This window comes from Lissotriton vulgaris, unplaced genomic scaffold (assembly GCF_964263255.1).
Source record: "Lissotriton vulgaris unplaced genomic scaffold, aLisVul1.2 SCAFFOLD_1366, whole genome shotgun sequence".
NCBI classification, from domain to species: Eukaryota; Metazoa; Chordata; class Amphibia; order Caudata; family Salamandridae; genus Lissotriton; species Lissotriton vulgaris.
Genome location: NW_028249016.1, coordinates 67,022 through 139,110, shown reverse-complemented (window position 1 = coordinate 139,110; position 72,089 = coordinate 67,022). Strand labels below are relative to the sequence as shown.

Here is a 72,089-nt window from a genome sequence, read left to right as displayed (position 1 = left end):
TTTACTAACGAGTGTCAGGGTCTGGCCGAATACACTAATTCCTGTCTAAGCTGATTAATCCCCGTCCGGACTACATGTCATTTCACACCATTGTTTCCTTCAAGTTATCTTATCTGCTGTCCTTCGCTACATGTCTCATGCATTCTCCTGTTTCTCGACTGTCCTTCTACAACACACAGCTGTGTTTTCTCTGCTTGTAAATCGAATTGTGTGGATTCGCTTGTGATTTGCTTGAAGGGTCGAATGGCAAACAGAGCCGGGAACTTGAGTTGCTTAGGTCTTAAAACATTGTCCATAACATTTGCCTTTAGCTCATGCTCGTGTTTGATTGCATTTTGCATTGTATGGTATCGTATATAAGCCTGTGCGCCACGGAGTTAAGTGGAAGAGTCTTTTGAACTTCGTTGTACTGACGACAGCTAAGACCACTGTACTAGCTGCAGCTAATAAATACCATCTTCTACGCCAGACGCCAGACGCCAGACGAAGAATCCATTTATACTGCCGTCTTCCATCACTCTATTCGGCATTCCTTCAAAAAAATTCCAGGTGACAAATCAACTGCACTAATCGCTGTTTCATTGATTGTTTGATAGGCCAACATGACTATACGATAATCCATTAAGAATAATGGTTCAATTTTACTTTTCAAATTGATGGTCTCATTGAAGGGTACTCATTGAAATGTTACCTTCATAGTCATGTCTATGATTAACAATGTCTCTCTTTTGTAAATAATATTTTTAAAAAAGTATCCTCATATTGATCGGGTGATACCTTTTGATAAATAATTGAGTCACATTGACTATTGTTTGTCTTTTAAACTACTTCACAGTCATTACCAGGAAGGGGTAATTTCTTGTGAAGAATCAGATATCAATGAATTGTTAGACACATAGAGCCTGTATGTACATATATGATTTTAATAATTTAACAAGATATTCTCTTTGTAATATAATCTATTGTTTTATATAGGGAGTTCTTTCAGCATTGAAACATATCGTCCTGATGATGGTCTTTTTGACGACTGCCCTCTAAGACCGAAACGTCGACACTTCATCATCTCCTCATATGTTGCTGTGACACTAACTTACAACCATTTTTTATTAATTAATTTAGGTTGTTTGTTTCATCCATTAGGAGTTCATGTTTTTAGTTATGAACTGTAGAAAAAATTCTATTTACCTCTGTTCATGACTTTTTGCTCCAATTGATTTGTCTGTATCTATCTCCCCAATTTTTGTTTTTGTTTCAGTAAATATAAAAAAAAATTGTTAAACATAAAGTTATTCTCTATGTGTTCTCTTCTTCCTTCCATTAATTTATTTTTGAACAAAAAGACTCTTATCCTGCGGATACTATTGAGTGTGTTACATTGGTACAACTCATCAACTATATCAACTATGTTCTAAACAAATCCCTTGTAGCATACTCTGTTTTGACAAGGCAGGTGAATCCTGGTGAATTCAGGCGTACACTGCGCCGCCGGGCCTTAAGGCTGCGGTTCTCCATTATTAGTCCTGAAACCGGATGAGTCAGTTCCGATTTGTTAATGCCTGGGACACAATTAATTTAAAAGAATACATCTAGAACAATTGATGGATAGAATGTTGAAAAGTGCAAAACAGAGATATGGGCCTATATCCATCGTTTTTTGCTCCCCGTGCCATTCCAGTTTAGCCATATGCAAATCAGCCTTGACCCTGCTCCCTATAGGAACAGTCCGGCCCGAACTGCCAGGCCAGGTCCTCCTTGGACTGGAAGCAACCATCCTAGGACCGGTTTCAGGGTTTTACCCCTGATCAGCCAGGCTAGCTTGTTTCCAGTGGCATGGAGTATATAGGAACCACGTCTGGGTTAACTTGTCCCACTCAGGTTGACAAATGCAAAAAATACAAATGATGGACGGAATGTTGAACAATGTCAAGAATTCAACACATTTCAGAGATCTGGGTCTAAATCCACAGTTTGCTACCTAGGCCATTTCCGTTTTGACCCAGCCATATGCAGCCAGTACTGCCAGGCCAGGTCCTTCCTTGAGTGGAAAAAGGCATCTGTCATGGAGAGTACTGGGACTATGTGTGGTCATACCTGTCGCACTGGTGGTGGTGACAAATGCAAATGCAAAAAAAAAACAATGACTAGACAGAATGTTGAACAATGTCAATTATTCAACCCAGTACGGAGATCTGGACCTAATTCCATACTTTTTTTGCATTTGCTCTCCATGTCATTCTAGTTTATAACAAGTCATATGCAAATAAGTATTTGCTCCATTTGGAAACAAACCAGCCCGAGCTGCGATGCCAGGTACTCGGGAGGCCTGGAAACAAGCACCCTAAGACCATTTTTGGGGATTCACCCCTCATCAGACAGGCTAGCTTGACTCCTAGTGTCATGAAAAAGACAGTCCAGGGGTGATGGGTGTCCCGTTTCATGTCTTAGCGACTTAGTAGGAGCTTGAGCTTTGCCGGATACAGTGGATGTGGGCAAAAGTGGTGGAGTGTAGGTGTCTTGAGGACTGGCGGAAGTTAATACAGTGAGTAATGTAGGCAGGTCCTTGATTTTGCGGGGCACTGTAAGCATGAATGATCATCTTGAATTTGTACCTCTTGTGAACAGGGAGCCTGTAGGGTTATGAGGGCCTGTATAGGGTGGTTGTAGATGAGTCTGGAGGCTGTGTTCTGTATGGTCTGTAGTGTCTTTAGTAGGTGTGAGCTTATTCCTACATACAATATGTTGCCATAGTCCAGGCTGCTGATGACAAGGGCCTGGGTTACCATGGGCCTAGTGCTGGATGGGAGCCACTAGAAGATTTTCCAGAGCATGAGGAAGCAGGTTGAGGATATTGCTTTGATCTGGTTTCCCATGGTGAGTTTGCTTTCTGATATGATGCTTAGGTTCCTGCCACATTCCATGAGTGTGTCTGAGGGTCCCAGTTATGCAGGCTTGCAGGAGTCTTTCCACAAGAATGTGTCACTTCTGGAGGATTGAGTGGGAGACGGTGTCTTAGGCTGCCAAGAGGGCAGGGATCATTAAGGCGGCTGTTTCTCCGAGGTCGAGGAGAGAACTGATGTCATCAGTGGAAATGATTAGAGCAGTTTTGGTGCTGCAGTTCACACAGAATCCTGATTGGAATAGGGCAAAGACGGTATTATTCTCTAGGTAGGCTGTGAGCTTTGGCAGGGAAAGAGAGAAGAAAGATGGGACTTTAGTTCTTGAGCTTTTTCCAGTCTGCAGATTTTGTTTTTTACTTCTGTGTGTTTCCATTGATCTGGGAAAGTGGCAGAGGTGATGGTAGCATTGCAGATGGTGGTTAGTTCTGTGCTGATGGTGTTGTTCCCCAGGTTGGACATGCAGTGGGGGAAGGGGTCCCAGTGTGCTTGTGAGTGGATGGAACTCATGATGACCGAGGACTTCTGCATGGTGAGTGTGTCCCATGTTCTGATCCTGATATTCAGGTGTGAGTTGGTGATGTTGAGGAGGCTAATGATGTTGATGCGCCAGGGCTGTGGGTCAAATTGTTTATTGATGTCAGCGATCTTGTTGTGAAAGAAGTCTACTAGGGTGTTGAAGAGATCTTGGGAGGGGTTTGTGATAATTTTGGTTAGAGAGGGGTTAGAGAACTCCTTGATGATGTTAAAGAGTTATTTGCTGTGATTCAAGCTGTCTTCAAGGCAGGTAGCCAGGGTTTTTCAGGCTCTGGTGGAAGCTTTTGAGTGCTCGCTTGTAGGAGGCATGGTTGTTTGGCTATTTGCTAGAGCCCTAGATCCTTTCCCGCTGCTTGCATAATCATTTGTGGTTTTTAGTTCAGTGTTATACCAGCTGGTGTGTTTGGTGGGTCTGCCTAGTTTGGCCAACTTGATAAAGGCGACCTTGTCAGCGTGGTTGCAGATGCAAACAGTGAAGTTTTGATGGTGTCTTAAAGGTTTAACGTGGTGTACGGAAGGGAGGATCTGAGGGTGTTAGTCAACTATTTTTGGGTATCTTGCCCCAGCTCCTGTTGGTGGTGCTGGAAAGGTTTGTGTGGGTGGCGGGGCAGCTGTGATGGTAAATTGGATAATTGAGTGGTCCAATAAGGTGATTTTAGTGACTTGGCTGTACCTGTTGCTTACTGTAAAGATGGGGTTGAGCGTGCATCTGGTGTTGTGAGTGGGGTTGATGACTAGTTGGGAGAGGCCAAGGTTGTTCAATGATTTCTAATTGCACTTCAGAATGCACCACACTTACAAACATGCAAAAAATTGGAATTAAATATATTTCTCCTTGCAGTGTCTTCATCAGGAAGGAATACACTTTTCACATATTCCCAAGTTTATTTGTCTTGGAAAATCTGGCCATGCTGCAAAAGACATGGGTAGATGCATGGGTGCACCCACTCTCCATGCATGTAACACCTTAGCGGTGAAGAGTAGGGAAAGGCAGAGATTTGCGTGGTTTGGTAAATCCGACTTAAGGACTGCATGGCCTTTGCACTACATTGTATGATGCATGGGCAATATAATATTTCCTGAATTTGTCACCAGTTACTGGAAAATAAATATTAAAATGGAACTGTGAAATGATTGATCTTTCCATCTGTCTGGAGGTTGGGATGAAGCCTCTCAATATTACTGTGTTGGCCCCTTCATAAGTGTCTTTCCGCAATTTTTAATTTTTTTTAATAAGATCACCCTAAACTTTAAACCACTCTGTGTCACTTGGATGCAACAATTCCAGTGCTAGTCTTTGCTTTTACAAATCATACTTTTCAGGTGGTCGGTCGGATTTGCTGAACCAGAATTAATCATTCCAGAATGTCCTGATTTGTTGTTGGAAACGAAGAGTTCTGATAAATTGGAGCATTTTGATGATCCTATATCTGGTCATTCCCAAGACTTGGTGATAAAGAGTGAGTACATAACTTTAGAAGAGCAAACAGCTTTAACTTGTCTTGCAAAGGCTCTAATCACCTTCATCATTAGCCACTTCTGTTGGTACAAATAAAGGAGAAGGATTATTTGTGTATTGCAAGACAGCTTTGTAAAGGAACTCTCGAGTCACATGGTATAATGGAGTTTTATTCTGTGCCATGTCTGTCAACAATCATCCACTTTAGACCTTTGGTGTTAGATGTTAGTGCCTGTCTCTAAGCCAGTTTTAGAGCTAAGACAGGGCCTTGTGCCACAAAATCAGATGGACTGTGACAACAACCATGATTATCATTTTGTGCAAACCCCTTTTTGTGAGTTTTTTATTCTTTTGTCTTGTAAAAGAGCTTTTGCGATAGTTTCTGAATTGTAAATAAGACTCCCTCATCTTTCCAGTTCAATAGGAAATGTATTGATAGCTTGTGATAGCAACAGCTGTTGCAAATCATTGGTGAGCAAACATCCACCAAGTTGGGGTGGTAACTAATTTTCAAAGGAGAAGAGGTCACTGTAGGACAGTCATGTTAACAGATTCCAAAGGAGAGGTTTTCCCAAATCAAAAATGTTTTTTTTTATCACATCGGATTTTTTGAGGATCACAGTCTGCTTTGAAAAACATACGTTTTGCGATTTTGGAATGCAATCATATAGCAGATAATGTGCAGTTTCTTACACAGCACCACCCGCTTGATTACAGGCAATCAGAAAGGGCTGCACATTGCAACCTGCTTTATGGATATTTATTATGTAGTTCATACTGCAATCCCTTTGAATTCAGTATTCTGTGAACTGACAGTTCGCAAACTGGCAGTCCATTCATAAAAAGTATGTGTGGAATGTCCATTCATATTTTGCAAATTAAATAATAATACATCAGTATCTTCAATTTCAAAAGGAGATGTATAGCAATTGTGTTCATTTGCACCGCTACTGGCACAACGTCTGCTATTAAGCCAGCCACCAGGTGAATAATAACGCTTCTTTTCAAGGTATTTGCAAGGTATACTGGCAAAACAATGTATAAGGCCAAACGGCTGTAGTGTTAGAGACATTTCTATGTTTTGAAACTACGTGATGACCTTTGGGTACCATTATTTTAATTGACTTTTGGTGTTTTATTTTACCCTAGCCTGAATATAGAACATAATATTTCCCAGCAGGTGCACGTTTCCTTGAAGATGTATTTCGAGTAATCGTGTAGTTTGAAAGTGGGGGAGCTTTCAAAGAGTAGAACAGCCTTGCCATGAATAGAACTTTTAAGCTGTGCATTTAAAAGCATGAGATAGAGAGAGGTGTGGAATGTACTTCTTGGTCTCGGAGTGCAGTGTTAAAAGAAGTGGTGCTCAAAGTGCATTATGTTTTACATGGGATATGAAGTTTGTGATGCTATAGGCAGTTGTGTACAAATGTGTATTGTTTTGTACATTGGGAAGTATTATTCATTTCTCACTATTGGCTTTGACATGCCCTCATGTCATCTTGAATTCTGACTCTGTCTTGCTTGACCTTTTAACACCTTTAGGCAGGCCCCCAGATTACTCAAGTTGTTTAGGTCATTCATGTTTAAGGTTGTTTTGTTTTCTGCTGGATGAAGGCTTTCCTAAGCTTTCTTTGGATAATGTGTGGGAAGTGTGCTTTGTGCCTTTCAGAGCAGAGATTTGTGTTGCCAGAGAAATGTGTGGAATGTACAGCTCACTCATGGAGTCAAAATACAGGGCCTGGCTGCTACTGTCTGCACCTTGACACAGGCAAGTATGATCAGCTCGGTGTTTTATTACAAAAGAAAGGGGGCAAGGTTTTATCGCATTTGCCTCAGGTTGTGTAAAAGGTATTAAAGGAGGGGGATCTTGGCATCCAGAAAGGAGCTCGCTTGTGGGGCAGAGGAGTTGCCAAAAGGGAACTTGGTTACCAATCAAAAATCCTGCCTGGCTGTCAAAGGGCTCCTCCAGCTTGAGTCAGGAAGGATTTCGAGTGGACGGTCCGTGAGGTGTTTTGTTTGTGAATATTGACTTTGTGATGTGTGAGTGAGTTTATGTGCACACCCAAGTCTCCAGTGGTTTTAATCATCTGACGTGTTTTTATTGTGATGTATGAATGTCAGTGAGCACATCCAAGTCTTCGTTAGTTGCAATCATCTCCTGTATTTAGTATATATATCTTTCTATTTTCTTGCAGGACATCAAGCATAATCAGCTTGTGTTTCATTCCTTTTTTTTTTCTTAAGTCCTCATCGAGTAAATTTCCTTAAGGTAAGGAGGAGTCAAAAGCCCCAGTGTACATTCGGAGCTATGGAGTTGGGGGCCCAGATTTGTCCTAAAAGACACATTTTCTAGCCTTGTCCTTTTGGGGACTTCTTTTGTCCGAAACGAAAGGCACACGATTTTGGGCAGTAGGAGAGCTAGTCATTATGACTACTTTGTCAAGTAATTAGCTTGAAATCGTTGTTTCCTTTGCCTTAATCATTGGACCCTCTGATAAATCGTAAATTATACCTTTCCCACAGATTCCAGAATCTGTTTTTCTTTGTGTGTTTCTTTTGAGTCTCAAGCTTATATACCCTTAGTACTGAATTTAGCCAATCCGTGTGTTTTGGGGGAGATGGTTTAACCCTAATTATACAGATCTCTCTTCTGGACAGGAGAATCAAGATGAAAAGAATATTTTCTTGATCTTTAGTTGGAGGCTGGGGTGTTTCTTTACATAGTATCCCAAAAATAACCATTTCTGCGCTTACCTTTATATGTCGATCTACTACGTCAGAGAGGGTCTTACCGATCTTGTCCCAGTTGTTGTTAAGCGCTGTGCAGACCTGGAACATATGTACATCGTCAGCTCTTTCTTCTCCACATTTCGGGTATTTTTTTTTTCATTACTGGTCATTTTAGAAAGCCTTTTTGGAGAACAGTATGAGCTGTGGATCGTGAATAGATAGTTTTTTTTCAGGGGGGCGGATTTTACTACCCGGCCCATGATAGCATTTGAGGAAGCCAAAGGTTTGAGTGGTACAAGCCGGGCATGTCTTTTTCCCAGATATCTTGTAGCGTTTTGTACTCTTCCTCCCCTGCTTTTATAAGTGCCCAGTACCAGAAAGAAACATCCTTTTTGAAGGTAGATGGGTTCAAGAGTTTTTGTTCAATGATCTCGTCACCTTGAGTATTCACCCAACTATTTAGCTGGTAGAATTAGAATCTTGATATCGACCCCTGAGTTTCTTCGTATAGAGTTTCCCATTTCACAATCCCATTGTTTTCTAAGCGCTGTCCCAATGGTCTATGTTGTGCTTTCTTAATGGGACCGATAGTGCATCTTTTAAACATTCAGGGGTGTGTGGTGATTCCCAGATTGGCGCATGTTTGCTGAAATATGGTATTTTTAGTGTTCTTCTTATCTCCAGTAAGGATCTAGCTGCGGCCTTTATCGTCTTAAGTTTTTATTTTTTTTATTTCGGATGGCCAAATTTGTAAAAGTAGTGGTCTTCTTTGGAGCCTATGAGTGCTTTTAGGTAAGTGGAACAGTTTCCCCATTCGGTCAGTAGAATCCTAATGTTCTTGTACTGAAATATCTACAGTATTCCAGTATGTCCGGGCTGGCGATTACCCCTTGTGCTTTGTTTCTTTTAATTTTTTTCCAGCCGATTCTGACACCTTAGCGGCCCAGATGAAACTAGATAGCTCTCCCTGAAGTTTTTTGATTTGTTCCGTACTCCACCTCAGAGGGATAGAGTTAAATAAAAATGTGCATTTCTGTAAAATGGTCATTTTAATTAAATTGGATTTTCCTAGGAATGATAATTGTAGGCCTGACAAGGCCTTTAGTAGTTGTCTTATTTGTTTGTGCATCCTAGAGAAGTTCAGGTTGGTTATTGCATCTAGGTCGTTTGTGTATACTATTCCTAGATATTCGATTTTATCTTTGATAGGAGGGTTTCCTGAGGCTGTGTTCCACTCAAGAATTTCTGTTATGGTTTGATTTACCTTGTAGCCTGATACTGCTCTAAACTGGGCTATGGTATCCTCTATTATGGGGAGTGAATTCGCTAGATTCCCAGTAAATATCATCAGCTCGTCTGCATATAATGCTACCTTTTTCTCCCATCCATGATATTTGAAGGTTTGGATCTCTTCTTTCCCTCTTAATAAGATAGCCAAATGTTCAATGTAAAAATTAAATAGGAGGGGAGACAAGGGACATCCTTGTCTGTTGCCTCTTTTAATAAGTACGTTGTCAGTAAGAGCATCATTTACTAGAAATCTTGCATTTGGACTTGAGTAGATGTTGGATGTAGCACTTTTGAGTTTATCACCTAGATTAAATTTAGTTAGGGTTGCATTCAGAAAAGGCCAACTGACTCGATTGAAAGCTTTTGCTGCGTCAAAAAGTATTACAGATAGAGGAGCAGTTTCTTGAATTGCGATGTCGATGTCGATGGCAGCAATGAGCTTGTGGGATAATTCAAGTATTTGCCTGCCTTTAATGAAACCCTTTTGGTCTGGGTGGATTAGGGACCCTGCCACTGCCCCAAGTATTTTAGCCAGGATATGTGTGTATATTTTGCACGATGGAGATGGGCCTGTATGATTCACATTTTGTTGGGTCTTTCCCTCGTTTTAGGATAATGTTATTGATTGCATCATTCCAGGAGTTTGGGAGTTTTTGGTTATCTTGAAATATACAGTTTAAGAGATCCGTAAGTGGTGTTAGTAGTGTTTCTTGGAGATGTAAATATAGTTCATTTGGTAGGGAGTCTGGACCGGTGGCTTTCCCTCTTTTAAGGGACTTAATTGCATCTCTGACTTCCTCTTTCGAGATCTCTTGATTGAGAGCAAGCTTCTGTTCCTGTGAAGCCACCGGGTTAGTTATATTCGTTAGAAAATGTTGAATTTGGTCCTCAGTGCTAATTAGGTCATCCGTGTAAAGATCCTCAAAAAGCGGTTACATTCTTGCCTAATTGTACTGCTTACTGAGGTGTATCCCGTATTGTCTACTCTTTGTATCTTTGTAATTCTATATTTAGTTCTTTCAGTTTTTGCTTTCCAGGCTAGGATCCTCCTGCATCCTTCTCCATATTCATAATGAGAGAGTTTACTGGATTCCCATTTATCTCTTACTCTTCTCTCCAGGAAGTCATGTAGCTCTGTTTTCTTATTTATTATGCTTTCTTCTATTTCATAGATTCTCTTGCTGCAACTAGCAGTTTTGAGGTCCACATCTAGCGATAGTAATTCTTTTTCAATCTGTTTGACAAATATCTTCTTTTCTTTATGCCTGTGTGATGCTATGCTGAGGATTTTCCCTCTGATAACTGCGTTGTAGGCATCCCAGGCAGTTTGTTTTGTAGTTCCAGCCTTGTTAAGATCAAAGAACACTTTTGTTTCTTCTGCAAGTTTATCATTATAAACCTCCTCTAGAAATATACTCCTATCTACAGTCCACCTCTGAGGAAGAGGTGAAGTTTTAAGCATCAATATAAGTTGTACCGCTGACTGATAAGAAATATGGGCTGGGAACAGTTCGACCTTTTCCGTTTGTTCTACCAGACTCCTTCTAATAAGAAAAAAATCTATTCTGGAAGCGTGCCCTAGTCTTTTGTTTTTATACGTGAATCAGTGATTTATATTTCCTTTTCCTTTCCATACATTGACCAGGACTAGGTCTTTCATATATCGCCCCACCCATTCTCTCATGTTTGGCAAGTTTGGGAGGTTTTTAGCAGGCTGTCCGTCTTCTGAGGGGTTTAATATATTGTTAAAATCTCCTGTTGGCATATAGCTTCTTTAGTGGTTCAGGGTCATCGGAATTTGGGCCATAGTAGTCCACCAGGGTATATACGTTGTAATAGATTATTGCCATCACAATGGCCCATCTGCCTTTTTTGTCCATTTTAGTTTTTTCTATCACTGCTTTCAAAGATTTTTTTTAAATGATTGCGACTCCTTTTATGTTACAGTTTTGATTCGTTCAAATACAGTGCTCTATCCAACCCTCGGTTTTACATATTAATTCCCACTCTTCCTTTGCTAGGTGTGATTCCTGGATTAGGATTACTTCGCTATTACATCTTTCAAGTACTCCAATATTTTCATTCTCTGTGATTTAATTCTCATTCCATTCGTATTCCACGCTAATATTTTAAGTTCTTTTTCTATGCTCTTATTTTTGGCCATCATCATTGGTCTTGTCTTTATCTCCTTCAACTGGGCCTTTGTGCTCCTCTAATATTTCTGTTAGGACTTTATTTCTTTTATTTTTTCCCCCTTTTGCTCCCCACCGTGTGCTTTCTTTTTTTCTTTTTTTGGGCTTCTGTATAGTTTCCTTCCCCCCACCCTGGAGAAGCCTCCCTTTTCTTCTTCTTTCTGGGCATTGAGACTGCCCTTTTCAAGCTCCTCGCCTTTGGTTTATTCAAGTTTAACTTTTCTTTTCTTATCCCATCAGTATTTTGGCCATTTATATTCTCTCCCTTCTTTTTTTTTCTTTTCTCTTTTATGGTGGTGCGTACTTTGTTTCCTATTTTGAAAGAGTTTGATCTCCTGGTGGGTCTTGATTTAATTGATTAACCCTTCCACTTCTTTCGGGTCTCTTATGTTGAACATTTTATTGTTCCACATGATTTTGAGTAGCGCTGTGAAGCGCATCTGGACATTCGCTCCGAGTGACCTCAATTGGGGCATAAGTTGGCTGAGCTCCCATTGTCTATCTTGGGTTGTTTTAGATAGATCAGATCTGATTTTACAAGACCAGTTATCCTTAGTGTAGGATACAGCTTTAAGGCCTTCACTAAGTATTCGTTCCTTCAGTGAGTAGGTCATAAAGTTGATTAGAACTTTCTTCTGTTTTTTTCCAAACTTCCCCTTACTAAAGGAGTCTCGGTGTACCCTTTGGATGTCTTCATTTAATTTTACAGATTTAGCCCAGGGGATTTTTTCCTCTAGTAGCTGGATTATGAAACCTTTGATGTCTTCTCCTTCGAGTCCCTCCGGGATATTTATGTTTTTTATGTTGTTTCTCCTGACGTGGTTTTCCAGGGACTCCATTCTTTTGCTGACCTCAGCTTCCCTAGTCTTTAGTTTCATTATTTCATTGTGGTTTGCCTCAATTTTCTTGTTTAATTCTTCGATTTCGCCTTCGACGTGTGTCACCCTGTTTATGAGAGTATTTATTCTTTGATCCCGGACCTCGCATACTTCTTGTATTTTGGACTGTTTTTTTTCGGAGATTGCAAATTTAGTTCAAGCTCCTTCATCATCTCTTTGAGAACATTCTCAGGGATGGTGACAGTCTTGGCAACTCTAGCTTCTGTGGTATCCGTGTCGTTTGTGGAGGGCGGAGGTGCTACCAGCGGTGTTTGTGAGTTTTTCCAGAAATGTCTTTGTTGCTTTAGGCTGATGGCCAGTTTCTTTTTCTACTTCTGTTTCTATTTCGTCGACAGAGAGGGCCTGATATTTATTGCTGATTGTTAAGTCGAGTATTCCTTCACTTTGTTTATACTGTTTTTGGTCCTCCGCCATATTGAGGTCCTGGGTCCTGCCTGTGTTGGGTAGATCTTTGTGTGTCAATTCCCAGCCCAAAGCCTTCTCTGGGGTACAGTTCTTATCTTTATCCTGAACCTTAAAGTAGGGCCTGAGTGAGGGGGTGATTTTTAAGGCATTGCAACCTGTGGATTTCAGGCTTGCTCTGGATTGGGGCGCTTGCGGTTGCCCTGAGACGTATCTTTTGTTATTCCTTTTTTCCTCTCTGTGAAGGGGAACTGGCTGGCGAATGGCCTTTACTTTTCCCTTTAAATGGTGTACTGGCTTTTATCTCTGAATTTTTACTTCTTAGACTGTACCCCTTTCTTTCTTGAGCTATCTCTTCCTTGTTTCTGCTGAGAGGTTGCGGACTCTTGGAGGCCTCAGTAGGTTCCAGCTTATGTGGAGATAGCACTGTTAGCACGGTTGTTTCGAGGCCTTCTGGGACGGGCTGGTCCCTTCTTGGTTTTGCTCTATTGAGGATTAATGGGTTGATAGTAGAGGGTTTTTTCTTGCTGAGTTAAATGGATATTGTTGTTGCTGCTGTGATGGTTTCTTCTCTGTACCGTTGTGCACCGCTTGTACCCCTTGTACTGCACGACTCCTTCTATGACTTATTTCTATCTCAGCTGCCACTTCCTTACTTCGAAAGGATAGTCTGCGTCCTGCCTTCCTGTTTGTGTGGCACGCTTTCACTGCTTCTGCCCACACTTCGAGTGAGTGGGGAGCTGCTTCGGTGGTACGCTCCATCTTTCTTGATTAGCGTTTTCAGATTTAGGAGAGGGGGAGGCGTTGGCCTAGCAGACCCCTTGTCTTGTTCATCGCTTTCAGTCCGCCCCTCTGTTTGTTTCTGCCTTTCTGGAAGTTTCTGACAGCCTCTTACTTTCTCGACTTCTTGACATCTTGACTTCCATTCCTTCTTTGACGGCCTCTTGTCTCTTGCCTCTTGTCAGCCCCTTTCAGCCTATTGCCTCTTTGCTTTCTATTTCTTTCTTGTTGTCTTGTTGTCTTGCTTGTTGTCTTGCTGTTTTACTTCGAGCCTTGCCACTCTTGCCAATCTCTTTGTCTGCCCTCTGCCTTCGACATTCAGCCTTCTGCCCGCAGCCTTCACCTTCACCTTCTCCCCCCGCTTTTCAATGCATTTACAGATGTGCTAGGTGTCTACTTGGGCCTGCTTGGGCCAGAGCCTATCCCTGTCTCTGCTCGGCACCATGTATTAGGGGGATCCACTGGGGGTCCACTGGGTATAGACAGTGGGGGCCTCTTGTTTTCCCCCGGGCCGATCCTCTACTTTTTTTTGCCTGTCTCGCCTTTCGCTGCTTTCAGGTTTCAGCTTACTTGGTTCAAATTGTATGGCTCATAAGGTACTCAAGTGGGCCGTGTAACTCAATTTTAAGCAGCAGGATACAGTAGTTTCTTAGTATTGGAAATATCAGAAATATCGGAAAAGTAGTGACAAATGTAGTGCCAGCGTACGAGGTGCGCAATGTGAGCAATCCAAGGGGTACAGAGCCCAGAGTACAGAGTACACAGTACGGGGTACAGGCAGGCTGGGTGCACACCACTGACTTTTTCTCAGATCGTCTCAGGCAGTTTTCAGACCGATGTATTACATTTTCTGCCAAATTTCCATCAGCCTTTAGTCCGGCCAGCACCGGCTCCCGGGCGTAAAGCCCACAGGTAGCCATGCCTCAAGGGTGGGCTACTTAGCTCTTGTGGATGGGAGAGGGGCTCTGTCATCATAGCAGAACAGAGTCTTCTTCACAGTATGTTGTCTTCGGAAAAGAGAGACCCTAGTAGCTCTTTAGAATGTATGACATTACAACACCTACATTTACAACGCATGCCTTTACAACACAGTTTTTACATCGCAACACTGTTAACAATGCATACATTTACATCGCATGCCATTACAACAAATTTTTTAAAACTACATTTACAATGCATTCGATTACATCGCATTATATCTTTACAATGCATACCATTACAACGCATACCGTTACATTGCATTTACAGTAGGGTAAGTGTTGGATAGTGTAGGGGTACAAATTACTATTCTTACTCCAGAGGGGGCAACAGTAGAGAAAGTGTTGGATAATGTAGGGGTACTATGCTTTGTAATGACATGCGATACAATGCCTGCTTTGTAGTGACATGCGTTGTAGTGTCATGCGCTGTAAAGGATGTTGCAATGTAATTACTGCATTCTAAATGTAGTGTGATGTAATGACTGCTTTGTGAAGGTTATTTCCCAGCTCTTTGGCATGTGAGGGTAGCCTTCCCTAAGGGCACTTTCTGGGCCTGAAAGGATGCCCCTAGCATCCCACTTTAGTGGAAGAAGAGGGCCAATGAAGTACTGCACTGCTGACCCTGGAACAGGCAAAGAAAAGGCTGCACCCAAACTAGACTGCACCTGCTGCTTCTTGTCCTAGCGAAGAAAAGGACTGTGCCTGTTGTGAACTGCTCATGAAGAAGTAGTCCCTAAAGGCCAGCTGGAAGCACAGACTCAAAAACTCAGTTGGGTGATTTCCTGTGCGGAACATCTAAAGAAGCCTCTCTGGCGTATTGGTGCCCAGATTGCTGCATCACCTCTCATCGCTATTGTGCAGCCCTAGAGATCGGTAATCAATGCTCAAAGGATCCACCCGTGTCTGCTGGATTGGAAAAAGTCATCAGAGTGAAGCTTAGTAACCCAGAAGGAGAGCTATTGTCACAAGAAGCCAGGCTACTGGTAGCCCAGAGGCACCCAACTTCTGCTGACCCAGAGGAGACTTTGTGGGGTTTAAAACCCTGTGGTCAGAATCACCTCTCTAGGAAGGTGGATTGTGGGATAGCACCAGGAAGACCTCCGTCGACTGCACATCATCTTTAGCATCCTTGAGCATATTCTGCATCCTGTATCCCTTACAGTAGGACCACTACATAAAAGTGCATGTCAAGGAGCCACTGGCATCAATGGCTGGACTGAAGTCTGCCTGCCTTGCTGATCCCTTCGATTGCCTCCAGCTGGAGTTGGCCTCCAAGAGTAACTCTAAGGAACCGCATTCCACTTCAAAAAGTACCAAAGTGTAAAATGTGTTCATTTGCCATTGATTATTCACAGTTAAATGATAATTCTTTATTTGTTATTTCTTGTAAACTCCATCTCTCCGGATTTATTCCATTTTTTTCTTAATGAATTAATAAAAATATACTCTATTTATTTTTTTTAAATCAAATTTCTTGTGTTGAGTTTCTTTCTTCTTTAAATATGTTCATTCTTTAATTGCTATATGCCTATATGCCTGAGTGCTCAGACCCACAGATACCCAGATACCCAGGGATGAGCAAAGGTTTAACAAACAAAACCTGAATGGTCATAAAGGGGTTGGTAGTGTACTACATGTTGAGGACACACAGCTGCAACATACAATGCATCTCATTTCCTCACAGTCACTCATATTCTGGTGTTGGAAATGTTTTGACTTATCTATATTACTCCCTTCCTTCATGTTTTAAAAAAATATATATATTTTGAACTCAAGGGAAGTTTCCAAACCGGTAAACTGATGACATTGTCAAACGTTCTAAGATGTCCCCAGACCTAATACTTTCACTTTTTATCCCCAGTCATGGTAAGGAGATTTACGATTTGTCTGAAAGATTTCATTTTGCCTCTATCAACAAAATATTAAGGTGTAATCAGCTAAGAGTACCGAGCTTCCCGAGCTGAGACTTAGTTGTCACAACCCCCAATGATTGCTTGGACTTTCATGAAGTTAAATTCATGGCAAAGCTAAAGTCCACCATTTAGAAGACATAGGGCCTGACTGAGACAGGTTACTCCGTCACAATGATTATAAGTCTCCCATCCGCCAATAGATCAATCCCAGAGGATTTAATGGAATTTATTTTTCAGCAGACGGGATATCCATCACGGTAGTGATATCCGTCACCTGTCCGCTGAGATCTAAATCAGGTCCATAGTCTTAAACTTCACTCAGGTTCAACCTACCCTCCATTGGACTCCACCGTAATATCAGTCAAGGCATCCACCATGTCATGACCACAGTGAGGGTTCCATCAGAGGTCTTGAGCATGGACAGGTCTAACTGATAATATCAGACTCTGGGTCTTCATTCTGTTGCCTGCATTGCATTGAAGGTCCTTCTTTAAAGCTTCATCCTGACTGAAGTAACTGGTCTATGTTGCTGTGTATTTACCTTCATTCCCTTTACACCTCAGTCATTAAGCACCCAACCCTGAGCTAGCCAATAAAGACACAGAACCATCATAGTTGCAGCGGTGTGAACTAATGTTTATTCATTTTGTTCAACGTGCAGTACAAAGGGGGTCTATATTATTTTTCTATTTTAGGTTATAGCTATAGCACAAAGCATGCTGAAAAGGATTAAATGGCACATATAATTGGAGATATGAATTAATAACCAAGTGTTCTTGTATTTTGAAATCATCAAAACAAATGTGGCAGATATTGTCCCTTGCTTTATGTTAGAAGAGGTATTCAGTTCTAAAACCAAGAAGCAGAAGAAAATCAGGAATGGCTGTCTATGGCTACTCATGGAGCCAAAATGAGTTGCACATCTGGAAAAGCACCTTCTGGAGCCATAAAAAAGCATAATTGGGTGATTGCATGGCCTGTGCTTGGATCACTCAATGCATGAATCTAAGATAAGCCTCTGAGATGCCCAGGTGCATAAGATGGCTGAATAGAGAAGCCACTGGCTAACAGCATTCCGGCCTGGATTATACTAACAACATTGGCCACTTGTACACTGTGTCTCAGAGAAGCTGATATGAGTTCATATGATTCCTCATCACAAGACCAGTCACTGCATTCAACATTCTTGTATAGATTTTGGGAATGTTTATATTGACAATTACTAAGCTGGAGTCGGAGTGCCTATGGGCAATAAACAAAGGTCTCACACTTTCAAGGCTGCGGAACACTTTAAAGCATAATCGTGGGCTTGTGTTCCCGGCAGGTTAAAAACTCCAATTTTGCAGTAGTCTGGAGTAGTGCATCCTTTCCCGCTATATGGTCTCACAGCGTCACCTGTACAAAAAACACAAACAATAATCAGTCATTAACATTGCTGTCAGATCAATGTTTTCTGCATTTAGGAAGAAAATCTCTTCCATCCCAGTGCCCAAGGTCTCAGATTGGCTGATGGACCACAATTGTAATTCATGGAAGCCACCTGGGCCTGGTTACAGGGCACCTGAATGGTGTTACTGATGGTCCATACATGTCCTCATGATGGGACATAAGAGCAAGGAGCAAGACAAGGACACAGTCCGCCTGACTTGTACGTAATAGTCTCAGCTAAATATTTCGTACAATGATCATCATATTTTTTGACAGAGATTATAAAAGAAATAATTCAATTTTATAAAGTTTTTGAACTCTCACATTTGATTAAACTGAACCCAAGACTTCTCGGTTGTTGTTATACAGAGGACATTCAAGGTGATACAGCGCTTAACAACACAGTACACCCCGTTCTTCTACCATGTTACATTAGTGAGGTGCTAAAGTAGAATGGATGTAAACCCTCCTACCAATGAGAACCAATATAAGAACATAAGTCTCCTAGCAATATAATATAAACAGTTTTATTGTATTCCTATGTTTTATCTTTTTATTTGAGGCTGGCAGAAGAAATCAAATAACAATAAAAGACAAAATAATACTTTGTTGTTGTTAATTAAATGCAACCATGAGGTGTAACACCTTTGTGGCAGAAATTATGTTTTTTTTTATTATCTCTTTGTGCAAACTCTGATGTTGGACTTAATTCCAGCATGGAAGACTGGCCCAGAAATCAATCATGCCCTAATCCTCCCCTATCAGCCCAATAAATCACTTCGCTCATCAAATGCCTTTCTGGCAAAAGTCCCTAGGATCTACAGAGCTAGATCAGGAGGCCGCTCTTTTGCCTACAACGCGTCCAGGCTGTGGAACACCCTTCCATGTCATCTGAGAAGCAACTCCAATTTGGCAAGTTTCCGTAAACAGCTCAAGACCTTCCTGTTTAACTAATTCGGAGCCCTCCTGGACCGCCTCTCTGGAAGACACTGTTCTGGTTTTAGCGCCTGAACGCCTTAGGGCAACTGCTGCGCTTTATAAAACTGCTTTTCATTTCATTTCATGCAACTTAAAATACCACTGCACCTCAGTGGTGTGTTAATGAGTTTGAATTCTCAGAAATAGCTGAAACATCTATACATGTCAGGTGCGTCATGGCTGCGACTGACACCAGCAGTTAATTACCGAACCTTTACATGGTGAGAATTTGAAGAAAAGTGGAAACTGTTAGTAAAGCTAGAGTTTCACCTTCCAGCTTACCTGTCACTCACCACCTTCCATATCTGCTTATTATTTCAGAGGGTATTGTCCTTTTGTGAAGGGCTCCCTTGGAATGTCCTGTATTATGGGTATGCAGTCATAGCACAAAGGTAAGATTTGCACAGAAGGAGAGGATGGTATTATTTCGCAACTATGTATTTATCCTATCATCTCTTCACCCATCAGGCAGAACAACCAAAAGCCTTCTGAAAAGGAATCTTGTAGATTTATTGTGCTTAGGGTTTGCAGTTATAAGGCTGCGTATCAACTGGCATTCTGGAGTTTTGGGAAAATAGAAGACATATCAACATAGTACGGAATCTATTCACATGATGAGGAATTGAGTTCTAGTCCTAAATTTGGAATGGATTTGACATCATGTCACTCTGCAAAAGCATAATCTCTCCTGCTTGTAAACAGTATCTGGCAGCTACACCTATTGTATTCACTCTTTCAATTACCTTAAATTCTGTAGATGATTGGAATGGCTGAATACATTATCAGTTGGGGAGAGGAATTGGCCTAACGGCTAGGGTGGTCCTCCTTTAATCTGGGGAACTGGGTTCGAGTCTCAGCAATGACGCTGAACATCCTGTGATTCTGAGCAAATCACTTAATCTCCATGTGCCTAACAAAAATGAATGTGTCCCCATGTAATGCAACTGGTGCTATGTAATGCACTCTGATACCCGATACCAAGTAAAGTTTGTGCTATATAAAAAAACTCCGAAAGTAGGACTGTGTAACCTGATTTTCCCAATCAGTGGAATTAGTCACTAACTTTTTAATATTGATACTATATAATGTGCCCTGAAATTCACATGCCGGGCAATTTCGCATTCAGGCAAATTTTTCAAAAGGGTTTCTGCTTTTTTAAATGTGCTCATATTTTTACCTAACTCTACTCATGACAACGCTTTGCATAGAACAATGCCATTTTATCAGCAGCCAGCACGAGAGGACTCTATCTCCCAGGGTGCCAAGCAGCAGGAGCCGCTAACACATGTAATTCATGCCAGGAGGTGCTTATAAAGATCTCCAGGGTCCTGCAGCATGGGACGTGCCATTTGCACAGCACAGCGCCATTTTACAGCAGCCTCAAGGGAGGACTCTATCTCCCATGGGGCCAAGTAGCAGGAGCAGCCAATGCATGTAATTTGCTCCAGGATGTGCTTAAAAGGATCTCCAGGATCCAGCAGCGCAGGAGGAACGCGGGAGTCAAGCCAGCGTGTCCGGGCCAAGAGGGAGCCCATTTGCCTCAGTTCGAGACTGGAGGAGGCTACGCTGGGCCTACTCTCTTCGTTGCTCTTTTCCACCCTCCTTAACCCCTTCGATGCGGCCGCGATTCCCCTGCTATGCTGTAAACAGCACGAACAGGGGCGGGCAGTGACGAACCCCAGCCGTCATCAGCACACGAGCACCGTAGTGCATGACGGCTGGGGTTCGTCATGAGCATGGAAGGGGTTAACCCCCAGCATCATGTCATAGCACATGTGACCATCTTCCAGTTCCAGTGGCAGAGGAGCTTGGAGGGATAAAGCTACCCTTATATTCATTTTCATAGACATCTGTAAATTGTTAACTGGTTACCGGGCTGTAGTATTAGGTAATTAAGGGACTTTGTGTCCTGTGTCCAGAGCCCCCAGGCCTGTGTGCTTAACCGCCTGTGTGTGTAGCAGTGGACCTTAAGTTTGGTTGTTCTTGTATTGAAGCCCGTCACTCGGTCCATAGACCTGGTTATACCATGGGGAAACATAAGGTGACTACAGACCCGGGGAGGGCCACGGTAGGCACTATAGTGACTATGAACTCGTTTTTGCAGCGGGCCACAGTAGTGCTCGATAAGGAGATAGAGCTGGAGAACAGGCAATCTTTCTAGGTCACCCATAAATGGTCCTCTTCCCATGTCTATAGGTATACTAATGCCTGTGGATAGTGCTGATGAATCACCAAATAACCCTGGGGTGCAATAACCCGTCGGATTGAACAGTTGCTCAATTGGCCACCAGTTACACCTTACATCCACCATTGTGGTTAACAGTTCAAGGTGGACAATGTACCTGTAAGTCAGAGGCATGTGGTAGACACTCCTGTTAATCATCCGATTAAACCAACAGCTGCTGGATTTGCTACACAAGGGAGCCCAGGAGGTGTTGACTCAGTTAGGCAAGGGTCAGACACAAAAAGAAAGGGCCAAATATCTGGGGGAAAGGCAAAAGACCAAGAACTGATTTGACATCCCAGAAGTCCCCAATCAATCAATCAGGTAGATCTGATGTGCATATTATAATCCTTCCAGGACTCCTTGAAGGCTATGATGGACTCCATATTGGCTTCGTTATTACAACGGTTGACCTTGATTGAAACAGGACTTCCTGACCTGAAATGCAGTTTACCCCCTAAGTGTTGAAGCTGTCAACCTGGAATCAAGGCCATTAATAGCTCCCCAAGCAATGGGTTGTCCCCCCATGGAAGCCCCACACTCAACACTAGGGAGTTTCCATCTTCCCCCTAAGGTCAACAAGGGGCCAGGCATACTCCTGATAGGTATTAGCTTCTTCCCGGATCCACACAGTGTCAAATTCGGGTGCAGACATTTGCTTTGTGGAAACATTTTCTACACGGATCACCGCACTCCTGAGAGTAATATAGCTAAAGAGCCATTTCAGGGGGGAAGGGAGGTCTTTATGCAGAACCTGCCTTTCATACGTCTGCCAGAAGAATCAACACCATATGTTTTGATCCTGGGGAATGTACCAACTCTCCCTCAGGGCGTTAAGTAGGATTATTCTCAACTGAAAAATAAAGTCTTCTATTGGTTATCTTGTAATACTGCTCTAGGAACGTAGGTAGAGAAAAACATTGATGTGATACGAAGGCTCAACTGGGGAGGCAGTTCTTAATAATCCTGTAAGGGCGATTGTGTGAATATCAATTTTAATAGACCCCAGATTGCAGAAAGGATTTTGGTTACAACTACAAATAATTGTTCCTCTTTGTCTCAAGTTGTACATCATGGCCCTTCCTCTCAGATTTATAAACCTGAGACAGTTTGGGCAGAGTTACATGACAAACATTCCCAAGACTCTAGCCAACATGCAGTTGTCACCATATTCATCTTTCAGGAACTCAAACTCAAATGTATCTCCCAATCCAACCCATATGTATTGGCTAGCACAAGGAGGGCAGCAGTCAGCTCTAGCCCTTATGGAGCTAGCAAACCATTTTCTACCCTTGGCTGCCATGGACTTTTGTGATTGACTCAGTAGTCCTGCTCTCATGGATCCAGTGTTATTTACCTCCTGGCAAGTAACATCATGGCAAAATAATAGGACTCCAGGTGAAATTGATCGCTAATGGTGCATTGCTGGTTTAGCCAACAAGCACTATGACCAGTCATGGATCGTATTTATAAAACAGTTCTGTTTGGTTTTCTTGCAGGAAACAAAGCTGTTTGAAAGTAGTTTACCACTGGTGGGTTATAAGTCCCTTTTTGTTCCGGCTACCCATTCACCTGCAGGAAGATCAAGAGGTGGCCTTGCAATTTATATTTCCCTGGCAGTAGAATGTAATATACGGGCTCTGCCAACGGAAAGTCTGTGTATACATTCCCTGGTACTTTGCAAGTGGTCTGATTAATTTTTATAATTCAATGTCCTGTGTCAAGTGTGTGTCTAATATTACTAAATTGGGCTACTTTTTAAGGAAACATCTTAATGTTGCTTTTCATTGCTGGGGATTTTAATATCTACCCATGTGATGACCCCTGGATCTCTAACCTGGCTAATCTGGGTTGCCCACGTGTAAGGGCAATTCATTTTGAACATTCTCTACAAGGAGATACATTGAATGGTTTCCTTCATGAATTTGACTCATTGGCCCTCATGTTTTCAACCGATCCCCGCAAAAAGGCCACTGTTCCATCTTTTAATGGGAGGGGTGGTGGCACATTTATAGATTTTACACTGGTATTATCGTCCTTACTTGATTTATTTGTAGAATCTGTTATTCAAGCCAGTGTACACAGTGACTGTTTGAGTTGCGGGTCTCTATTTGGCAGAGGTAGGTACCTTTGACCAAATAGAGAGACTTGCGTCTAGTCGGGGTAAGTGGCTACACTCCTAAAATAACCCCTGCTCACCCCTATGTTAGCTTGGCACAAGCAGGCAGGATTATCTCAGAGGCTGTGTGTGAAGCATTTGTGAACACATTCAGTGATACGGTGACAACACTACAGATGGACACCACACAGGCTCTATTATAAAAGTAAGTATTTTTATATAGACTTAACACAAGACCAAACACCAAAAAATCCACAATACTGTACTCAAAAGTAGCCTTTAAATGGTAGGAAATAGATCAGTTCTCTTAAGATTGTAAATGCAACACTTTACTCTTAAAGTTCCATGGATGCGTAAAGCAAGCAAACAAAAGGGTCGCAGGGAAGGTGCTGGGTCGGTTCCTTGCACTCAGGGGAGTGGATGCATTGGTTCCTTACTGCTGCACAGGGGAGTTGATGCGTTGGGTTCCTACTGCGCTCCAGTATGATGCAAAAAGATGGCGCCTCAATGTGAAACTTCTCTCCAGTGCAATGTGGCAAAATGGCATCTTTGTTATGATGCGACAACGTTGATGCAATGTGTGCCTGCCCGACGGCGGTGCAGTAACTCGATGATCTTATGAGCCACAACAGGCCCTGCAAACACTTCTCCAGTGATGCGACGGCGACCTCTGCTGCGGCGGCACGCTTCTCCAGTGATGCGATGTGATTCGGTGATGCAATGGCAACAAAGGTGGCACGCTTCCTTGGTGATGCAACGGTAACTGCTGTGGGCGGCAATATGCTTCTCGTCGTTGAGTCGCGCTTCCAGCTCCCAGTGACACACAGTCTCTCAAAAGGTCCAGCACAACAGCAGGCACTTCAATTTCAGGGAGAACCTGGCTTGGCATTTTATGCTGGACTGTTCCCATGAGGCACAGACTCAAGATTGATTTGCGTATGGCCAGGTCTAAACTGGGGTTTCAATGGTGAGCAAAAGAATGATGGATTTAACCCAGATCTCTTGACTGGGGAGAACGTTTTGATTTGTTCTGCATTCCGTCTATCAATTGTGTGTATTTTGTTTGCTCACCCTAAGTGCGCCAGGTATGCCCTGACGTGGGTCCTGGGCTCACTGTGCCACTGGAATCAAGCTATTGTGGCTGAAGAGGGGTGAAACCCTGAAACTGGTCCTATGATGCTAGTTTCTAGTCCAGGGAGGACCTGGCTTGGCAGTTTGGGCTGTACTGTTCCCATGAGGCACAGGGTCAACACCTGCATGTGGCCAGGTCTAAACTGGGGTGGCATGGTGAGCAAAAGAATGATGGATTTAACCCAGATCTCTTGACTGGGGGGGAATTTTTTGATTTGTTCTGCATTGCATCCATCAATTGTGTGTCGTCTGGCACTTCAATTCCCAGCCAGGGAATTCAGGAGGGGAGCTGGTTGGTGAAGTCTTGTATCCCTAACGCATGCTCAAAGTGCAAGCCCTTGGAGATCCTTATTCAAGTTGATGAATAGCACACTCAGTACTCTTCTCCTTTCTTTGGGAAGGAAGCAACCACTGCCGGCTAACCCGCAAACACACAGCACAGGGGTAGTCTCCCTTCAGCTTCCTGGTTCTTCTCCTCAGCAAAGGTTCATCTTGATTTGCAGAAGTGAACTAAAGTTCTTGGGTCTGGGACCCCCTTTTTATACACCAAAATCCTTTGTCTATGAAGGCAGAGTGTTTTTGTAGCTAGTCCAAACTGGTTATGGGTGCATTCTACCAGTGTACACCTTCTTCTTTTTTCAGTGTGGTCCAGGGTCCTCAGACACATCACAAGAGGTGGAGCCAGCATTGTGGAAGGCAGGCACAGCCCTATTCAGGCCTATTCATGCCCAGGTGCTACTCCTCCCACCACTCCTCATGCAGTTAGGTCTAGTCAACCTGGCAGTACCAGACTACACATAGGCTCTGAAATGGCAGACCAGAGACACATTTTACAAGCTGCTCCGGAGGGTGGCACAATCAGTGCTGCAAGCCCACCAGCAGCATTTGATTTACAAGCCCTGGACACATGCAGTGCACTGTACTAGGGTCTAGGTCTGATAAATAAACCAAACTAGCCAATCATGGAGTCACTAATCCACACATCAATTTAACATACGGAGCACTTGCACTGTGGCAATGAATAGCAGTGGCACAGTGACCAAAGAACTAAAACCAGCAAAAACATAAGAGGTAACAGCAAAAAATTGAAGGGAGACCCACGCCAATGGTGCCATTTCTAACGCGTGTCCCCTCCAGCTGAAATGTGGAAAGAAGTACCCTACCTCGTGGTAATTCTCATAACTAAGGTGAAAGAATCTGGACAGACAATCAGCATTGGCGTGTTCTGTACCAGGGCGGTGTTCCACCATGAAGTCCATCCCCTGTAGGGAAATGGACCACCTCAACAGCATTGGATTCTCACCCCTCAACTGCATCAAACATCTGAGGGACCTGTGGTCTGTCTGAACCCAGAAGTGAGTCCCAAACAAGTATGGTCCCATTTTCTTCAGTGCCCAGACCACAGCAAATGCCTCACACTCAATTGCACTCCACCTCTGGTTCCATTTAAGTCCCCTCCTACTATTAAAGGCTACAGGTTGGTCTGGGCCCTCCTCATTCATCTGTGACAGAACAGCCCCCACACAATGCTCTGAAGCATCTGTTTGACCAATAAACTCTTTTGAGAAGTTGGGTGCCAGGAGCACGGGCGCTGTGCACATGGCATAATAAGCTTTTTGACAGGTGTCAGTCCAGTTCACTTTCTTGGGCTGATTCTTGGAAGTCAGCTCTGTGAAGGGTGCAACGATACTTCCATACCCCTCAAACCTCCTGTAATATCCAGTGAGTCCTAAAAAGTCTCTCACATCTGTCTGGGTCTTGAGGGATTCTCAAGACAGGATGGTCTCAATCTTGGGCTGTAGGGGTGCCACCTGGCCGCTCTGTGGAAAGTGAGCCCAGATTACTATCGATGCCCGGACTGCTGGCGCAAGTCGCCTCTTAGTTCCCATTCTGAGTAGTTACCAAATAAAGAGACGGGCGCTGGAAGCAGGAATACCAGAACAGGATTTATTACTCATGAGGAGAGCCTGTCATTTCGGACACGAAACACAGTGTCTTTCGGGAGGTGCTCTGACAAGTTCTCAGAGGCATCGCCTTTTATACCTTACAGAACATTCCTTATTGTAACAACGGCATTGTGAAACAAGAAAACGACATCCCCCTAATCCTCGTGTCAATCCCACCCCACATGCATCGACAATAGAAGCCCTTGACCTGCTGATAAGAGGAGGGGGTAATCAAGCAGCTGAGTGTTCCGCCGATTCTTTGGATGTGTGCGCCTGATCGTATCCCAGGGGGTGGGGAGGCCAGGATCAATAGTGGGTCCTTTGAGGAGGAGCGATTTCATACAATAAGGGGCAGTAAACAGTGTCTCCTGGCTTAGGTGATGGCCTCGGACATGTGTGGATAGTCCATCGCGGAGGGAGGGTTACTGACAGAGGGGTTATTCATGAAAGGAAAGGAGGTGTTGGTCAGGCGCGGCCGTGACTCCCAAGGACAGGGTCTTGCAGAAGAAGGAGGTTTATGACTTGTCCATGTGAGGGAGGAGGGGAGAGCCAGGGTGCGCACAGGGACAGAGTCGCACAGAGAGAGAGGTCTTATGACCCGCACATGAGAGAACGGGGGCAGTCAGATACAGCTGGGGGGGGTTATGTCAGCTGAGGCGAGGGATGCTTCTTCAAGAAGAAATGGGGGACTTTGCGTGGGTCGAGCAGGAGGGTTGCTTTTCGTAGCAGGGTCGCGCAGAGGGAGAGGGTTTCATGGTCTATGTATGTGAGAGGGGGGGGTTCAAATACGCGCAGGAGGGAAGCCGGGGATTCCGATGAGCGGGCAAAAGGCCATGGTGCCTAAAAAAAAATGGCTATCAGGTACAGGTGGGCACGGGCTTTTACTGGCGGAGTGGTGTGGTTAACGTACAGGGAAGGGAATGGGAAAGGGCAAATGAACGCTGCTTATGTACATCAATTTCGTTATTTTCCACAGTCGCCGCTTTTTACATAACAAAGTTCATTTTCCCTATTCTTCCTAGTAAATGGGCGTACATATAAGCATGTGTGGTTGACGAAACGGCATTTGTAAATACTAACACATTGCATATAATCATGAACAGTTGGTGTGATTGGCAGAATGCAGCACATAGGAAATTGCACTTGTTGGGTCCCTAACGTTCAAACGTACTACATAGCATAAATGCTTCTGACTTTCTCAAAAATGTGACCAATGAACATTTTGACCAAGTAATTGAGGGAGGAATTCAGTCCAAATAAGATCTCTTCGTCACAGTGTCTTTTTAGCAGTGAGCCATCACTGGTAGGCTCTAGTCCGTGTCCTTTCGTAGGCGCTGTTGAGCACAGGCGGTGGAGCTATAGGTCCAGCTCGGATCCATCCTTACGCGTTGCAGGGTGCGGTCAGTCCTCTGCTGTTAGACCACAGTCCTGTTCCCTAACCAATCCTTTTAGTGGCGCCTTATGCTCGGCACCTATATTCCTGTGGCGTAACCCCATTTCCACCTAAATGCTGTTCTTCCTTTCGACAAAAAGTCACGTGGAAAAGGGGGTACGGTTCAGTAGTCGATGAGAGAGAGAGAGAGCGGAGTGGGGTCAGATTTCCTGGGACACACCAAAGGGACCAAGGGAGCAATGGATAACAAGCGGGCAGGCCCATCAACCGGGCTTGAAAAGGGGGACGGAGGCTTCAGGCACGCGTCGGTAGGCGGACAGAGGTCTTCAGGACAGCCTTTCATCCTTTCGTTTACCACATTGGAGAGTGCTGCCTCGTCCCGTATTCCTGCTGTGCTCTGGCTCCACCTTTGGTCGAGGTCGCATGCGTCCCATGATCTGCAGCCAGGCTGTGTGTCACGTCCGACCCTTCTCCTCCGATGGTCATATATCTTTGAAGGGGTAAAAACAAGTTTTAGAGAACTGACAGGAGAAGAGATTTTTACATTCGAATTTCACCCGCAATCCTAGCACCTGGGTGTTATGCTCATTGGTCAAAGTCAGAAGTCTATTACCATGAAGTAAGTATGTGGGTATTTCTACTGTGTTTGTACCAAGTCTAATCGGCGTTCATTCATGACACATATGGACAGAGGTCAGACTCCTATCACTTGCGTATTTCATCAAAAATAAACATTCAGGGGAGACTCGTCCTTCTAACCCGAGCCTTAGCAGTCTTACATTTCCCTTTTTAGAGCCGGCTAACCTTTTAAGCAGAGCGGGGGTGCAATAATCGAAGGGCAGTGTTAACGCATTTTTCTCGAGGGGCGACAGTTGGTCATGGTCATTAGTTATGTATCGGGGACAGCAGCTGGGGTCAATCAGGTGGGGCGGGGACACTTCGGGCATTCGCGCTTTAAGTGAAAAAAAGGGTGGGGTAATTTGGGCATTGGGGTCAATCTGGACATTGGCTCTTGTTTTTAACGAACGAAAAAATAGGGTGCCATTGACATATAGTTCCCCTTTTAAGAAGGCCAGATTAGGGGACCTTAGTCGTCTCACCTCTCCTTTCTTTCTTAGCCAATTCGAGTTCATTCATTTTGCAGAAAGGAGGGGTAGTAATATGGCAAATTACAATCATTTTATTTTCTGTCAATTTCGCAGAACACCTTCGTGTTCGATAAGTATCCAATCAGACCGGTGTCAGCGGGACACAATTTTATATAAAAAGGAAGATGGAACAGGGGGACTCTCATAGAGAGTGAGAGTCGTCCGCAACCTAAACGAGCCATTCAGTACACGTATGACATGTAGAGAGAGAGAGAAAGAGAGAGAGAGAGAAAAAGAGAGAGAGAGAGAGATAGATAGAGGGGGAGAAAGAGAGAGAGAGAGAGAGAGAGACGTGTACGAAAATAGGTCATTTAGTGTGCTTACAAAACAGGACAGCAGGGGTTAGGTAGCACAGAGACGCGAACAGGGGGGAGACATAAACTCATACGGTACATACACACAAAACTTCAGACGAAGGAAGACAGTAAATGTATTACATGCAAAGAAATTCATGACAAGACATAGAACAGTTATTGGCCAAAAAGATCGGGCTGAGTTCTTTTTACCTAATCCTCCTTGTTCTTCTCGCTTGCTATTTTTGCGAGCGTTCTCAATTACTAATACTCATACCTCGGTCAGCCGGTCGGAAATTAACCTGGTCAAGCTATTGCCCACGGTTGGATCTTAAACCACTTTTGAGTGTCTTCTTTTGGTGGGAAGTTCTCCAGGCGGAGGCAACAGAGGGTATTGATCAGGAGTATAGCCGGACAGCTTGGTTATATCTATAAGAGGGTGAGAAGGAGGTGGTACATTTCGAACATCAACAACATTTCTACCTTCCCAGACGGGTGGTGCCTAGGTAACCCTTACCCCGGGACTTTTCCTTGTCCTTTCCCTATCTAGTTAAACGTCATAGCTGTATTATCTAACGTGCTAATTTCGAGTCAATTTCCGTCATACAGTACCCGTCAAGTTTCTATGTCAGTCCATCCTCCCAGTCGCTATGTTCTAAGGAGGAACAGTCATATCTAAGTCTAGCATAAGTACTATGCTCAAATCCCCTCCTTCCCTTATCGTCGGTCGTTCGATCATCGCTCTTCCATACTTCAGCCGACGTTCCGACGCGACCTGCAGAAAGAGAAGAAGAAGGGGGTGGGGGCAGCATTCAAAACACACCAACGAGCATAGATCCGAAAATGTTTTTACCTACCACATACTCGACCTATCTCCACGGGGTGCATTCTCTACCATCTCGGCGTTTAAGCCCAGAGGGACCAGTAGTGTTAGATAGATAATCATCGATGGTCTGCGTATCTACATGAATCACTTGATCGTGGCTTTTTAGGTCATGTGCAAGGGTGGTGGTCAAGTGGCATTTTTCGGTATCGTTTTAAGGGCGTCTGAAACACTTTTCCGGCTGTCTGTGACACATAATGTAGCTGCTAAGTATCGGACCCTTTTAACCTCCAACCTTAGTCATACTGCATGTATTTTACTTATGTCGGTGACAGTAGCCATACATTTCAATAACATTCATAAATACAAACGCTACGATAATATTTGCGTGTTCAAAAACTTTAATGAAAAGGTTGGCGCACAAATACGGGCCTACAACCCAGTGGGCCGGCTACGGAGCAGACTGGAACTGGGCATAAGAGGAACGAAGTCGGTGGCCATTTATTTCATAAAGTGCAGCAGTGCAATGAAAATCATATTGAACTTTCTTAAGGTGCACGTATAATGCGTGTCAAGCTTTCAATAATATCATCTCATTATCCTACTATTTACTCAAGACCTGCGTATATCAATTCATTGTTCAAATGCTCAATCAGTGCCTATTTCATACCAATTCATTGCTTCCAACACATAATTAGTACCCACTCTAAATCAGTTCATCGTCCCAGCACATAATCAATATCCATCTTATATCGCTTTCTGTTCCAAGCACATACTCAATATCCATCTTTTCTACTTTCATTGTCCAAAAACTGCATACATATCTTGGGGGCTCAAAGCTGAGCAATCAGGGTGCAACAAGGATTTTTAAAAGTCTCATTTTGTATCGGCGCCATTTTGGGCGAGGTCAGGCAAGTCCCAGTATAGTCAGATTGCCTCCACTGACTCGTAGTAGGACCGGAACCTTCCGTTGGTAGTTCAAAAGTTTTTCGCAATAGGGCAACAGTCTAGCAATATGGACCATCAGTCAAAGAGTGGGGAGGGCGGCAACTATCTTTCCTACCGGGTCATTCTGGTGTTCCACCGGAAATGAACAAGTCTGTATCTTTGCTGCATTTTAGCCATTTCCAAACTGAGGCTGGTGCCGGCAGGAGTGCGCCGACATCTCGTGGCTCCATCGGAGGACGGGGGGCGGGGGGGACGCCTCGTGGAGAGGTCGGCCCCCCTGGCTCTTTTAGAATCTTCAAGGTTGAGGAGCACAGGGCGTGTGCCCGTCCCGGGCACAGAACCGCTTTTTGATATGGACCCTCTTCAAGCAGGAGCGTTGGGGTGTCGCTGGAAGCCTCCACCTGGAGGGAGGTGGGGGAGGCTCATTCGCGCCGCCTCCCCCTTCCAGCGACCCCGCGCCGTTCTTCGGCTCCAGTGCTTCGGTATTGGCCGTGCCAGCTAATGAAGATGGGGGGGGGGTCGGTGGCTGAGGCAAGACACCCCCCCCCTTCATGTGGCGGGACTACCTGCAACTTTCAGGGGTTGCTGCTTGTGGCGGGACTACCTGAAACTCTCAGGGGTTGCTGCTTGTGGCGGGACTACCTGAAACTCTCAAGGGTTGTCCAAGACATAATTGAAAAAAACACTGACGACCTCGCCTTGGCTCCGGTCTTCGATGATGGCCGGATCAGGCAAGAGAGGGGGGGGGGTCGGTGGCTGAGGCAAGACATCCCCCCCCCCGTGGCCTGCAGGGCAGCAGAAGAGAGGAAAAGGAGAGACCTTTACGATTTTTCGGGCCGTCCGCCCTACAGCCTCCCCTTCCGATGGCGGCCAGCCAGGCCCTGCTCTGCACGCGCTGAGGCCTCGCCTTCCGGATGGGCGTAACCGCGGACCTGTTGCACTTCGGGAGTTTTCCGGAATGGGGGTAGGTGTTTTATTGATTTGTATCTATTTCATGTTACCGTTATTTGGGCGTGGCAAACAATGAGGCAGACATGTTGGGAGCAGGAATAGGCAGTGGAGCCTAGCTACCTCGTGGCTGTCTTTGCTGTCAAACTTTTCGCCATTTTATATTTCTTATTACGAACTGTTTCTAATGTTTCTTATTTTTAGTGAAGTTGAAAGCTCATCAGGGGGTTACTGACTTAGCCCGATTTCTTTTATTTTTCCTTCCTTTCCTTAGCGTGTTTCGAGCTAAAGTTTTCTGTTAGTAGGGTACGGTGATCACTTCATTTTTATATGTCCTTTCATTAGGGGTACTCCTGGACGGACCAGATGAGTTACCTCCAATAAATGGTCCGGGTGGAACTAGATTATCGATCAGTGGGGAACACATGTCCCTTCATTATGGTATCATCCTGGACGGACCGAATGATGTACCTCCAATCACTGGGGTAGCCTCCTGGACGGACCAGATGGCCTACCTCCAATAAAGGGTCAATGAGTGGGGAGCATATGTCCCTCCAGTAGGGCAGCCTCCTGGGCGGACCAGGTGAGCTACCCCCAATAAATAGTCAATCAGTGGGGAGTGGGTAGGCCTGATGAATCATAAAGGGGCATAACCTACCCTTTACTACTTGCAAAGACTAGACAGAATATTTCTATTCCACGTTGTTTGCAAGCAGAAAATACCTCAAACGAACAATTCCTTGGACAACAATGCCCAGTCAATCAATCAATCAGTGGGGAGAAAAACAGGCATGACGGATTACAACGGGGACAAACGTCTGCATTACCTGCCCTTCGCTATCTGCAAAGGGAGACAGAATATTTCTATTCGTCTCTGTTTGTGGACAGGGAAGATCTCAAAAGAGCAACAATCGATTATTAATCGATATCAAACAATCAGTGGGGAGAAAGGTAGGCATGACGGATTACAACGGGGACAAAAGTCTGCATTACCTACCCTTCTCTATCTGCAAAGAGAGACGAACGTTCCTATTCGCCGCTGTTTGTAAACAGAGAATGTCTCTTTCTCAAGAACAGAACCAATATTTCAAGTAGCATCCAAAGCTAAATGAACCAATAACCAAACAATATCAGTATCCAAATACCGATTCCAATACAATCAATCAAACAATCAGATGGATAAAACCATCCTACCAATCAGGCGTAAAAACACCCTAGTTAATCTTACCCGGACCGGACCATACGAACAGTTCTTCGTCTTCCTCCTCCAGCGCCCGATCGTTCTCTTACTCCATTCAGCATTCCTATGGGATTCCAGTCAGGACAGTAGGTCACTCGAGAGAGGTCCGTTCAGAATCGGTGAAGTTCATTCGATCGGCAGCCGGACGAGGGCCCTCTCAAGGCAGGTATACTCCGATCATTTAGATGTTCACCTCATCATCTGGATCTCTCTTACTGGACCTTATGTCACTGATGGACCCCGCGTTGGGACGCCAATTGTGGAAAGTGAGCCCAGATTACTATCGATGCCCGGGCTGCTGGCGCAAGTCGCCTCTTAGTTCCCATTCTGAGTAGTTACCAAATAAAGAGACGGGCGCTGGGAGCAGGAATACCAGAACAGGATTTATTACTCATGAGGAGAACCTGTGATTTCGGACACGAAACACAGTGTCTTTCGGGAGGTGCTCTGACAAGTTCTCAGAGGCATCGCCTTTTATACCTTACAGAACATTCCTTATTGAAACAACGGCATTGTGAAACAAGAAAACGACATCCCCCTAATCCTCGTGTCAATCCCACCCCACATGCATCCACAATAGAAGCCCTTGACCTGCTGATAAGAGGAGGGGGTAATCAAGCAGCTGAGTGTTCTGCCGATTCTTTGGATGTGTGCGCCTGATCGTATCCCAGGGGGTGGGGAGGCCAGGATCAATAGTGGGTCCTTTGAGGAGGAGCGATTTCATACAATAAGGGGCAGTAAACAGTGTCTCCCGGCTTAGGTGATGGCCTCGGACATGTGTGGATAGTCCATCGCGGAGGGAGGGTTACTGACAGAGGGGTTATTCATGAAAGGAAAGGAGGTGTTGGTCAGGCGCGGCCGTGACTCCCAAGGACAGGGTCTTGCAGAAGAAGGAGGTTTATGACTTGTCCATGTGAGGGAGGAGGGGAGAGCCAGGGTGTGCACAGGGACAGAGTCGCACAGAGAGAGAGGTCTTATGACCCGCACATGAGAGAACGGGGGCAGTCAGATACAGCTGGGGGGGGTTATGTCAGCTGAGGCGAGGGATGCTTCTTCAAGAAGAAATGGGGGACTTTGCGTGGGTCTAGCAGGAGGGTTGCTTTTGGTAGCAGGGTCGCGCAGAGGGAGAGGGTTTCATGGTCTATGTATGTGAGAGGGGGGGGGTTCAAATACGCGGAGGAGGGAAGCCTGGGATTCCGATGAGCGGGCAAAAGGCCATGGTGCCTAAAAAAAATGGCTATCAGGTACAGGTGGGCACGGGCTTTTACTGGCGGAGTGGTGTGGTTAACGTACAGGGAAGGGAATGGGAAAGGGCAAATGAACGCTGCTTATGTACATCAATTTCGTTATTTTCCACAGCTCCCCACCTGGTGTCCTATGTACTCCACGGAACCAGATCTGGCACTTACTCACCTTGAACAATGAAATTGTGGAAAGTCGCACAGCAGTATTGTAGCGGCCGGATTCTCGGACTAGATAGGATCAGCTCCTCGGAGCACCACCAACCCAGCCGGAACGTAATCACCTCCCTCCTCAGGACGTATTTACAATAGGTATATATGCCTTGTACCTAAGGATGGGGAATTAGCAATATACATGCATAGGTTTTCTACAATATCACACTCACACCAATTAGTCTCGCGGCAACTTAGGCCCAGACTAATCTACCCTAGGGCAGTTCTGATTAGCTACCATTACACACTGATCACAGTCAGTGCCCACCCGACAAGCCGCAATCCTGCGTGTCTAGACACCAGTCTTCTCCTTGGTGTTCTCTCACTTACATTCTGAGCCGCAATCCTGCGGATCTAGGCACCAGTATCCTCCCTGGTGTTCTCATTACTTACATCCCAAGCCGCAATCCTGTGAGTATCGGCACCAGTTTCCCGCCTGGTGTTCTCATTAACACCGCTTACCAACGACGATCACTTTCCTATGAATACCCTTGGAAGGAATCTCTCATTGGCTACTAGGGATACGATACTACAATATTATGGATCACACAGCAGTTTACCAAATTAGATGATGTACAATCTATTCTCCTCCTCAAGGGGCCCCTCTCTCCCTCATTGCTCAGTCACTACTTACCTGACCGGGAATTACATCCGTTCATGAAAACAATGCCTGACTAGAAGAACAGGTTACCCTGATTGAACAAGAATACAAGGCACATGCTTGTTCACTAAGAACTGGGGTACTTTATTACAATGATCATAAAAACACAATACTATACTATAACATATATCCTGCAAAGGAAAGTGAAAGATTAGAATGTGCACACTATAGAATATAGACTGACTTCACCTGATTAACGTGAAGTCGGGGTTCAGCAGTCATCTAGGTTCCCTTCTCGTCTGTGTCTTGGCTCGTCTTAATGTCAACCTTCAGCAGTCACGGGTACACGTCTGCACCGCTATGCTCGGTTTTCTCTGCTTCCCTCCAAGTCACTGGAACCTTCCTTTTATTGGCTGCTTTCTCTCTGGCTGTTCTGCGCTACTCCTCTCTCCTCTCAATCACGGACCATCTTCACTTCTCGGCTTCGATCTTATAACTCAGTTTCAGCCACTCTGGTATTCGTTCTCTTGACTAACTGCTTCATTCAGAATGCTCTGATCTTATGGGTCAAAGCTCGCCAGCTGCTCCAACTAAAATAACTTCAATCTTTCTCAGAGAGTATCAGCCTCTCGGTCTTTCTCGGACTTCAAAATGGCGACTGTCTGCCTGGAAATAATTAATGGCATTGATGCTGACGGCTAGCTGCCGCCTACAGACTGTCAGAACCCTTACCCCTTGTTTGAACACGATCACTATGGAACATTCCTTGAAAGAAAATGCACGACAAGGAAGAGGTTCTTGGTCAGCATGCATGCGACTCCGGCACTCCAAGATGGCCGCCAGAGTCGCTTGGAGTTAGCATTCTAGTTTTCCAGCCTCATCATCACCGCAGCTGAGGTGAGGCGCTGTCAACCGGAGAGCTGCGCACTTCACTGCGTATCTTGCCTGAGGTAGAAGCTAATCTAAGAGTTCTTGTGAAGAAAGTATTCTAAGTCCCGTTCTCATAGTTTTCCCCTTTAGAGTTTCCCAGCCCATTTCCCAGTCAAGAGAAGATCATTGTGAGAGCTTTGCAGTGTGATATTACCTGTTATCCGTGACGCATTGTCGAGTGAGTTTGCCTGCCACTGACAGCTGAGGAGGAGTCGGCGCTCCGTTTCTCTGTAAAGAGAGAGAACGGAACTATACGTAGATAAGTGTGACCTAGAGCATGTAAAAGTAAACTGTGAATTACGTAATTCCGAAGAACCTTGTTGTCAGATATTCTCCTGAGAACTTACAGAACTATAAGGACTAGTTTTGTGAAGAGAAAGATTTAGCCAAGAGAGTTACTAATATCTACATCGAACAGTCAAGTCAAGAGAGTTCGTGAGGAGAAAGCCTAAAACTACAGACATCGTAATACGAAGGAAAAGTACGAAGAAAAAGACATTAATAGTCATACTCTATTGACACACGGAGAGAAGGAGTAATTCAGCTACAAGAATTCTCATGCACGCTGATGATACAGAAGAGAGGCTAGTTCTGGAAGTTTACTTTGTAGGTTAGAACCCATAGGGAATTTAGATAGGTTAGAGAGATAGAGTTAGGAGCTAATGATATGTTTCTCTCTTCCCTGTTTGCATTAGTCATGACAAGATCTGCAGACCGGATCTGAAGACAAGAACCTGCCAGACAGTCTCTTCTCTTCTCTCTCTTTTGTTATTTTATCCAATCCCCCTTCCCTCTGGATAATGGCTTAGAGACTCATGTTATCTGTGGGCTCTGGGTTATTGTTCGGAGTGGATTTGGGAATCGGCATCTCTGTTCCTGTGCAGTTCAATACCACAGAGTTTTCTGCGACCCTGACAGAGTGAAGTGCCCAAGTTGCTATAGCACCCGAACAGAGATGGCAGAGGGGATAAACGTACAAAACTTAGGGGCAATTCTAGACACCATACAAAAGGAACTGAGTGACTTGAGAGAGGAAAATCGAAACCTTAGGTCGGAGTTAATAAACTCTAAGAAAGAAACAGCAGAGTTGGCGCAAAAGATTAGACAGCCTTTTAGTCCAGAGCAGGAATTAACGGGGTCCATGTCAGAGAGTTCCAATAGAATGACTACCCAAGTTATTCATTCCCTATCCCCGGTCATCCCGCTAGCTGCCCCAGAGAGATTTGGCGGTGACCCACAAAAGGCACAAATATTCATTACGCAGTGCTCTTTGCATTTCCTGTGTTGCCCTTCGATTTTTCCAGACGCACAGTCCAGGGTCGCCTTTATACTCTCGTATCTGAGCAGGGATGCTGCTGCTTGGTCCTTACCATTAATTACCAAGAATGACCCCATTTTGCGAAACTACGAAGAATTTAAACAGGAATTTTTACGAATCTTCGACAGGAGAAGAATATCCCAAGCGACGGATAATGAACTGTTGGACCTAAAACAAGGTAATAGGGATTTGGTGTCTTATCTGGCGCAATTGAACACGCTCGTAGTGGAGACGGACTGGCCGGAGAGCAAGAGAGCGGCAGTTTTCTACAGAGGCCTGAAGGATGAGTTAAAGGACGGGCTGGTGGCAATACCTAATAGGCCAACTCAAATTTCGGCGCTAGTGGATCTCGCGCTGGAGTTGGATTTTCGGCAAGGTGAGAGAAAGGGCGAGAAAAGGAGAGACTTCAGACCAGCCGTTCCTAGATTCAACAGAGTTCGATCAGAGAATCATCGGAGCCAGGATGGAGATACGGGGACGGAACCAATGCAAAAAGGCACTATTCGTGGTCCGTTAACCAGAGAGGAGAAAGAGAAAAGAAGAACAAACAATCTATGCATGTACTGTGGTACTGGTGGCCATTTTGTGAAATTTTGCCCTAAGAAACCTAAAACGACCTTCAAGCCGAAGGAAAACTAGAGGCACCACCTGTTGGCGGAGTTGAACAGGTGGATGCGTTAATCAAGAAAACTCTAGAAGAGCATAGGGTGGCCAACACGTTACAGTCAGCGACACCTCATTTGATACTATCTATGAGGGTGAAATTTCGAGACATTGTCCTGACGGAAGTCTCAGTGATGATAGATTCGGGAGCGACTGGAAACTCCTGTGACCTGAAGTTTGCCAACAGAGTGGGCCTACTAGCCATCAAGAAAACCAGGAGTGAACCGGTTCGGGCTGTGGATGGCACAAACCTATCTTCGGGCCCCATAGTAAGCCACACCGAAGTCGTTCAACTTATTTCGAGTGATGGGCATGAAGAGAAGATTCAATTTAACCTGATAGACGCCCCTCAGTTCGAATTGATTTTAGGACTTCCATGGCTCACCGAGCACAACCCAACGATTAATTGGAGCACCAGATCCATCCAAATGATTTCAGGTAACTGTTTGGAAAATTGTTTTGGGAAACATGAAGGAATGCGAGAAGCGAATCCTGCCTATTCGTTGTGTCAAACTGAACAATCCGTCTGTATCATCGATGCCCAAGAGGTGCCAGAAGAATACAAGGACTTCGAAGAAGTTTTCAATGAAAAAGAGGCCAAACAGCTCCCTCCTCATCGAATGTACGACTGTGAAATCAAACTGGAACCCGGGGTTAATCTGCCATGCAGTAGAGTGTACGCTTTGACTGAAAAAGAGCATCAGCACCTGAGGGAGTATCTGGATAAGTACCTTGCTAACGGGTTCATTCGACCTTCACAGTCTCCAGTATCCTCGCCGTTGTTCTTCGTGCCGAAGAAGGAAGGGGATCTGAGAACTTGTATAGACTACCGTGCCATCAACAAAATCACCAAAAAGAACAGATATCCTCTGCTCCTCATCTCGGTCTTGTTAGATCAAATTAAGGGAGCCAGTATCTTCACCAAGCTCTACCTACGAGGAGCTTACCATCTGGTGAGAATGAAGGAAGGTGACGAGTGGAAAACGGCGTTCCGGACCAAGTTTGGACTCTTCGAGTACCAGGTTATGCCCTAAGGCCTGTGCAACGCACCGGCAGCCTTTCAATATTTCATAAACGATGTCCTGAAAGACTTCCTCGATCAATGCGCTATCGTCTATATTGACGACATCCTTATTTACTCTATGAACACGGAGGAACATCAAAGACATGTCAAAGAGTACTACAGAAACTTAAAGACAATAGTCTCTTTGTGAAGCTGGAGAAGTGTGCATTCAGCGTGAACCAAGTGGAATTCTTAGGATTTGTCATCTCCCCTAGTGGAATCCTTATGGATAAAAAGAAAATTGAGGCTGTGGTCGAATGGAAGTCACCCGCGAGCGTCAAGGAAGTCCAGAGCTTCATAGGTTTCGCAAACTATCGACGGTTCATCAGCGAGTTCTCGAGGAAAATTTTGCCGCTCACCCAATTATTAAAAAAAGGAGCTAAATTTGAATGGTCAAACGAAGCTGAAGAAGCCTTTAAGGCCTTGAAACAGGATTTTACCTCAGCGCCTATCCTCTAACATCCAGATCCCATGGAACCCTTCTATGTGGAAACTGATGCCTCTGATTAAGCGGTTGGGGGAGTGTTATCTCAGAGGAATAAAGTGACAGGAGAATTGCATCCAGTGGCATATCGCTCGAGAAAACTGTCCCCAGCGTTATAAATTATACCATCACGGAGAAGGAACTTTTAGCCATCAAGGATGCCTTCAAGGAATGGCGCCATTACCTCATGGGGGCTCGACATCAAGTGACAGTTTTCACTGACCACCGTAATCTGAAATTTCTGAAGACCGCCAGGACCCTTACTCCGAGGCAAATGAGGTGGTCATTGTATTTAGCGGATTACGACTTTGTGATCACCTATAGACCCGGAGCTCAAAATGGCAAAGCCGACGCCTTATCGAGAATGGGTACCGAAGATCACAAAACCCCTCTAGAAAGTCAAGCAATCATTCCAACTGAGAGAATCATTGGAGTCACGTCATCATCTGTCAGTCTAGAACAGGATGTCTTAAAAGTAATGGACGAGACGGCCATGCAGAATTGGGTTAAGGAGGGGAATGACCGGAGAATCATCCGCCGATTGCCGTATTATCAAGACGCCTTATTCATTCCCACAAAGGAAATACAGCAACAAGTTCTACGTGAATGTCACGATAACAAGTTAGCCGGACACAAGGGAGAAGCGAAAACTATAGAACTAATTAAGAGACATTATTGGTGGCCTGAGATGACAAAAGATATTTAACAGTATGTTAAGACATGCAAGACTTGTGCTCTGGGAAAATCCAAACGGCAAGCCCCAAAAGGTCTCCTTCAACCTTTACCCACTCCACCCTATCCCTGGCATATCGTCACCTTAGACCTCATCACGGTTTTGCCATTAAGCCAAGGTTATAATACAATATTAGTTGTAGTGGACTCGTTTACCAAAATGACCCATTTTACTGCCTTAAAAGGGGTTCCTAGTGCCAAGCAGTTACCCACTCACTTTAGTACTCAAATTGTTAAGATACATGGAATACCAAAGGTTATTATCTCAGATAGGGGGTCCCAGTTTCTTTCCCATTTTTGGAAGTCTTTCATGGAAAGCTTGGGAACGGAGGTGAGGTACTCCACTAGTTACCATCCCGAGACCGATGGTCAGACGGAAAGGGTGAATCAGGAGGTTGAGCAATATTTAAGGTTATATCTCTTGAAGCAGGAATGGAACTGGCCAGAGTATTTGTGGGCAGCAGAGTTTGCCCATAATAATGCCAAGAATGTGTCTACCGGGTACTCCCCGTTCTATATGAACTACGGAAGACACCCTAATTCAACCATTAGGCCGACAGATATATCAGTTCCAGCAGTAGCAGAAATTGTCTCTCATCTAGAGCAAGTACATCAGAGTGCAAGAGAGAATCTGACCTTAGCTAAGACTAAATATAAGGCATACGCAGACAAGAAAAGACGAGCAGGGCCTTCCATTGAAGTTGGAGATCGTGTATGGTTAAATGCAAAAAATCTGAGACTACGAGGAAACCGAAAATTCCAACCAAGGTTCATTGGTCCCTATCCTGTGGAAGAAAAGATTGGCCAGGTAACCTATCGGCTCACTCTACCGCCCACCCTCAAAATTCATCCAGTCTTTCACATGTCATTACTTAAAAAGGCTCCAGTTAGTCTGAGAAGAATCTTAACCCCCAAACCAATACAGTTGGAAGATGGTGAAGAATTTGAGGTCAAGGAAATTCTCGACTCAAAGGAATCTAGAAACCAACTGTACTATTTGGTAGACTGGAAGGGTTATGGACCGGAAGAGAGATCATGGGAAAAAGAAGAAGATGTGCATGCTCCCAGGTTGGTTAAATTGTTTCATCAACGCTTCCCTACCAAGCCAAGAGGGAAGGGATCTGCCTTGTTGGGGGGTACTGTCAGAACCCTTACCCCTCGTTTGAACACGATCACTATGGAACATTCCTTGAAAGAAAATGCACGACAAGGAAGAGGTTCTTGGTCAGCATGCATGCGACTCCGGCACTCCAAGATGGCCACCAGAGTCGCTTGGAGTTAGCATTCTAGTCTTCCAGCCTCATCATCACCGCAGCTGAGGTGAGGCGCTGTCAACCGGAGAGCTGCGCACTTCACCGCGTATCTTGCCTGAGGTAGAAGCTAATCTAAGAGTTCTTGTGAAGAAAGTATTCTAAGTCCCGTTCTCATAGTTTTCCCCTTTAGAGTTTCCCAGCCCATTTCCCAGTCAAGAGAAGATCATTGTGAGAGCTTTGCAGTGCGATATTACCTGTTATCCATGACGCATTGACGAGTGCGTTTGCCTGCCACTGACAGCTGAGGAGGAGTCGGCGCTCCGTTTCTCTGTGAAGAGAGAGAACGGAACTATACGTAGATAAGTGTGCTTCAAAGGAGTGCGGGTTGGAGTAGTCACGCTTTCCTTAGGCTGGTAGCCACCCCGCGCGCGTATACTCATGACGTCACCGGATGGCGCAGAGTAAGGGCCCTCCTTTAGTGGGTAAATGGAGTTCACGGCGTGGACCGGCTAATTACCAGGCCCGGCTGCGCATGCGCACATCTCTAGGTGAGGCGCAGCTAGTAGGACCTGACATCGGTTAGCGACCTTGCCATATGGCCAGAAATGTAGTATACAAAAATCTAGATGAGGATGTTAGATTCGGTTAGGAAACAATCTGTATTAGAGTTTCTGTTAAGGTTAGTCTCTCAAACTTGTTGACAATATTGTATCTAATGTCCTGCTGATTTTTGTATAAATTGTTTACCATGCAATTAAAATTTATTAATTTTATATCTTAATAAATACGGCCGGGGGGTCTTGCGACCCCCCGCCTTTCAAAGATAACCATGTTTCATGTTCATGTGTCCGGGGGTTGGTGTGGTCATATGGGAGGGGGCGGCAGCCAGTCGCTGACCATGGAGGTATGACTACCTGCTTTATGTTTCCAGTTAGCTCAGTCAAATAGGTTGTAGACGCCCTTCTCGAGGGTCTCACACTAAGACTACATTTATTTTATGTTTCACTAGAGCGATCTTTGAAAAGTTGTTACCACTGGAAAGATTCATCATTTATACCCCCGTAGCGACTTAGCACTAACAACGTTGGAAAATTCAGAATCAAGGTATGATTTTTGTAAATTTGGCCACTACACAGAGACAGGAAACGCCAGGGTTGCAATACATGTTTCGTTTCACTTTATCTCGTAGGTGTTATTAAGCTAACCCGTCTCCCCGGATCAACGTTGCCACTTCCTGTTTTCTCCGGAAACCTTTGGTAGGTATCCTCAGTTTGATCTACCCAGCAGCTCTTACTCTAACGTTTCGTATGAGACTTGTTAGTGACAGGTTCACGTTACGTATCGCTCCAGTACTTCATTAGAGCATAATGGAACACCGGCATTTTAGATTCTTTTCTTTTATTCGTTATTTAGCATTTTTTAGACTTGAACTTAACAATATAGACAGATATTTTCACTATTTTCGCTTGTTTGTCATCTCTTTTTCTTTGTCTCAACACTGACCCTCAGAGTAGTCCTATTGTTCATGTTGCACAGCTCACGTTTTGAACCATGTATGACCACATGTCAATAACCTGAACCAGTTTTGTATGTGCTGAATGTCGATTTCATGAGAGTTCAGCGCCCCTGACGAAGGGTAAAATTCCCAAAATGCATTGGGACTGGATTATTTGTTTATTTGAACTAATGATTCAAGTTTAGACAGCAATTTAAATGTCTAGCTCAGGACAATGAAATATTGATTGTTTACTCAGAAATGCATATATATTATGTTTAAAGTAATGAAATTGTGAAAAAAACTGCTACAATTAAATTCAACATAATATATAAGCACAAGTACTTTTGCAGTTTATATAGGCAGATGGAGTTCTGCCCCAGGTAGTGCGGGCAGGGTCTAATGACGTCAGTCACTATTTCATATCCACTAAGAGGGGACGTGTCACATTCACACCTGGCACTGCTGCCCCTGCACCTGTCTCCCCTGCTGCTCTCACTGCAGATTATGTAGAGCTCCTACGCCAGCTCTGTGTGGGCCAGACGGCCCTGCTCAATGTCTTCAGTGACCATGACAAGAAATTAGGCCAGGTGGTTGCATACATGGAGGGCATACACTCTGACATGGGTGGGCTACAACGTACAGTACAGGCGTTGTCATCTACAGTGACGTCGTCCTTCAACAGGCACATGCTCTCATTGCAGCACTGGTGCCTTTGTCCACCCCCCAGTCAGTGGCCACATCAGGTGACAGTGACCACGGTTCTCCTGCGTCACCAAAACGATTCAGCACAAGGAGCACACAACAAACACAAGTCAAACACTCCCACCCACAGACACCATCCCCACTGAAGAGCATGTCCACCCCAGAATGCACAGACAAGAGTCAGTCAGGGAAGAGCAAGGCCAGAAGAGCAATCAGGCAGACATCAGGCTCACATGCCGCAGAGGCATCACCAGCAAAAAACTCTCCTGTCACTGAAACTTCACAAATACCTACCCATTCAGTATCTGTGTCCACTGAGGAGGTGTTGAATACCAGGGGTACACCTAGGAAGAGCACAGGGACACATCCACCCACTTTCTTCAAAGGAAGAGAGTGTCCCAAGAAACCAGAAAGGACTGGGTATTGAACTGTAGTAAAAAATGAGATTCCTTTCTGTGTTATTTGACTTTAAGGTTCGTGACCAACTGGTCTACTTTCAAGTTTTATATTACTTCTATACAGATAGACGTTTCAGGTACTTATTATACACAACACTGAAATAGCTTCTTTCTCTCAACATTTATCTTTATAGTGGTAAAAATATTTAAATAAAATTCATCACAGAACATTTCATATCCAACATATAATCATGAGCATTTCCCTAGTCTAATACAAAATCAATCCTATTCTTTTTTTAATGCTTGAAGAAACAAATTAAAACATTAATTCATACAGTTAAAAAACTATTCAATGTATATTATCGTGGGTGGTCCCTTGTCGATGCGTTTCGGTGCGATTTGATCTTTTGGGCACCTTCTTCAGGACAAAGCTTATGGAATAGTACTTTCTAAAAATTAATATATGAAAAAACAATTAGTATCTTTTTATGTTGAGAGTTTATCTTCATCTATACAGTGTTGGGCACTCATTGTACCTAGTCTTAATCTCTCTAAACATTAGAAAGAAGATCTTACTTAAAATGCTTTAACGTCAGTTGTTCCCACTTCTTGTTGGGGTAATCTTCTTTGGCTTCACTATGTGTCAGTTTCATTAATTTCTGAAACATAGAAAGTACCGATGGGCATTATCCCTGATTGTCTGCCTTATCTAGGTTATACAGACAGATCCTGTTGTTTTGCCACTTCCTTAAAAAATTAAGATACTAATTGTTTTTTCATATATTAATTTTTAGAAAGTACTATTCCATAAGCTTTGTCCTGAAGAAGGTGCCCAAAAGATCAAATCACACCGAAACGCGTCTACCCCAATTCTGAGTCCATTGAAGCAGGTGGAGGAGGGCACTGTAGAGACCACCCCTGTCAAAAAGGCAAAGGAGGGCACTCTAGACACCACCCCTGGCACCAAGTCAAAGCAGGGCACTGTGGAGACCACCCCTGGCAAAAAGGCAAAGTAGGGCACTGTAGACACTACCCCTGGCACAAAAGGCAAAGCAGGGCACTGTAGACACCACCCATGGCACAAAGGCAAAGCAGGGCACTGAGGAGTCCACCCCTGGCAAAAAGGCAAAGCAGGGCACTGTAGGGGGTACACCAGGCAAAGAGGGGAAGGAGACCAAGCCAGACCAAGCATTCCGCAGGAAACAGCACATCACCAGAGGTAGTGCCAGTGTCTGCACCTGGTGTGGGACAGTTGGTGTGTGTACCTGTTGGGTCATCAACACTTCCCATCAACCTCAAGACAGAGAAGCCAATTCATATTCCCAAAAAGTGGAAGGGCGCCCCTCCAACCTCTCCCACCCACACTGTGTCAGAAGTCTGCATGACTCCACCTCCACTTGCCACTATGCCACCTGGTCCACACAGCCCTCCAGCTTGCAAAGCCACTGTTAGCCCCACATCACCTCGGGCTCTGTCACACCAGTTAAGTGGGCCTACTGTCACCGACACACAGCCAGGTCCAAGTCTGCATGACTTCCAGGAGTGAGTAGAAATCCCCCTCATGCACCTGTGCTTCATACAGGTGTGCTAGTCCTGACCATTGTTTACAAGCATGGACACTGGCCCTGTTGCTCTGCTGTGTCGTGCTCTCACCTGTGCCTTGGACACTGGCCCTGTTGCTCTGCTGTGTCGTGCTCTCACCTGTGCCTTGGACAATAACCCTGTTGCTCTGCTGTGTTGGCCTCTCCCCTGCCATGGATGCTGGCCCTGTTGCTCTGCTGTGTTGGCCTCTCCCCTGCCATGGACACTAGCCCTGTTGCTCTGCTGTGTCGTGCTCTCACCTGTGCCTTGGACACTGGCCCTGTTGCTCTGCTGTGTTGGCCTCTCCGCTGCCATGGACACTGGCCCTGTTGCTCTGCTGTGTCGTGCTCTCACCTGTGCCTTGGACACTGGCCCTGTTGCTCTGCTGTGTTGGCCTCTCCCCTGCCATGGACACTGGCCCTGTTGCTCTGCTGTGTTGGCCTCTCCCCTGTGCTATGAACACTGGCCTTCCTGTTTGTGTTTCACCTGTGCATGGTATATAGCATTTTTGTATCATTTTGAGCCTTGCTGTTGTCTACTATTGTTGTACCGCTGCATCTGTGCAATATGTGAATAAATACAGTTACTTCTGGTGTGTGTTTTGTCGGTGTCCTTGCTGATTAAAGTTCTGTTTCTCTTCGCATTTGATTGCCTGTGCACCATGCTCCATCTATCCCTTCAACATTGCAAGGCTCTTTGCAGCCATCATAATTTCGGACAGGGGTGACAGGGTCTTAAGTCCATTCTGAGCCTGCAAATTGTGGGATCTGTGATGGCTATTTTAACGGGCATGCAGTCATCTTGTTAGTGATTTGCTTTTGTTGCCAACACTGTTCACATGTCTGGTTGGGAGACACTGCCAGCCTAGGGTGTGATGCTGTGCAAATGTTACGAAGCTGGCTGGGATATGTATTGAAGTATGTGTGTGGATTGCTTTCTGTGTGCCCAGCCTTGTATGTGTATTGTAATCTTGTGTTGGGCCTTGGTCCTGGTGCCATGGCCTACATGAGATGCGTGGTGTTTGGTGTAGCAGAGGTGTGCAGTGTGAAGGGTGTCAGTTTGAAGTGGATGTGTGTGTGCCCCTGTATTGTGTGAGACACACATGTGTCACCCAGGAGTTGTATGCCTGTTGTTTGTTTTGTCTTGACCTGGGTAGAGGATTGTATGCACTTGTGTGAGCTGTTAGTAGTGCACTGTGGTGTGTGTTGGTGTGTCAATGGTGTTGTGTGTGACTCCTCCTTGTTGTGTTTGTCAGTTTGTAGTGTACAAAGTGTGTGAGTTGCACATCAGTGTTGTGTTTGATTGATCCTCAATGTGCCTTGGCTATTTTTGTGTGGACTGTGTAGCCCTGCTGCTCCACACTGGCAATGTGTTTGTGTTTGTCATACATTGCAGGCACATGGTGGTTTTTGCACTCCTGTATGGCATGGCGTGTGTGGTTTTTAATCCATCCCCTATGTGTGCCACTTGTGCCTGGCCATTGTGGGTGTTCCGTCCCTCTATTTGTGTGTGGTAGACCCTTTACATGTCTGCTACTGACATGCAGGCTGTTTAACTTAGATGTCAGCTTTCCCTTTGGTATCCATGTGTGTGGGCCTCCCCATCACTTCATATGTGGGCTTGTGCTTAGTGGTGCAGTTCTTGGGCCATTAGTGTTGTTCCACTCTGGACACTGCCCCAATGGTTTATGTGTGCTGTCCTTGTGCTATTGGTCATTCTGTATTGGTCAGGTGTATGTGCTGGCCAGTGCTCTTGTTAAGGTGGATGTGGTCTTGTATCCCAGAGTGGTGCATGTGTAGTTGTTGTGTTGGATGTGTGAATGTAGGGTATGGTATTTCTTCAGTTCGTGGGTGTGGTGTTGTATTTGTGCAGTGCTGATTTGTGGTGTGTGAAGCGGTTGTGTCAATCATGCCTGTTATGCAGACAATGCTTGTCGTGCATGCGGTGCTGTGTGTATGTGGCCTTGGCATTGCCTGATGTGCATCCCCTGATGTCTTGTGGTGTTTGTTGATTGAGGTTTCATGTGCATCTGTGATGGGTTTGATGTGGCTGTGTGTGTTGGTCCAGATGCACTTCTTGTGTGATTTGTGTTATGGTGTGTATATTTTGTTCCTGAGTGATGTTGTTGTGTACTCCTGTTGTGTCTGTTCTCCCATTGCATTTTTGGCTGACAGGGTATGCGTGTTTCTGTTGGAGTTCAGTATGTGTTTCTGTATTGTTTGTGTGTTGTTCTTGTGCAGGCATAGGTTGAGGCATCCCTGTGTGTGTGTTGTCTTTGTGGCTATACCCAGGGTGTGTGTTTGTTTGTGTGTGTGTGTGCTGGCAAGGATTGTGAGCCTTGAGTGTGTGTGGCTGTGATGTTGTGTGTTCCTTGTCCGCCACTCATGCAGTGGCTGTCTCCCTGGTTGTGTGTTGTGAGGTGCAGAGAGTGTGTATTGTGCTTGTTGTTGCAGTGCTTGTTGGTGTGCATGGGAGTGCACGGGATGGGCACCTGGCTTGTGGGTTGATGGGGTGTGTTGCTGTGTGGTTGGGGGCTGTGTGTCCCTGTGGTGTTTGTGCCCTGCCCATGCCTAGGAGTGGCCCTGCATTCTGCATAGTGCGCATGTGTTGACCGTGGCGGTGACGTGACCGGGATGTTGCTGCTGGTTGGCCTTCGATGTGTGTCCTGGATGCTGAGGGGTGCCTTGTTGTGAGGTGGGTGATGTGTGGGTGCCCGTGTGGATGTGTTGTGTCCCCCAGCGGGGTGTCTGTGTGGTGATTGGACCCTGTGTCGGCCTGTGCGTTGTGTGTTGCATATGTGTATTTGCTTACCTGCAGCGGCGTCCACGGCGGCCCATCTGACGATAGTGTTGTAGGAGGAACATCACCGGACGCATATGGAGGGCTGGGTTCATGGCGTTCAGGACCAGGTTCCGGCTATCTTGCTCCGCTGTCGAGTTTCCGCCTGCTCAGGCTGGGCGGTGTCTCCGCTGCGGTGTGTCTGCTTGTTTGGGCCATCCTAATTTGTCGAGCGGGGGGGACGTCATTCGGCACAGCGGAGAGTCTCGATTGGCTCCCGCCGCCGCGGTGGCGGGTGCACTTTGATGGCGGTGCGCGTTGCTCCACGGCAGATGGGAAATGACCTATGTTTACCTATCCTAATGTGGCGGACATGAGTTCCGCTGCTCGCGGGCGGAAAAAGCTGTTTTTCCCCCACCACCACCGCCATGGTGCCACCACCAGACATCCTAATGGACCCCCTAGAGGCCTAGAGACTCCTTGGTCAATACTCCTGACCAGCAGACTGTGTGTAAGGACCCGTGCCGTGATACCAAACACCAAAGCGGTAATCAGGTTCCTGTTGGCTCAGTTGTCTGAATTGTCACCACTTAGGTTACAGATCTTTGCTTCTTCTCTGGAACTTTTCTATAATCACATGTCACCCTATATGAAACCTTTGGCTAGAGCCCCTACTGTAATATCTTGTGTTAACCCATGTCTAACAAATGTAAGAAACATGGCCCAATTAAGTGAGTCAAGATTAATGGTGGGAAATAGATCTGCTGAGCTTACATTTGCCTACTTCTACTGGTCTGAACCAAACTGTATACAGGGAATTATTGAAGGCACTACTGTCACCTACACAAGAAAGAAAAAATAACCCTACACCCCGGATTGTGGGGTTTCTAACCCCGGCTTGAAAATAGCTTTTTGGAATCTGGCAGGTATAGGCACAAAATGGAATAATCCCATGTTGTCAGCAGGGTGGGAAAACCAGGACATTGTATGCTTTCAGATGGCTTGGTCACCTGAAAACATTTATTTAGATGGGGTCCCTTCATACCAAACAAATGCAGTTCCATCTCTTGTAGGTGGAGCAAGAGGAAGTCTCCTAACATTAATAGTGAATGCACTGCCTATCAAAATTAAAAAAACTTTGACCCCAAGTTCACAATTTCATTTTATATTGGTAGAGGGGGGCAGCGACCAGGACTGTTTGTTAATACATTTTTATTATAATGATTATAGAGACCTACAATCAGTGGTGCATTCCTGAGAAAGTGAACTAAGCCAATTTATAGTCTGGATGGGCGATTCTAACATGCAACTGTGTAAATATACATTGAACAACATTTGCTGTTTAGTAGATACACAGGGTGAGCCGATTCAGCATTTTACACGCAATGAATATGGAAAGTGTTTGAATTATACTGCTCTATGCAAGAGATTTGGAAATTGTTAATGGGGTGGTTACAAGAAATGGTAAACTTCACAAGACATTCACTAGAAACAACTATGAGTCCACTATTGATTATGTAATAGTCTATTGATAGACACACTGCTCAAATAGACTGACAACTTACAGCTTTTAGCGACCACGCTATTCTTTGTACTGCATTATTGTTAGAGGTAAAAAGAAATATACTAGTGCAAAATATGGAGAAACCCATCTTGGCTAGAACGAATGGCAACCAGCTAAAATGGTTCCGAATGGATAACATTGATCCCACAATTCGTAGCTGGGAATGTGGGGCTGGATCTTAAAATGCATATAATTTGAGGGTAATACTTATGTTTTGCCTTCTTCTTTTGGGAGTCTGCTGAAGGAAGTGAAAGAGGCCTTTTCTGTGTCTGAAAGTCACATCAAAATGCCCAGTGAAATGTTGGTTTGATGAAGTCTGTTCTAAAGCCTTAAGGAACTTGCACAGGACTTTAAAAGAACCACCCGAGCTTAGGGACCATATTATGTTTTTGGAACTTTAACTGTACCGATACTTGCATATGCTGATGATGCGGTATTATTTGTATGGACAGGGGTGGCCCTTCAACCACTAATAAAAGCCCACGCCTCCTTTATGTCTTCTCTGGGTCTAATGGTAAACAAAGATAAGTCCTTTGTCCTTATAGTAGGGATGCCTGAGGTAAAGAGAGAGCAACATTTTTAGATAGGACAGAGGAGACTAGAAGTGGTAGACTCTTTTTCGTACTTTTTTGACAAAAAACACACTCAGGCAAATATGGTGAATAACAGGGCATGGAGAGAAGTAAGGAAGCTATACTGGTTTTTGCTAAAAGGTTGTGCCCAAAACCCCTTACTACTATATACAAGATATATCAAGCAAAGTCCCTTTCAGTAGCATCCTATGGGGGCAGGCATGTGGGCAATGGTCTCAGTAACCCAATTACAAACTTTGGAGGACAGATTTTATAAGAAAGCACTCACCCTTACCAGATAGTGTTTAAATGATATTTGCCATCTTGAATCAGGAGTACCTTATATAACTGAAACTATTAAGTCTGCCCCCTTACTCTTGTGGCATTCTGTATGGCATAGGACAACAGTAAACCTAACTCAGATTATAATTAAAAACTGCCTAGGCATGTATAACAGATGGATAATTCCCTGCCTCCAGTATGTGAGATGGAACTTGGCTGCTTTGGGAATTATTTATTACCCCCAGTGGGCGTGAAACAATCTTGAAGCATAAGCTGAAGTCCATCTTCTTTTCCAAGGCGGCTTATGAGTGCCACAGAGAAAATTGTTTAAAGAAAACAGTGATGTTGTACCAACTGTCGCCACCGATACTAGAGGGGGACTACTATAATTTAGAGATTGTCGGAAATGGCTAACTTAGATATATTCTGCTGAGATTTGGACTACATTTAATTCCATTGATGTTAAATTTCCCTGCTAAAAGGTATAGAAATACCGACCATTTTCCTTGCCCTTGTGACAAGAGATCAGAGCGGTCTGACCTTCATATATTCTTTTTGTGGTTTTATGATAAAAAAACAATGAAGATTTATAATCCCAATTGCAAAGAAACTTAAAATCAGGCAATGTCACCCGCTGTAATGTTTTAAAAGAAGAAACTTCATGATCCAGTCGCTTCCTTTGCATCAGCCTCCTTTTATTAGCTTGCCTAGGAAAAAGAAATGACTTTGTCATCTGTGCTCTTGAAAAGATTAAAGCTGCCCTTTTAGTCCCCAAAACTATGTGAGTATGAATATGTTTGTCTGATAATGTTGTTTCTCCATTTTTGTAATTATATTTCACACCTATCTATACATTTTTAAATGTTATTTATTTATTTATTTATTTATTGGATGTATGGGCAGGAAATAGGGTACAAGTTGTTTTTCTTATTCACTCTGTTTTTAAGACTTATCTACACGAAACTGTCTTTGTAATATGTTTTTATTTCATATTCATTTTATATTCTTTATATTTATGATCTGTAACTTCTTTTATCTAAGCCTGGGTGGAGTTTCCCGAGTTCTGAAAGAGCTGGAGTGCGTTGGATAAATGCTGTCCCCTGTGATTTTCAGTGCCAGCTGCTTGTCTGCACTGTGCAATTATCGCAAACAGCACCATGCAGAGAGCAAGAGAGTGCATCTTCCTTTCTGCATCTTGAGTAGGTTTTTACTCGAGCAGCAACTTTCTTAACGTGAACGAACAGTTACTAAACGCGAGCAGGCACAAGTATACGCAACCACTACCTTACTGGTAGGTTGATTTTCTACACTTGCGCTCGCCAACTTGATGTTGACGATCATGAACAAGTAATAACATTTCAATGGGAGGTGGATTTTCCTTGCTCGCACTCTCCAACTTGAAGTTGATGAACATGAGCACGGAAAAAACTCTGCTCCGCTTGGGCAGCAGAGTTTTTTAACTCCACAAGCTCTGCTTAATGAAGAGTGCAGACATCTCCGCAAACTCTGTGAGCAGAGCAGAGTTCATGGCCCAGACTTACCTTTAACAGATCGAATGAAGAATTGGTTGATTGATTGAGTCTGATAGATCTATTCTAGTGCAGTGACAGTTAAGTTGACTTAGAATGGATGTAAAAAGACATACACATTATGGGAGCCTTAGATTTGATTTCACAAAAACTGAGGTTTACAAAAAACAACACTTTTTGAAATGACTTTGGCATCATATGAAGACGATCTGATCAGATACCAGGTTATAAACATAACCAAAAAAACCTTAAGGTACATCTTCATGATGTGTGTGTTGTACAATTATGATACTTGCTGAAGACATTAAGCCAGTTTCCATGAGTTGCAAATAATTAGCCTGAACATAATTAAAAATCTAAAGAAATAGTTGGAAACCATGAAGAGTAAAGCAGAGGGTTATAAAACTCTTAATTGTAAAAATCAATGTATCTCACCAGGAATGGATGCAGTTCCAGAGAAGGTGCCACATGCGTTTTGCTTCCCAGTGCACTGAACTTCTCCAGTTGCTGTGCAAGGGTCCGCGGACTGGTCATTGAAACAATCTTCACATTTGTATCCGTTGGGTGTGTTGTCTGAAGGAGGCACTGAAATAACCAAGGACAGGTATTGAGATGCATATTTCTGTTCATAAAATGGTGCTAAGTCATGTCTCAATCCCCATGTTCACATAATAACCGCTTTAGATACCCCACGTTGTATGCATTTACAGAAATGTTTGGTTTGCCTCTTGACTCTGAGATTTTTCAACTGTATGTTTGTCTATAACAGAGTTTTGTTACCAATGAGTGCTGTAGAATCGTGTGTGGTTTGAGTAGCTCACCATCTGATTGTTTGCATCATGTAAGTGAGTAGTAACTGCAACTATAAACACACATATCCACAATACAAAAATATGCAATGTACTCTTGCCTTTTGAGCTACTACATAAAAATGTTTATAATAGTTCAAAATCTAAATGTAAATGTAATGTAAATGTATGAAGCTTATATAGCGCATGACTTACCCTGGGGCATCTCCGCGCTTGCTTAGGGAACCCGTCCTGGTATTCCCCTGTGAGATAACCCTGGCAGGGTATCCACAAGGTGAAAGCCAGGCATCCCGCCGCGAGGGGCCGATGTGGAGATTAAGCAAGCTATTGCCCAGAGTCACAGAGTGTGAACCCGTGAGTCGAGAAGGCACCGGAGTGAGAATTAACGAGTCCGTGGAATTATTGAGCCCAAGACCCGCCGAGGCGGGGAATTGAACCCTGGTCCAGGGCCGAACTCAAGCTCCAGGTCTGCCGCCTCTAACCCCTGAGCCACACTTCTCCACAATAGATATCAATTAATTCTAAAAATTTATATGAATAGTAAATATAAAAAATGAGTGATAAGAAGTTTTAATATACTAATTTGCACCGTACAGATTAAGGTAACAATAAACGTAATGTATATTTATGCGCATTTTTAACTATTTCATAATCAACATTATTTTGTATGGGGTTTTATTTTAATCTCCTACCTCCATTATTTTTTAACGGAGGGTGTTGCAGTGGCAGTGGTTGGCCCTGTGTGGGGCTGCACTTACTAATGTTTTTGTTTTTTGTATTTACTAGTAACTTCCACTCAGATCTTGGGACAGCAAAAAGTAGTACAGTTACTTACAATTTAATTTACCTTTGTGAATCAGACAAATGAAGACTTTCCAATCTAATGTTCCATTTTCATCGATGTTCTCTTAAATGTGTGCACCCTCTTTGTCCTCTTACACCCTTTCTTAATTCTGCCCTCTTGCTCTTCTTCCCTCCAACCCGTGGGTGGCTCCCACCATATTCTAAGCCTCCCCCACTTCTACTTACTACCAGCCACAGAGCAAACCAGTCATGAAGCAGATGCCACCTGACCCCCGCCTGGCTAGCACCTGGGCCCTTGTGGCTGTAACCTTTTAGTGCCCTGCTCTAGAGTTGTTCCAGGCCCCCTGGTCTATGCTCCTTTTCTTTCCCTCCTGCTACTTTACTTCTCTGTTCACTTTTCTGCTCTCTTTTTGCAACTCCAATCTTTGCCTTCCGAATTCCTATTTTCCCTTCATTTCTTCATAACTTGGTACACACTTGTCATGCTGGCATTGGTCATTAACATGCTGATATCTGGCTTATTTTGGATGACATTGAAAGTCTTCTCAACGCAGTTTATAGAGTGTACATCCTATACTTTATTCCATAATAATAGCCATAGCTTGCCTAATCCTTCAATGCATCAGCCTTACAGTCATGATGTCCCTTCAAGGTTGGCATAAATTGCTCTCAACTGCTCTGAAAGTTCTACTTGAGTCACTTGGTCCACTGAGTCACAACTTTCAGGCTTGAACTTGCTACCTCATGTGCGGCATGTGTGACTGGGTGGCCATGCCTGGGCTACAAGTGCCTTGTCCACCTAGTGCTGTTCCCTTAAGTTTCCCTGCTGAGAGGCATCCCAAGGATCTTGTGGGGCACTTTTCTCAAGAATCACAGCAGTGAGACTCCCCAACAATCTTATCCAGGCACTTTTCTTAAGGGTCCCTGACATAGGGCATCCCAAGGACCTTGTCCAGGCACTTGTCTCAAGAGTCCCTGCTGTAAGGCATCCCAAGGACCTTGTCTTGAGGCTTCCCAAGAACGTTGTCCGGCACTTGTCTCAACAGTCCTAGCCATAAGACATCCCAAGGACCTCTTCTGGGCACTTGTCTCAAGTGTCTGGTGCCCATGGCAGGAGATAGCACCCCTCCCTCAGGGTCCACTGTGCCTCCCTGTCAGCAGTAACATTCTTCCACAGCCTTTGATCCCACTTGGGCTCCTTGCAATCACTCACCCCTCTCATTCATTCCTTCTTGATGCTCCTCTGTGCCATTTTTGATTTTTCCTCCTAGCTTCTACAAATGTATTTCCTCATATGTCATCTTTGGCCTTTTACCTCCTCTCCACCTTCCCACTCTTGCGAAAATAAGGCCCTTTTCCCCCCTAGGCTTAACATGCATCACCTCATGGCAGAAAACACATTTTTTTTAATCTCTATGTGCAGACATTGGATGGAGGCAATCCTTAGTGGTGTGTTCATGAGAGTGAGTTCACAGAAAATACTTCATTCATGTGACGTTTCATGCCGTTAGTTCAAAACAACAGAAGAGTATCTAAAACTATAATATATACAAAGCTCTAGAAGGGGGAAAACGGTGAGACAGCCCGTCCGCCACCACCTTTAAGTGCCTTATATCAGAGAGTGAACTGTGTCAAAAGAATAGTGACTTTCCAGTATGGAAAAAAGGAACCCTCAGGCACCCACATACAGAAGGTAGCCCTGTTTCTTCATCGGGTTCCTGTGGTTAGTAGTGTAAGGGTATAATGAACCAAACAGGTGCATGTTAAAATGGGTGTAGACCACTCCCTCGACCAACACTTTTAATAGAGGGGTGATTCGAACCCAATTAAAAACAGTGTGAATGTAAGGACAACCTGGGGTTAAGTAAATTTGAACCCCCTGTCCTAAGAATAGGTCGACATGTTTCAGCTTTAGGGTCCTGTTTGACCCAGCATTCCTCAGGACCAATGGTAAATTCTCTCCCAAATCGGCACGGCCAACCCTAAGTAGCCTACTCACGTTGGAAGGAAGATAATCAGCTTTACGTATGTATTTTTACCAACTTGTAATCGCTGTATTGAAAAAAACTCAGGTGCTCAACCTCCGTTTTATGAGGGATATGGAATCTGTAATGAGACCAAAAAACAAAACACCCAAATACAAAATAAATCAATATTTTTTCAAGAAATTATGTCTTCAATTCCAGATATATATTACAGCTATGATTATGAACTACCCATCACACACCCAGTGACATAGAAAAAAATGTGCATTTATTTATTTATATTCAAAACAATACCCTATCGGTTATGATCTGGGCAAACTCAAATTTATGCTAATAACTACGACTCATGTAGTAGCACTCTCATTATTGCGTTACATGTAGTCTCGCGCAAAAAACAGGGGTCTTCTATATGCCCGTATATAATGATTAAGGCTTTTCTTTCTTATCCAAAATCTGTTTAAAAACAACAGTATTCCTTCGAAAAAATTACTGGGGGCCAAATGTATAAAATATCCTATCACACTTTTCAATCAGGAAGACTCTGGTACATGCATTCAATGGTATAGATGGACTCACTCAGTATATGTTCTGAATGTTTCCCAAACATAAGTAAAGGCACACCTTTTGCCCCAGGATCTATTTGGAAAAAAGACTTGAAATCAAGTTCTTTATCGGTATTTTCACAATGTAGATAATTTCAGCCTAAACTTTGCGACTATAGTGTATTATGAGTAATGTCTAACTCATTAGAATGATATTGTTATAGTTGACTTACTCAGATGATCCTAAATGTAAGGCTTCATGAGTCTGTGGTGGGGGAATTCTTCACGTCAGCATCTATCAGAATTAGTTATGTTATGTTATGTTATGTTAAGTGTATTTTTTGAGCGCACAGCTGCCCCAGCGAAGGGGCGTCCTGGCGCTGTATCTGAAAAGAACATAACTAACAAGCAGAAAACAAAAGGAAGCTAATAGGGCAGGGGGAAAAGATAAGTTTTCATAGCTTTCCTAAAGGCGAAAAGGTTTTCTAAAGAACGAATGTGGACAGGAAGTGCATTCCACAGTTTGGCGGCCAACACCATGAACGATCGACCGCCCAATCTGCATTTATGGAATCGGGGAACAAGTGCCAGACTTTGGCCAGCAAAGCGCAGGCTACGCGAAGGAATATAAGGAGTCAGGAGATGCTGGAGGATGGCGGGAGTGTCAGATTTCAGAATTTTGAAAGCAAAACATAAGGCCTTGAATTCGATGCGTCTGATGACTGGCAACCAGTGTAGTTTAACAATTGTGCTGCGGGCTGAGTAGACACGCGGGAGGCCTACCAGGGCTCTGGCTGCCGCATTCTAGACCCGTTGGAATCGCAGGACTTCCGCCTGATTAGCGCCCAAAAGTAATGCGCTGGCGTAGTCGAGTCTAGATAGTACACTCGCTTGAACCACCATCTGGCGAGTGGGGGCATCGAAGAATTTGAGGATAGGCCTCAAACCACGTAAGATGCCAAAGCACATAGATGCCACCTTCTTAGTGTGGCACGAGAAGGTGAGTTTGGAATCCAGCCAAACGCCAAGGTTCTTAAGTTCCGACACAGGTTTTGGGGGGGGTCCCAGCTCCTTAGGCCACCAGTTTGCACCCCACAGATCAGGCTGTTTTCCCAGTACCATCACCTCGGTTTAGAGGGCGTTGAGCTGTAAACAGTTGGCCGTTAGCCAACTGGCAACTGCCCTCAAACCATCCGCAAAGTTTGATGCCAATTGGTCAGAGTCCCCGTTGAGAACCACCGCCAACTGGGTATCATCGGCGTAGGATACCATTGTGAGACCCCAACTCTTCGCAACCTCCGCTAGTGGTTGAACGTAAAGGTTGAAGAGAGTGGGGCTCAACGCCGACCCCTGCGGGACTCCTTGGGCGATGGCACGAGATTTAGATCTAAATGGTGGTACAACCACTTGAAAGGAGCGTTCCGAAAGGAACGACTGAAACCAGAATAACACACTGCCTGAAATGCCAGCCACACCAAGCCTCTGGACAAGAATGGAGTGGGATACAGTGTCAAAGGCGGCACTAAGGTCCAAAAATAAAGTTTATTCCCATTGACCTGATATATCTGATTCTCCTTATTGGTCTCATTATTTATAAAATTAAGTTATTCTTTTACATGTCAAAATGAAAAAACGCTCGTCCATGTTAAAAATGCCTCATTAAGTATTCCGACACAAAGCTGTCTTTCCCAAAACACGGAACCGAGCTGGCAATTTAAGTTTGCACACTGATGTCGTCGCGTTTAGATACTAAATGGCGACTTGGTGCTATCTTAATGAATGAATCTTCGACGTCGCGTCGCCGAAAGCAAAACGAAAAAACAGGTCTATGCAGAAATCAATTTGTGCGCATTTACATTCGTGCCGATTAGTGACTGGTGTTGCACAATGAACTCTCCGTGTGTGTCGAAAGTCTGAAAAAATCTATATGGAGAAACTTCTCCCACTTACTCGCTAGCTGGCAGCTCCCCGCATGGTACCTATTCCGGTCTCTTCCACGGCTCGAAAACAGCTCGAGCCGCGGAAGTGACATATCTTTAACTTCCCACGGCCCAACATGATGCCCACTTGATCGGATAGGTCGCGTTGTTTCCAAAAATACTTAAAGTCCCAGTACCATTATTTAGCAGGGGATAGGCAATAGCGGTCTCATTTGGCAGATAATCTGGAGCATAACAGACTAGTGTATTCACAGGAATCTTAAGGCAAACAGCGCTATGATATGTAATTCCTTCCTGGTCTAAACAAGTGGAATTCTATATTTAAAAACCGAACTCCATTAATTATTATAGAAAAGGCTAGATGTTACTATCCTCGATACAGGTATTATTCAGATGTCGCTAAAAAACAGATTGAAACCTCTGTATGTCTGCCTATTGTGTTATGAATGTAAATAGTATTGCAAAATGTAAAACTTTGACCCAGGTGAAAGTAGTCCTAATATTACCGGTTGTCAGTTCTCAGAAGCTCGTGTTAGGAGCAGCCAACATGTTTTGCTGAGATATTCCCTGCAGTTTTTTCAGCTATCCTACACTGATGCCATTATCCTGTAAGCTGCCAGGCTTGTGAAGTGAGAATAGATATGACCCATTCTCCTTTCTGCAGGGGGGTACAGAGGCTCCTTGCAAGCCCATGGTGCCTGCAGCTCCTACATCACACTTGGAGGAGACTGACTGAGTTTAGCCACCCTCTGCTTTTCCCATCTCCTGTCTTGCTTCTTCCAACTCTCTAAGTCTTGCCCACCCCCAAAAGCACACCCTCAAAAGTACTTAATGGTGGACGTAGCACAGAGTGAGGAGGATGCATGGAGCGGGGTTCCACTGGCACTCTAAAGGCAAGCCCACCTGTGCCAGTCTTTGCCCTGCGATCACACAGTGCCAGAAGCCATGGTCATCCTCTCATCCAACGTGCCTCAACCCATCTGCTTGCCTTGAGTTATGGCCAAGGCCCACCATAGAACACCAAAGGGGCTTTCTCCTGTGTTTCTTTCACCCTCTGACAACCTCTACATGTATCATACACAACACACACAGCAAACACCAGACACCCAACCACACTCACCCCAGCCCCACCGCTCCCCTGTCCTGCATCCTTGTCAACACAGCCTCACTCACTTTCACAGACTGTCCTTATCCTGCACATCCCCTGTATTACCTAGTCTGCTTCTCCCTCTGCTATAGAAGTCAGAGTGGCAAAGTACATATACCCTTCACTTGCCCTCTCTTATACTTATCGGAGTCATAGGCTGTTCGTACCTTGCATACCCCCTCCGTTACTGTGCCTGCATTGCACAATCTCTCCATCACATATGTAAGTCACAGTCTGCAGGTACCCAGCATACCCCTTTTTTTTACAGATATATGACTCACAGACTGCACGTACCCTGAACATCCCTTCTGTTACAGCTTTCAGAGTCACACATTATGCATACCCTCTATATCCCCGTTGTCGCAGAAATCAGAGTCACAACATGATCTGCTTGTCCAGAGAGAGGCATCCGAAGTTTTGAACGAGAACTCTCTACCGCAGGCTGCTTTTTGGGATGGATCCAAACAGTCCTTGAACGCAGTTAGAATAACATTACTCCCTGTTGGAAAAATGTATATTTTGATTTAACAAAAAAGAGATCTGAGAATACGTTCCTGCGCGGACATAGCCATATTGAAGGAGTCTGGTGATTCACCAGTGTTGAAACAGGTACAGCCACTACTTGTGCGTTATTAAGGTGGCCGAGCAGGAGTATGTGAGTTAAAAAAATAAATACTTACATCTAGCGCAGCGGTCGCGCCTTCGCTACGCCTGAGTCTCGCCAGAGTCCTGCCCGTCTGCGCCTATCAGGGAGAATATCATTCCACCTACGTCTCTAAACCACTGCTTATCATCCCCAGTCCTACTCTGGAGGAGTTCAAAGCTTTGACGACAAAAGTCAAATCCGGCTCCCCGGATGATCCTATGAGACCCATTCAATTCCAGGAACTCGCCCAGTGCTGCTACCCTGCAATGCACAGTTTGATGGATTTGTCCTTTAATACCGGCAGGGTTCCCAGGGCATGGAAGCAGGCGACTGTCATTCCTATCCTCAAAAAGCCTGCCCTTGACCCTACCAAATCTGAACACTATCGGCCTATCTCCCTTCTTCCCTGGCTAGCTAAATTAGCAGAATCACATTCTAATCATATTTTATCTTCTCATCTGCAGGAAGCTAATATTCTGGACAATTCCCAGAATGGGTTCCGTGCGGGCCACAGCACCGAGACTGAGCTCTTGGTCGTGGTGGAACATATCAGGAAGATGTTGGACCAGGGTCAGACGGCGGCACTGATCCTATTGGATCTTAGTGCCGCCTTTGATACGGTTTCCCACCAGATCCTCCTGCACCGTCTCATGGAGGCCGGAGTTGGAGAGTTAGCACTTGAGTGGTTCCGATCCTTTCTCACGGATCAAACCTTCAAAGTATCCACACCTCCTTTTGTCTCGGCCCCTCGCTCCATTCATCAGGGTGTCCCGCAGGGATCGGCCCTCAGCCCTACCCTTTTCAATTTGTATGTTCAGCCGCTGGCGGAGGTAGCTCACAGTTATGGTCTCACCATGGTGTCATACGCCAATGACACGCAGCTGGCGGTGGCACCTAATGGTGATTCTAATATGGATGCCCCTACCTTCCAGTTAGCCCTCAAAGCTGTGGCAGGCTGGATGGCGAACAACCGACTCCAACTTAATGCCTCTAAGACCGAGGTCATTATTTTTGGTAGGGAAAGTGGACTCTGGGGAGATCAATGGTGGTCATCTGAATTGGGCCCTGTTCCCACCCCCGTTGCCGAAGTTAGAAATCTTGGGGTGTGGCTCGATGACAAACTCTCTTTCACCTCCCACACTAAACGTGTAGCTGGTACATGTTTTGGTGCCCTGCAGTGCCTCCGACCCATTTTCAAGTTTTTTGATGCGGATACCAGACAGATCATAGTCCAAGCACTGGTTCTTACCAGATTGGACTATGCCAGCTCTCTGTTTCTGGGTGTGAATCAGGCAGAATTAGCTCGCCTTCAGAGGGTGCAAAACGCGGCGGCCAGGATGCTGGTCGGCCTCCTGAAGTTTGTTTCTGCCCGTCGTACTATCCAAGACCTCCACTGGTTGCCTGTGGGGCAAAGAATTAAGTTTAAAGCTCTATGCTTAACTTTTAAAATTCTTAAGTCTGCCTCCCCCCTATCCTATCGCAGACAATCCAGCACTATGTCCCTTCCAGAGCCCTTTGATCCTCAGGCTTAAATCTTGCCATTGTGCCACGCTTTAAAAGAGCTAGAATGGGTGGGCGCTCTTTCTCAGTGTTGGCGGCAGCTCTCTGGAATTCTTTACCTGCTACTATCCGCTCCATCCCCGATCTGCTCCCTTTTAGGAAGGCACTAAACACCTTCTTATTCTCCACATTTTAGTTTCACTCGTTCTGGTTTATTTCTGTTGTGTTGTGTTCTACCATCTCTGGAAAGCGCCGGGACGCCTCTTGGCTGCGGCATCTGTGCGCTATACAAACTAAAAAAATAACATATGTTTTTCAGCACCTAACAATTTTAATTAGGCAAAACATTTTTCTGAACATTTTATGAATTTTTTGTCACACTTCCCTCCCCCACAATGATGCTTACTCCATGGCATTCTACCACTGAGTTTTACGTCATACTCCTTGCAAATCAGGCAAGAAAGGGAACCTGGGATGAAGGACTGAGGAATTTATACCAGACAGCACATATTAGCCAATCACAAGTTGGAGCCATGAGGACACAAGGGAGGGGCTTCTGGATGTCCAACAGGAAGCTTGCAGGAACCTTCAACATTGGCCACAATGTTGCCAATGGGGTCACATGTTACAGAAATGCACTCACCCAGTGTGATGTTCTCTAGGCCTGCCATGCAGTGAGTGACGTCAGGAGGACATTGCTTGAAGATACCTGAGCATTGAGTGGTGCCGGTGCCAAGACACTGCTCGCAAAGTAGACAATCTGAAAGAAAAACACATTCTGTCTCAAGTTCTGTATATAATGTTGTTCTTTATTTAAAAAGAGTGATTCAGGAGGAAAAATATGTCTGGGTACTCAGAGTGGGAAATGTTCACTATTTAGGTTGAAATGTTTTGTGGATAAGGGCAAGATAAGAAAGTACTGCTACGCCACTGTACACAGTATAATGCAAAAATAATAATAATAATAAATTCTCCAGCGACTAGCGATGAGCAGATAGCTCCATTTTTTGGGGCGCAGAATGGAGCGTAAACCCTAAAGGGGACATGAGAAAGAGTTGCATACTAGAGGCAAACAAAGAACTGAGACAAAATGAAGATTACAACAGAAAGAAAGGGTCAGACAGACACAGAGAAACGGGTAGGCAGAGGCAGATACCAAGAGACAGACAAATACACAGAGATAAAGATGAGTAAAAAGGGTAAAACACTTTTGACTCAACAAAAAGCTTCAACCAAAGTTGATGTGCTGCTTTCGGTCAGAGGGACAGAGCAGAACAGGGCATATCTACTAAGATCTGATTAAGGGTGGGTGGAACACGCAGAGTTTCATTTTGGAATTGGACGGAGATCCATAAACTCTCAAGATTCCCGAGAGTTCAGCGAATTAGCAGAATTTGGCACGCTGCACTGCTTGCACTGATTTTTAGAACTGGGAGCTTATTCAGCACTTTAAAATCAGCGTGACTGGCACTACGCAGTGCACTTGAGAGCACAGCTTCTTCCTGCTGTTCAAGTAGTTCTACTCTAGAGGCTCTTTCTTCAATACCAACAGTTGCAACCTGCAGCGGCTACCAACATTAAGAAAATCCCGCCAGGTGGTGTTCCTGCGTCTAAAAATCACGCTAGGAGACACAAAGTCTCGCTGACACTCAACACTTTTGACATTCGCGAAACGCCTATGAGAAATAATTGTGCCACACAGCTGTTGGCAGAATTTTGCAGAAAGTCAAAAGAGTGACGCAGAAAGGGCAAAATTCTGCGGGCAGAGAGACTTTCTGCCTTAGATATAAACTTCCAACCTTAGTACATTGGGCTTAAGCATGGGCGGAAAATCCGTTTCGCTCGCGGATTTTGCGGATTTTCGGTAAATTCGCAATACGCGAGATTCGCGAATCTCCCGCAAAATCCGCAAATCCGCGAGCAGCGGATTTTGCTCGCACTGCTCGCACTGTTCGCGTGAGTTCGCGGCTTCCCAGTACAACTTCGCGCCCCGCGAATAAGTGCAAAATTGCAGAAATACGATTTTAGCAAAACTGAAACTACTTACCAGGTTCAAAAGTTCAGGCTCATCATTAGTAGCCATTTCCTGTAGTGCTTCCTGAGGGGCAGTTGCAACTATTATGTGACCCTGCTCTGAACCTCAGAATAGTTACACATATGCCACAAAGGTCCTGAATTACAGCTAAGGGAGACAAGCAGGAGCCAGGCTGGAGGTTCAAATCCATTAATCAGCCCCTAATTCATTATTGTCAGTTGGGGCAGGGCAGGTGTTGTAACTAATTTTGCAACAATGAAAGCACTTAGCAAGTTCAAAAGATCACTAATCAGGAAGCACTAAGGAAGCAGGTGCCAGCTAAAAAAATATTCTGTGACACATTAATCAGCCCCAAATTAATTCAGGTCACTTGAGGCAGGGAAGGTGTGCTTGCGTTGCCACAATAATGTACACTGACTGGACAACCAGAGGGTGCTGTGATGAAACAGAGGGTGGCATGGGTGGGCCAGAGGGTGGCATGAGTAGTCAGAGAGTGGCAGTGGTGACAGAGAGTGGCAGTGATGAAGAAGAGTGTCCCAAACAGGCTGGACACGTAGAAACAACAAGTTCGCGAAACTTGCGACCCGACAGGTAAGTTCGCAATTTGCGACATTGTACAAAACCCTCGCGAACTCGCAGAAACCCGCGCAAACACACAAAAAAAAAATCCGCAAATTCGCGAGAATTCGCGGATTTTGCGGATTGCGAGTTCGCAAATCCGCAAAATTCGCGAACGCGAGATTCGCAAAATTCGCCCATGTTTAATTGGGCTGCCTATTGCCATGCACAAACAATTCACCATAGTGCAAAGGTATCACAATGATGTTTAGTATAGGTTTTGCACTGAACGGCCACATTTTCAGTGCAGAAGAATATGCTCAGCCATGTCTTCCACATATGTATGAGTGCTGTACATTGAAGCATATATGTAAAGTGGAAAAGGTTTGGAGGAAAGAAAACATTTCTCCAATTTTACACCTACCTTGAGGATGTGTAATTTTTTGGCACAGAGCCCTGTTTATCTTTTTTTAATAAATAGACTGCGTGCATGGGAACACACATCACCATCCATTATGGGTCTCCTTGATGTGAAGAAGCAGTACATAGGGCTTCTTTCCAGCACAAAGTGCATCTCAAATCTCATCTCAAAAAGCTTTATTTTGACTAAAAATAGTCATGAAAAGCACAAATATGAAAAATACATGCATTTGATTAAAAACAAGGTTAAAAAAATACATGTGGTACATTGCATTATCACAAATAAGGCCCTCAGAGAATATCAGCCAAGGAAATAAAAACATGTATTATGAACAAAGTCCATTATCAATTCATTTGGCCTTCTGGCTCACCCCGCCCCCACAAGGTTGTTTAGGGGAGTGATTGAGAGTAAATGATAAAGTGCTTGTGGAACATGTAGACACACTGGCGTATTAAAATTCAATTTTCCTTCTGCCTCAGGCCGAAGTCCCATGATTTAAATGGGGATGTAATAAACTACATAAACTACATATTTATTTATTTATTTATTATAAGTTTGTAACATCACCCAAGTGGGTATCAGAGCACTTTACATAAGGATTATGAAGAAACGGGAACACAGTTCAAGTAGACAAAACAAGGTACAAGTCGGTCAAAGTGTCACAAGAGTAAAAATACATAGTGGGGGGAAATAGGTAGAAGGCTATTGCAGCAGGAAATTTAGGACAATATACATAAAGATCAAAAGGAACAATATGGCAGGCAACAATTGGTCGCAACAGATATTACATCATGTACACATTCTAAAAATAGATTAGGTGTTTGTACCATCTATGAGCAAACTTAACAGATACTTCTTCGTGTAGAATAATATGTTTGTGGAAGGCCGTTTTGTAGGAGAAAGACTTACCTAATCTGATCTAACATCAATAAACAATCAAAATCAAAAGAGATACTGAATAACTACTTGGACATTGTATATAAAAAAGTTTTCTGAAAAAGTTCTAAAATATTTGCTTACAAGCAGTTCACTCTGTAATCTTGAGGGCTTTAGTCTAATTTGATCAGGACTTTATTGCTTACTATTACCCCTACCCATTATTATCGATTTCCATAAAATGAGTAACGTGGGTAAAAAAACAAAAAAACCCCAGCAGCAACACAACCAAACACCAGACTGCAGGCGGCAGTATCACAGCCTCTACCCAGCTTAACAGCAATCGACAACATGCTGCAAAAAACAATAGGGGTTGTGGTTACTGCAATCGAAAATACTGAGAGAAGACTACCAATCACACCCACATTATGTTTGCAAAATCAGGGAGGTGACTGTTCAGTTATTGCACCCGATGCCCCGGATCAAAACTCATACCTAACATCCTCCTATGTAGAATTGCCCTGTGCACAGGCGCCTTTAGAGACCCCTATAGATGTAGAGGATCCACCTACTGTTTTGACTTCCCCCTTTCCCAGGGAAACCCCCCTAGTAGGTAAACCACGCCCGAGGAGAAAAAAAGAGAGCCTTCCAAAAAAAGCGGGCAAAAAGAATTTGGCCAATCACAACCTGGTGAGCCCAATTGTTAATACGTCGCATCCGACCTCAGGAATACCGTGCTGGGTTACTAACATGGTGGCTGACTTGCAAGCATGCGTGGAGCAGACCATTGTTACCCATATTAAACCCTTGGTGTCAAAGCTTGACAGACTATCCTCTATCTTAAATAATAAGGGGCTAGGGCTAACAAAGTCAGCTAATCCCTTGGGAAACTCTGCACCCTTTGCTGATTCTGATTGCGGTGTTACATCGAAAAATACATCTAGTGACAGAGTAGCGTTACCAAAAAACCCTGCAACAAAAATTAAAAATGCAGGAACTCCAATAACTATCATTAAGCCTGCACATCCTCTACTCCCCCCCTCCTAACAGTAACACACACGGCCAAACTCACCAGGCAGTTGGAAACTCCACTGCCAACACTGATAAAACTAGATTGAAGCCGAAGGAGGGTAAAAATGAAAGCAATACTAGTATTCCAACGATTAGGAATGTACCACCTAAAGCTACTTCTTGCCAGCTGACAACCATTAATTTACCCCCGGAAGCACTACCATACGTGGTAGCCCTCACAGGAGTTCCAGTCTTAAGGGATGGGAAAAGAGAAAACAAGATCGATTTGAAAAATAAGTGCATCCAATGGTTGAGCGTAAACAGACCCCTACCCCCAAATGTCTCAGGGGAAATACTGGCAGTTAGAAGAATAGATTGGATAGGGAGGGGGCCAAAAACAGTATCAGGAGATGTTGTAATAATAAAATTAAGGGACACCTCTGCTGTGGACCACATCTGTAACGCTCCCTTCTGCAGGTCAAATTCCCAAATGAAATGAAATGAAAAATTGCATTTGTATAGCGCATAACCGCCCTGGGGCCTCACAGCGCTTCGAAGATAAAATGGTTTTAGCGCAGGCTCGGGGCAGATCAGAGAGATTTAGCAAACAAATGCGTTTTTAGGGCCTTTCTGAACGAGAGGAGGTTGCTGTTACCCCGGATGGCAAAGGGGAGGGCATTCCAGAGTCTGGTCGCCGAATGGGAAAAAGAGCGGCCACCCCAACGGGCTTTGTTAATTTTAGAGGAGGTGGCCAGCTGCAGGGTACCAGACCGAAGGGGGCGTGTTGGAGAATAAGGCGTAACCAGAGGGTGCAGAATCGCTGGGCCTACACGGTGGAAGGATTTGTGCATGATGCACAGAGCTTTAAACTGCACTCTGGCAGCCATTGGGAGCCAATGAAGGTCCTTCAGAGCCTTCCTCGCCGACTGCCGACGGGACAGATTGAACAATATGCCCACTACACTTGTCATTTTTTTATCCTACCCCCAACTTGAGATTAACCCACTCCAATGGGATTCATTACAACAGGGGCATTTATCCTCCATCAAATAGAATGCAACACAGGCCGAAATTTGGGGAGGACATGTTCCCATATAATTCTACACACCCGCTCCAACCCCATTGGAATAGGTTTAGTGTGCTGGAGGAGGTAGATTGACTCATACTGAAGGAAAATTCCCCATTACAAATTATTAATGAAGAGTCCACTGGAGGACGGGTTTTAGAGGAAAATGTTCCATCTACCTCCACCAGGGATGATTCAGTATTTTCTTCCTCGACGAGGGAGGGGACTAGAGAAAAGGGAACCTGGACAGCCCCAATGGACGAGGGGACGTACAAGGTTCTGACAAGGTAGTGGAAGGTTGTTTAAAAATCCTATCCTGGAACATAGCCGGGTTAAAAAACAAACTGCTCACACCAGAGTGGGACTCCTTTATGGCTGCTCACGATATCTGCCTGATGCAGGAGACCTGGGCATTGCAGGAGAGCATCAATCTGGCCTTTGCAACTTACAATATCCTTGCAGTATCCACAGGTAGAGGCCGCCCTTTGGGCGGACTATCAATATGGATAGGCACTCATTTGGGCATTCAGGCCAAACAAATGCAAACAAATTCCCGAGACGTCCAGTGTGTCTTACTAACACCCCAAAGTAAACCACAAGTAGCTATAATAAATATCTACTCAAGGCCAGTCAAGAAGGGGCAGGAATCGAATAAAATCAAAGCACTCGATCTTTTTATCCAGGCACTGGACCCCTCAATTGCGATAATTCTTGGCGGTGATTTTAATTGCCAGTTTGAGCATCTTGGTAGTTTGGAGTTGTGCGAACAAGACAAAGTAGACTCACTCTGGCGCATCCCTGACTTCAAGATTACTCCGGTTAGGGCATGGACACCGTTGGTGCTCCAGATAAAATCTCTCTCCCTTGCAACATCTTTGCGGGCGTGCAACGGGAGATTGGATCCCGACTGTCCAGGGCTTGCCACGTATAATAGGGCAAACCAAACCTCCATCATTGATTACCTCATGATGGAAGCCAAATATTGGGATAGGCTGAAAGAATTTATGGTTGTACCAAGGCATGATAGTGATCATAATGCCTTGGTCTTAACACTTAAGCCTGGGTCTTTTGGTCTAACAAACCGGACCCTAATCCTGCCATGGTGATGACACCTCTCATGGTGACAAACAATAGAAGAAGTATTAAATGGCCTCATTTTGTGAATTCCCCCACCCGGATCGCAAAAATATATCAGATCGCAATTCTGTACATAAGCGAGATGGGCGATCTGTCCCTTCGCCGACAACCCGTAGAAATACACAGGCAGCTAGTCGTGTGACTATGGGAAGTGCTCTATCCAGTAAGTGGAAACAAACGGAGCACGCCTAGGACGCATCCCTGATTCAACTGTACCTGTAAGAAAGCAAAAAGGGATCTCCTTGCAGCAATCAAATCTAAAGATAATGCAAAAATTAGGGCAATTAGACTGCTGTACAAAAAGGAGAACATCAGGGTCAAGATAGAGTGGGAGGAAGCAAGGTGGGAAGAACTGAGACATGCGCTCCTTTTAAAGGATGCCAAATCATTTTGGGCTATAGTCAATGCAGGCGTAAAAGAGGGGGAGAGGCTGTTTTACCGAACATTGCTCCCTCAGTATGGGAGGCACATTTTGCAGCCCTTTACACAAGCCCCGAGGCTGGCGCCTATGTGTACCAACGGCAGGTTCAGATGACAGGAGTAGATAGGGCCCTTCAGACTCCCCCGGGCCTAGACCCCCTGCACGAGCATCGACTGCCGGGGGCCTCGGGATTGGGACATCGATGGAGCGTGCTGGATGACCAGGAGATGATTCCCTTGCAAAACCTTGAGAGTATCTCTCTCAAGGAAGTGGAATCTGCTATCAATAGATTGCTCCCAAACAAAGCCCCTGGCCTTGACAAATTACCTGGTGACCTCTTTTGCTCAGAGCCCAAAATGTGGACACCGTATCTTGTAGTTCTGTTCAACGCGGTCCTCGGGGGTTCCAAGTTACCGGAAACCTGGTTGGAGCTGAGATCGTCGCCATTTACAAGAAGGGCTGCCCGTTATCTCCATCTAACTATAGGCCCATTATTCTTCTAGATACTACGCAAAAACAAATGGGCCGGATCTTACTGAACAGAATATTGTGATGGATAGAGGAACACAAAATACTGACCACTCTCCAAGCCGGATTTAGATCTGGCAACTCGACCCTGGACCAAATTTTTAGGCTGCAGGTCCTTTTTTTGAAAACTGCAAGAGTAGAGGGGGGCAGCCTCTACCTTGTCTTTGTGGATCTGCGGGCCGCCTTCAACCTTGTTCCCAGGGAGAGATTATGGAAGGTACTGGAAGAATTAGGCCTCCTGTCCAGCTTATTAGATGTTTTGATCCGACTCCATGCAGGGAACTACGCCCAGGTGAGGTGCGGAAGGAACAGAGAACTTTCGGCCCGCTTCCCCGTAACCAGGGGGGTACGCCAGGGTTGAGCCCTGGCCCCTACACTTTTTAGCCTCTATGTTAACGGCTAGGTGGATGAATTGGGTGGTGTTGGGGATAGTGATGCCCCATGGTTGGCTACTGGCCGGGTGCCCGCTTTGATGTTCACGGATGACACCTTGTTGTTTTCCCGAACATCAACGGGCATCCAGAGGGTTTTGGATGGGTTTGCAACTTTCTGTGCCTCGCGAGGATTGGAGGTAAACTAGGATAAAACCAAGTTTATGATTTTCAATCCCCGAAGGCACACCCGCCCGAACCCTGTCCTGAATGGCACCCCGCTCGAGACGGTGAAAACCTTTGTTTACCTTGGTGTCATGCTGACCGAAGATTTTGACTGGGGTCACCAGGTGTCTAGATCCACCCTGACACTTTCACAGATCATAGGGGGTATTGGCAAATTCCACAAAATATCACAATTTAAACCAGCTGCCCCCGTTCTTGAAATGTATAGAACTCAGGCCAGGCCAGCAGATATGTGTGGTGGAGAAATTTGGGGACACAAGAATGCACTGAGTTTACTAAAGATCGAGCAGGCCTTTATGAGAAATCTGGTAGGCCTACCCCAAAGCACCCCTCTCATTAAGCTGCGGCTAGATATGGGCCTTGAGTCTATTAAAGAACTGATAGCCGCACGACCTCTGCTCTATTGGAGAAGGCACTGGACAGTACCAGAGCTTGTTGATTACAGAGCGGAATTTTCTGCAGTTTGGGGAAGGGTTAAGAACAAACATATACCCTGGCTATCCCACATCAAGGCTCTCTCTTGCCAAATTGGTTTGCCTCAACTGTGGGAGTCCACAGAGGAGATTTTCCCGAGTTTACCGAGGTCAGAGTTGTTGGCCACTCTGAGAAATTATAGCCTTAATATGTTACATTGCTGGACAACTCCGGGTAGGCTATCCACTGAATTCTTGCAGGTGAAAACTATACCCAAGAGTGAGGAATTTTTAGACGTAGTGCAGCCTCCCCTTGCGAGGAAATTATACACCCAACTAAGACATGGCTGCTTGCCCATTAGGGAGCTGTCTTCTAAATGGGCCAATTCAGATGAGGGAACCTGCCCAGCCTGCAACAACAGCATAGAAGATATTGCGCATGTTCTGTTTTTCTGCCCGGCGTATAGTAAAATATGGAAATGTTGGTTGTCTCCGTTGTGCAGAAACTTGGGACTTAGACAATGTGCACAGGCTTGTAAAGTTTTAACATACGACACCTCCCCTCCTATTGTTTTCTCGGTTTCCCGCTTCCTACATAGTATGTGGCAGAGAAGGACTACCTTTCTTACAGGGAATTAATTGGGGTAATACCCCTCTTTTGATAACCTACTGTTTAATAACCTTTTAAAACTGCTTGTATTTATGGATTCTATTACTGAGCTTGTATCTATTTTATCTGCACTTTTATGGTCAATGACCGAAATAAAGTTATCAAATGAATGATTTGTGATTAACAAATATGTTTATTTAAAAACAAATAGTTTGCAGACATTTCATTCAAGGTGAGGAGTGTTTAAGCAGTGCTTAATTTGTAAAGCATGAAGGGGCAGATTAACAATCCCCTTGTACCACTTTTGCCATGGTAAAAGTGGCGCAAGGGGCTTGTTAATCTGCCCCCAAGTGCTGGTGCTAAACGCACGGCAACAACTGCCACGTTCTTCTCCACAACACTCTGCAGCCACATACGTCTCAAATGAAGGCCTACAGCTAATGCTTAATTTGTAAAACATAAAGTGCCTGGAAAAAAAGCAAAGCAGCAACTACCACTTTTAACTTTGCAGCACTCTGCAGCCATATAACTCAGAAAGAAAAGACTGCACTTGGTGCTTAATTTGTAAAGCATGAAGTGCCGGGGATAAAGCAAAGCAGCAACTGCCATGTTTAACTTTCCAGCAATCTGCAGCCACAAAAGTCCCAAATGTATGTATACTTGTAAAGGGCACTATCACCTGACAGGCATCCTGGTTGAGGTGCCGGGTTTTTAGAGACCCGGTGGTGCCAGGGGATCACACCCGAAGACCTCTAGGTTCTCCCTGTTCTGGACTTACAGAAACACAGAGTCTTCTAGGTGAAGTCAATGATCGAGTTTTATTGGCTGCAACCAAGTAACATGCATCCTAGAAGTACGACAACACGGGCCGTAAGTTCTCAGGAGACTGTTCGTTTCTACAGAACCAGCCTTCTTCCTTATATACA

The 72,089-nt window shown here is 44.7% G+C and overlaps 1 protein-coding gene across 1 annotated transcript; it reads right to left on the bottom strand.

The window, feature by feature from the left end:
* Positions 1 to 17,340: 17,340 nt before the first annotated feature.
* LOC147663737 (phospholipase A2 inhibitor and Ly6/PLAUR domain-containing protein-like) lies at positions 17,341 to 70,213 on the bottom strand. The gene is made up of 6 exons (XM_086950238.1): positions 70,203 to 70,213; positions 68,791 to 68,831; positions 62,114 to 62,230; positions 59,668 to 59,823; positions 52,533 to 52,682; positions 17,341 to 17,471 (listed from the first exon to the last, which is right to left on the bottom strand). Exons 1-6 carry the CDS (start codon positions 70,211 to 70,213, stop codon positions 17,341 to 17,343), a joined length of 606 nt encoding a protein of 201 aa, XP_086806364.1.
* Positions 70,214 to 72,089: the final 1,876 nt, after the last annotated feature.

Bases quoted from the DNA above. Each gene is read 5' to 3' on its own strand.
- LOC147663737 (XM_086950238.1), bottom strand. The intron at 62,231-68,790 runs GTACAGTTGAAT...TTTTTCTTTCAG, and splicing joins CCCTTTTTGCTTTCTTACAG to ATTGTCTACTTTGCGAGCAG. The intron at 17,472-52,532 runs GTGAGATACATT...TTTTTTGTACAG, and splicing joins TGGAACTGCATCCATTCCTG to GTGACGCTGTGAGACCATAT.